Source organism: Rhineura floridana, chromosome 6 (genome assembly GCF_030035675.1).
Source record: "Rhineura floridana isolate rRhiFlo1 chromosome 6, rRhiFlo1.hap2, whole genome shotgun sequence".
In the NCBI taxonomy this organism is placed as follows: Eukaryota; Metazoa; Chordata; class Lepidosauria; order Squamata; family Rhineuridae; genus Rhineura; species Rhineura floridana.
In genome coordinates, this window is record NC_084485.1 from 92,978,426 (window position 1) to 93,037,222 (window position 58,797).

General features: G+C 41.6%; 3 protein-coding genes across 3 annotated transcripts; 2 read left to right on the forward strand and 1 right to left on the reverse strand.

Annotated features, from left to right (window-relative positions):
* Positions 1 to 13,727: 13,727 nt before the first annotated feature.
* LOC133386864 (solute carrier family 25 member 3-like) lies at positions 13,728 to 15,002 on the reverse strand. The gene has a single exon (XM_061630635.1). It carries the CDS (start codon positions 15,000 to 15,002, stop codon positions 13,728 to 13,730), a length of 1,275 nt encoding a protein of 424 aa, XP_061486619.1.
* Positions 15,003 to 33,790: 18,788 nt separating this feature from the next.
* On the forward strand, positions 33,791 to 48,029 carry DMRTB1 (DMRT like family B with proline rich C-terminal 1). The gene is made up of 4 exons (XM_061630478.1): positions 33,791 to 34,519; positions 36,166 to 36,398; positions 38,962 to 39,106; positions 45,835 to 48,029. Exons 1-4 carry the CDS (start codon positions 34,093 to 34,095, stop codon positions 45,933 to 45,935), a joined length of 906 nt encoding a protein of 301 aa, XP_061486462.1. The 5' UTR covers positions 33,791 to 34,092; the 3' UTR covers positions 45,936 to 48,029.
* Positions 48,030 to 51,276: 3,247 nt separating this feature from the next.
* Positions 51,277 to 54,712, forward strand: LOC133386865 (uncharacterized). The gene is made up of 3 exons (XM_061630636.1): positions 51,277 to 51,609; positions 52,784 to 52,892; positions 53,724 to 54,712. Exons 1-3 carry the CDS (start codon positions 51,277 to 51,279, stop codon positions 54,455 to 54,457), a joined length of 1,176 nt encoding a protein of 391 aa, XP_061486620.1. The 3' UTR covers positions 54,458 to 54,712.
* The last annotated feature ends 4,085 nt before the right edge of the window (positions 54,713 to 58,797 follow it).

The following is a 58,797-nucleotide window of genomic DNA, read 5'->3' on the forward strand; positions in this document are numbered from 1 at the left end:
ATGGTCGCCCGATAGCTGCTAACAGGCTTTGCCTGGATCACCAGAATGCCCCGCCCTTAATCTCCCTTCTGCAGGTTCATTATTCAATTGATTCTGTTTAAATAAAGTGGCCCATTATTTACCCAAGCAATGGTGTCTGTGTTTTATTTCGGCAATAGGCCGCAATCACATATTTAGGGCACAGTCCTAACCCTAGGTTTGCTGAGATGAGCAAGTTAGAATCTGGTGGCTCTCCAGCTGGGTCCTAGTTCAGCCAGGTTACGCCAGCATAATTTGCTCATCCCGACTCAGCTGGAGATATGCCAGCATAACTCCTTCATCCCGGCTCAGTTGGGGCTCAGCCAAGAGTGGCCTAACTTAAATTGGAATAAGTCCTAAAAAAGTGGTGTGCCAGGCAAGTGGTAGGGACAGGATTGGAACTGAGGGGGGAGATTTATGCTTAATCCTTACACCATTCAGTTTAGTCAGATAAATTGGAAACTTAGACCGATGTAAATCAAACTCTGTTTTACAGGCTTGTTTTCTTTCTGAAAGGCTAGAGATGGCTCAGCTGACAGTAGCCCCACTCTGAAAGGGGTTTGGATCTGGCATACTTTATGCCATCTTAATTTAAGTCACCGTAAATTATGCCGGCTTCCATGACTCAGGATTGTGCAGTTGTGCAAAATCCCAAAAATGATGATGCAACATCTTGCAGACTTTGCTAGGGATCCTTGGTATACTTTTTAGATCAGGAGAGATGCCATTAAAAATATGTTACATTTGGAAGGAAAGCCTGTGTAGTCAAGCCAAGTTATTCTTAATAATTTAAGAATAACAATCAAATCTGCATGGTACTTCCCAGAGATTAAGAACCATCAGGAAAACAAATTGATGGCTGAAGGCAACAATGAAGGCCATTGTCACTAGTTTCTGATGTGCTATCGTTTTTTGTCCCTCTGTTTCAGTCTCCTTTCAGGTAAAGAAATCCAAACTATGTGCTTTACATTATATTGGGCCGGAATGCCCATTGCAAAATATGGAGTGTGCAGTGCTCATACACTGTAGTATAGGATGTTTGTTTTTTAAAATTACCAGCTGTTCCAGTTTTGGCTCTTCTTAGGAAAGTTATAAAAATTCATGAAGTTAGTGTCTTGGGGAAAGCCATCTTCATTCATTTTACAATCAATGGAGGGCAATTGCTGCTGGGGAGATGACCTGCTTTCCAGCTGATGAGTGCACTCTATACAAGACCTCTATATTTTCCCCACTGATATTTTGATGTGGTTCGTGGATTTTGGTCATTTAACTGACAACACCATCCCTGAAAGTGCTTTGGGGAAAATACCCTGCATGTGTTTTGAATGCCAATGTTTTGGTACAAAGCAAAGCAACACAACAGTTGTATGGAGGTCAAACCAGGCAATAATCCAACATGTGATTTTGCCATTTGTGGCCACTTTATAGAAATATATATATATACTGACTGGCTCTGAGCTGATCCCTATCCAGTATTATGGGAGTTCCACCCACTTCAATTAACCCAAGGAGAGGCATTTAGCAGGTTAGAACTGCTATTTCCTTTCTGTGGCATTCTCTGCAGCAGGGAGGCAGAATCTGTGGCTCTCCATATGGTGTTGGAGTATAGGTGCCACCATGCTGGCTGAGGCTGATGGGAATTGGAGTGCAACAACATCAGGAGAGCCACAGGTTCTCCATCCTGCTCTATAAGAAGTCTTCTCAGAGCTTGGAAAAGTTACTTTTTTTAAACTACAACTCCCATCAGCCCCAGCCAGCATGGCCACTGGATTGGGCTGATGGGAGGTGTATTCAAAAAGGTAACTTTTCCAGTCTCTGATACTGTTCTGCTTATAGTGCCAACAGATTCTCAGTTTTATTTATCATTCAGAGAGAACTATGCATAGACAGAACCATTGAGCACAACTGTGGAACATGAGAGACAGGTTTTATAAAGCCTTAAGTTTGATGATGTAACTGTTTAATGTCAAGCCCAAATATGCGGAGCTGCCAAACTTTCCTCTACTTTTTTCTTAAAAAGACAGTAAGAAGAATGCAGCAGGTCCTGCTTGCTGAATTGTGTTCAAAGGAAGCCTGATTGTGTATGCAGGAATTTCTTCTATTCTGCTTTTCATGTCCAAGCTACTTATGGCTGGGGAGCCCTCAGCAAGGCCCATCTTCGGGGTGGGCAAGCTGGGCAGACAACTGGGGCACCAAGCTGAGGGGGCTCACCGAGGTGACCTCAGTGGCTGTGGGTTTTTTAATGTACTGTCTGCAGTGAGCTAGGGTGGAAAAATGCAAGTGTCTGTAACTAAGGTAGGTAGGTGGTGTGGGAGTATCAGCCTCTATTGTGCTACAAAACTGGTTGGCGTACAAGGCAGTTGCTAGGCATAGTCACATGGTTACTACAGTTCTATATTTTGGGACAATGTTTTAAACCGCCCAGAGAGCTTTGGCTATGGGGCGGTTTACAAATGTAATAAATAAATCATCATCATCATCATAATTTCAAAGTTAAAAAAAAAGCAGCAAGGGAAATTGACTGAAGAAGAAGTTACAGCCTGGGAGACTGTAGTATACAGTGATACTGTCCCTCTAAGAGTAGTTATACCACTCCAGCAGAGTGCCTATTTCTTGTAGCTGAGGAGGGAGTGTTGGAGCTCAAGGAGGAGAGTTTGTGGTAGGAGCCATTTTGTGTGTCTAGGGTTGCCAGGTCAGAAGCATCCGAAATCCTGAGATTTCAGGGGCGGGCCCGAGTGATGTCATGGGGGGGCTGAGTGATGTTATTAAGCATCAACAACAGTTGCTTGGAGCATACAATTCAAACAAAAAAAATTCTCTGATTGGAAATTAAGATAGAAATCTTAGCTCAAAGATAGAGCCTGGGTAGGGAACATTTAATCTAGCCTACTTGCTTCTGGCAAGAAGAGTTTAAGTGCCCTCAGGCCAGGCCAGTCACCAGAAGACCACTGTTGGAAGAAAGAGCCTAGTGTTGTGGAGATGTTAGATGGGAGAACTCAGGAGTAAAGATGGACTCCCTGAAGGCTGCAATTCTAAACACACTTATTAAGGGACTAAGCCCCATAGAACTCAATGGGACTTACTTCTGAGTAGATATGAATTGGATTGTGCTATTGGTAAAATTTGTCTAGGGATCCTCAGCAAAGATAACCGTATCCAAGCAGGGTTGGCAACCCCCTGCCTGGAATGCCCTGCCCCTATCTTTTAACGTGGCTGCTCCAAACATCTTTACAGATTTGACTCTTCACTTCAGAAAGAGGTCTGAGAAATGAGTAAGAGTAAGAAGATCCTCTACCCTTTTCTGTCTACTCTGTGGGCTGCTATAAACTCTGACAGCCAACCCAATTTCAGTGAGTAATAACTGACAGAGAGAAAACACATGGTTTGGGCTACCTTCATAGGCAGCAGCTTGGGAACAACAACAATTGCAGCCATGCTGCCCAGTATGTGAATTCTTTTACCACTATTGGGCAAGAAACAAACCATTATGCAACCAACAAGGTGCATCATCAGTGGGTTTAAGGTGGTTGAGCTGAGCACATGGAACCACTGTTGTTGCTTCTATGGATGTAAGGTTAAAGGTAAATGAAATGCAAACAGAAAAAGACAGTGATGATTTCCTAAATGCAACACCATACCAACCATGACAAGATTACTATGAGTAAGGCAGAAAACTTAGCATCCCACAACCCATCAGGATCCCTAATGAAAAACCAAAACTAAAAAAATCCTGGCAGCCAGTCAGCCAGGGTCACAGTAATCCCCATTAAGCACAACCTCACCCAGGGACTGCAGTTAATGCAGAATTCTGTGGCACAATGCTGACATGAGTGAGACCCTATCAGCACATAATACCTCTGCTCTGAAATCTGCACTGCTTGCTGATTTTCTACCAGGCCAAGTTCAAGTGTGATTTCCATTTTATGGCTGCCACATATTGAAATCAGTCCTTCAGTGTGGCATCACCTATGCTTTGGAACTCCCTACCTATTAGTCAAATGCCTTCATTGTACTCTCTTCAGCACCTGCTAAAAACATTTTGTTTAGGCAAGCCTATCCAGGCATATATAAGCTATTGTGTATTTTATCTGTTTTTAACTCATTGTTGGTTTTATTATTTTGAACGTTTTTAAATACCTGTCTAATTGTTTTTGCCAATAATTTTGTTTTAATTCCTTCTGTAAACTGTTTTGAGATTTTTTACAATGAAGCGGTATGCAAATGTTGTAAATAAAATACATAAATAAATTTTGGAGTTACTGTGGCCCTTGGGTCTCTTTCCTCTTTTAGGAACAAAGGAATCTGCATTATACCAACTCAGGCCATTTGATACCATTTAGCTCAGTACTGATGACATGGACTAGAATTGGGTCTCCAGGATTCCAGGCAACAGTCTTTTCCAGAGATTGGATTTTGGACTTTGCATGCAAAGCATGTTCCTTGTCACTGAGCTATAGCCCTTCCCCTGTTTAAAAAAGTATATTTTAGAATTGTTCTTTTCAATTTACTAATGAATGCACATCATACCTAAGGCAGATCCACACCATTCATTTAAAGTACATTCAACACATATTTGAAGCACATGAATCCCTCCACAGAATCATGGGAACTGTAGTTTGTTATGGGTGGTGGGAACTATAACTGTGAGGGGGAAACTATACTTCCAAGGATTCTTTGAGGGAAAACATGTGGTTTAAATGTGAATAGGATGTGGATCTACTTCACAAATTTTGCCTGCATGTAAATCATTTTAATTAATTTTTAAAATGGAAATGAGCTATAAGGTTTAATGGGTGACCTTGGGTTATTTACCATCTCTCATCCTATCTGCCCCTCAGGATGAAAACAACAGAGCGGAACCATGACCACCCCAAGGAAGAAGGGCACACTTAAAATGTAGAGGAAATAATAATATGAAATCAGATACTTATTGGGACATAGTATTAATAAATATTTACATAAGCATGACTGTCAAAGATGCTTATTATTTATACAACCTGTAAAGATATTTATAGTGCAATCCTATGTTGGTTTACTGAGAAGCAAGTCCCAATGTATTCAGTGGGGCTTACTCAAACAGGGACGCAAGCACATAACTGCAACCTTGAGTGATAAGCAACTTCATTCACCCAACCCAAAATTCAGAATATGCCACTTTAAGCTGTTTTGCAACTCTTCATACTTGTTTTTATGGCTATTGGAATTTAAAGTAATTTATTCCTTATTGTGAGCTGCCTTGGTTTCCAGTTGGCAGCCCTACCTCACAGGTTTGTTGGAAAGACTCCATACACACACATTGGAGATGTAAAAATACATACACCCCATATTGTAGTTTGTTGTCAAAACCAGTTGGTCATTGCAGAACATTAAAAAAACCAGTATTAGTTTCATATAAAAGCTGTGACACCTAAGTAAGCCCTGACTAATTCCTTTAAAAATAGAATTTGAGGGGAAGATAAAGATTTACAACAGAAGCACAATTCTTTGCTATGTTCACTCAAAAGTCCCATTAATTTACATCACAATCCTAACCATGTCTATTCAAAAGTAAATCCTATTGAATTCAATGGGGTTTACTCTAGGTATATAGGATTAGCATTGCAGCTTTACTCCCAGAAAAGCGAGTATTGGATTAAAGCTTCATATTGGGAAGGTTTTCAAAACAGTGCCCTCTTCAACAGCCCAGGAAAATTTAAACTTGTTTGACTCCTGCACACAAGAGAGAAAAAGAGTGAAAGCTATATACTACTCAATTTATGAGATCTTCAGATGAAGCAGGAAAAAACAACAGTTTTTTGCCCTTGCAATGGGGTCTAGGCACTGTCAGGAGGTCAACAAATCACAATCCTGACTTCACTTATAGGCTACAAACCTGAAACGGCAGGTTAGAGCAACCATCTATGAGCTCCTTTGACACTACAGAAGTTGTGGGGAGGGCGCAGCTGATGTTTTGGTGTATATCTCAAGAACCAGGCCACTTAGAAACTTAATTCTTCTTTTAAATGAAAGCTGTGAGTCCGGAGATTAAGGTGACTCACCCAGAGACCCAGAGAGGGCCCCCAAATTCTGGAGTCCCTGGGAGAAAACTGGAGATCTGGCAACCCTAGTGTGTACTGAACATAATAAAGAATATAGGCCTACAGCTCCATGAGAGTCACACTTTGAGAGCCACCCACACTACATGAGAAACTCCATTCGGATCCTAGAACTGAGGCATCTTTCCTGAATGAGTAGTGAAGGCCAGCAGCAGACCAGAAGCAGAAGATCTGTGAGACTAAGCTCCAGGAAGCAGAGCATAGCTCTGCCAGAAGAGGTTTGGAATTTAGAGGAGGTCCTCAGAAGAAGCACAACCCAATCCCTATTCCCTTATCCCTTATCCCCATGTCAGAAAAAATGAATCCCAGGGCAAGGTGGAGTTGTAGATAAGCATTCCCACATGTAGTCCATGCACCAATAATAATTCTCACATATGGTCCCCAGCTTTTCACACACATGCATAGGTCCTTGTAGGGGACAGCAGCAGAGCCCTCAACATCACACCTACACTAGGCCCCATAACATAAACCCTCTGGGTGGTCCTGCAAAGCTAACCACCAGGGGGGAAAGACACTCCTTGATCAGGGTGCTATTTATCCTGGGCCCTGACTTTCAGACCTTACCCCGACCTCTCATTTTGTTGATTTATTTATTACATTTTTATCCCACTCTTCCTCTTCCCTTTAATTCTCAGAACAATCCTGTAAGAGACAAAATCACACAGTAGGTGTTGTGCCTTAGCAGAGATTTGAACCCATATTTTCCGAATCAGTCTAGTATTAATAGTCCAACAGTCTACTATTACATCGCACTGGCTCTCCACACTTCACTGGCTCGCAACACACACAGGTTCTATCTACAACCTTCACAAAAGCAGAGAATTATCTTTTTACGGATGGGGAAATAAATGCCTGGACATGTAAACAACACATAAGATGAATCAATTATTACAGAGTTGTCCAGGTACCAACTCTACAATATCCTTTTTGAGGTACAGTGACCAGAACTATAGACAACACTCTCAAGGGCAGGCTCAACAAAGATTTGTATAATGGCATTGTGATATCAACAGAAATATTTTCAATCCCTTTCTTAATTATCCCTAACATGAAATTTGCCTTTTTCACAGCTGCAGCACACTGGGTTGACATCTTTGAGCTATTCATCCATCTCCAAGACCCCTTTCCTAGTTAGGACACCACCAGTTCAGACACTATAAGCGCATATGTGAAGTTTCAATTTTTTTGCCCCAATATGCATTGCTTTACACTTACTTACATTTAATTATGATTGCTATATTAATGCCCATTCACTCAGTTTAATCCTTTTTGGAGCTGCTTTCAATCACTTTTTGTTCTTACTACCCTGAACAAGCAAACTTGGCCACTTCACTGCACCCATTTCTGAACAAGTTAAAAAACACAGGTCGAAATACACATCCTTGGGAGACCCCACTTCTTACATCCCTCTATTGATGAGCAGCTTGATCTATAATCTAATTAAGTTAAAGTGTTTAGTTTTAAAACCAATGTACTGTGCAATCCTAAATAAATTCCACTGAGTTAAAAGGGACACCTAGTAAATATGTTTAGGAATACAGCTGAAGACTTTTTGAAATCCTGTCGTATCTGGGTTGCAGATCTGCCTCAAAATTATTCAAGCCTCTTTCCTCAACAGGTACCAACAACTGACCTATTTTGTATATCAATTTGGTTACAGTACTAGACAATACTATTTATCTTACAGCTCCATCTGCTGACATAAAAGTAGCATGGTTTGTAATAGAGAGATGGCTTTGAGTCTAGGGGTTATTCAAACTATCAGTCCAACCATATTTTAGAACAAATAGAGGGGAACTAGTATTTCAACCAATTTGGAAACCATACTTCTGTTAATGCAGCCTAAAATAGCATTTGCCTTTTTTACAGCCACATTACACTGTTGGCTCATATTCAAGTTGTGATTATCAATTCCAAGATCCTTCTCACATGTAGTACTGCTGAGCCAACTATCTCCCATCTTAAAACTGTGCATTTGTGTTTTTTTCCCTAGGTGTAGAACTTTGCACTTATATCTGTTAAATTTCATTCTGTTGTCTTCAACCCAATGTTCCAGCCTATGAAGATAACTTTGGATTTTGTTTCTGCCATTCAGGGTATTAACTGTCCCTCCCAATTTTGTATAATCTACAAATCTGATAAGCATTCATCACACCGCCTTTAAAAATGTTGAAGAGCACTAGGCCCAGGACCAAGCCCGGAGGTAGCCCACTTGATACCTCCTCCCATTTTGAGAAGGAACCACTGATAAGCATTCTTTGAGTATGATTCTGTAGCCAACTGTGGATACACCTGATAGTTGTTCCATCCAGCCCACATTTAATCAGAATGTCATGGGCAGAGCTTGGAAAAGTTACTTTTTTGAACTACTACTCCCATCAGTCAATCCAGTGGCCATGCTGGCTGGGGCTGATGGGAGTTGTAGTTCAAAAAAGTAACTTTTCCAAGCTCTGGATGGGGCACCTTGTCACAAGCTTTGCTGAAGTCAAGATATATTATGTCCACAGCATTCCCAAAGTCTACCAGGGAGGTTACCCAATCAAAAAATGAGGCACGTTTAGTCCAACAGGATTTGTTCTTGATAAATCCATGTTGGCTTTTAGTAGTCACTGCATTATTTTCATGGTGCTTACAGACTGACTGCTTTGTAATCTGCTGTAGAATTTTCCCAGGGATCGATGTCAGGCTGACTTGTCTGTAGTTTCCAGGTTCCTCGTTTTTGCCCTTTTGAAAATATTTTGACAATATTAGCCCTCTTCCAGTCATCCGGCACTTTACCCATCCTCCATGATTTTGCAAAGATAACAGACAGTGGTTCCGAAAGTTCTTCAGCCAGTTTCTTCAATACTCCAGGCTGCAGTTCAACAGACCCTGCAGATGTGAACTTGTTCAAAGTGATTAGGTATTCCTTGACAATTTGTCTACTAATCTCAAACTGCAATCCTGCCTCTTCAACTTCACGTTTGCCAGGAGGGACACTGGCTCCCTTTTGGGAGAAGACTGAGCCAAAGTAGGAACTGAGCCCTTGTGCCCTTTCTTTGTCTTTTGTTATCATTTTGCCATCCTCATTGAGTAGCTGTACCACCATTTTTTCCCTCTGTGTTTTACTATGGATGGACCTAAAGAACTTTTTTTTGTTGCTTTTAGCATCTCTTGCTAACCTCAGCTCATTCTCAGCTTTAGCCTTCCTGACACCATCCCTGCAATTTTGTCCTGCCTGTACTCTTCCTTTGCGGTCTGGACTTCCTTCTACTTCCTAGACGTGTCCTTTTTTGTTTTCAGGTCAGCTCTAAGGTTTTTGTGAAGCCACATTGGCTTCTTCTTCTGCTATGTTTCCTCCCTTTTCCTTGTTGTAATTCTTATCCATTGTGCCTTTAGAATTTCCTTTTTTAGAAACTCCCAACCATCTTGGACTCCTTTTCTCATTAGGTTTGCTTGCCATCAAACCTTACTTATCAGTTGTTCTGAGTTTATTAAAATCAGCTTTCCTGAACTCCAGGGTACACACAACTGCTCTCAGCTTTTGCTTCCTTTAAAATAAGGAACTCAGGTATAACATAGTCACTTTCTCCCAGAGTTCCTGTAACTGCCACTTCATCCACTAATGTTCGATTACAATTTAAGCGCTTTTATTAAATATACATTTCTAAACAGAATTATTTTCTTTTAAATCTCCAGCTGGAACAAAAGTATTGTGTAAAAGTGATATTCTACAAAGTTTCTACTGAACCACATCTATATACTATTGTTATCATTCCAAGAGCTGTTTCAATCAGTACATGCTGATCATCACAGTAAAAAACTGTATGCAGAACAACAATTTGCATGTAAAAATATGTAGTTGGAAAGACAGAAAAGAGAAAAATGTTTTGACTGGTTTCTATTTTGTTTTTTCCAAGAGAACCCTTTTACAAAAAATCCTGTATTTGCACTTCTGCTTTCATATAAGAACAATCTGCATAAGAAAGCCTTTTTTGAAAAAAAATGGAAATGGACTGCCTTCAAGTCGATCCCGACTTATGGCGACCCTGTGAATAGGGATTTCATGGTGAGCGGTATTCAGAGGGAGTTTACCATTGCCTCCCTCTGAGGCTAGTCCTCCCCAGCTGGCATGGGCCTGCTCAGCTTGCCACAGCTGCACAAGCCAACCCCTTCCTTGTCTGCAACTGCCAGCTGTGGGACAATTGAGCTCCTTGGGACTATGCAGCTTGCCCACAGCTGCACAGGTGGCAGGGCATGTAACCCCTGAACCACTCACTGTGGGGGTGATCTTTAGCTGGCCCTTTACACCCAGGAGACATGAGCGGGAGTTTGAACTCACAGACTCTGAACTCCCAGCCAGGCTCTCCTCCCCACTGTGCTATTACTATGGAGAAATCACCCATTTTTTTCTTATTTAAACAGATGTTTATTCCAGCTATATTTTACCATGATATACCACTTTCATGTATGCCATGCTACTTTGATGTATGTGAGCTAGCTGAAATATCATGTAAAGCAATTCAAAGAACATTTTAACACAGGAGGCTTCATTGCATTCTGTCTATAATCAGATATAAAATTTGCAATGTATGTACAATTTTGCTTTCACATTCCATGTAATATCATTAACCACATGTGATACAAATTACATGGGAGATGTTCATATGCACCTTTTTCGTATCATGTGCAAAAACTGTCAGTTAGTGAAGTTCAAGGATTCAAAAGTGCACAGATGGTAAAGGAAACCATGCAACAATGCAGAAGCTTTGGCTTCTGGCCTAAACATTTAAATCTGTTAAGTCATCTGTGAAACACATATTCCTCAGCATAAGTCTTTGAATGGCACATGCCTCAGGACTTGAAATGCTGTACTGAGGCCTAGATCTCAATGAAAGTCTTGAGTCTGGGTTGTTACCTTGGGACTGCAGGGGAGGTTCACCTGAATGTATGGCTGCTCATTCAAAAACTTATCTCCCCATATAATGGATGTTGAGAAAAGGGCTATCTTTGCAGGGGTTTGTTTTGTTTTGTATTGAGAAACATTCTGTTGAGTGAATTCTCACCTCCAATACGATACAGCTGGGATCCCCAAACTGATGTCCATTCAGGCGATTCGGTTCATGTCTGTGGATTTGTGGTTGAAGACAGGAAATGGAACATCCATTGCATCAAATATTCATATTGTTTTTAATTGTATTTTAATTGCTTCTTTTATGTCTTGTCTTGTCTTTTATTGTATTACAACTTCAATTCAATAAAAATACAATTAAAAATCATACAGCATCTAGTACAGTGTATTACAATTGCTACAACAAGCACAAAAATCATTAAGTGGTCCATTAAGACCTTCGGCAATTTTCAAGTGGTCTGTGGGGGGGAAAGTTTGGGAACCTCTGTGATAGAGGCTTTCCATCTCAACAAGTACTAGGTATAAGATGGAGTTGCATTAGTATAGTAGTTTCAAAGTGATGTAAACTGGGTTGAGCATATATTTGTTATAGATAGTTTTGTATAGTCTGTATAAGTCTCTCGGCCTAGTGTCAAAACCCATGGCAATGAATAGGAATCTTTTTTTGGTGAGTTAAAATTTTTATATCAGAATTAGTGCCCCCTTAAGTAAGCAACAAACATAAAGTTTAACACAAGCAGATTCTGCATTTTTAAGTGAGTGGAAATGAAAAGAAACAGCCACATTATTATTATAATATTCTCAAATATAGTATTTTATCATACAAAAGAATATGGGGCTTATCTGAGATAAAACTACAAAATTTTGGCTCCTTAAATCCCATAAAATCTGTGTGATTTTATCAATTGCAGACATAGTCTTAAATGTATGGGCTACAAGAAGCATGTCAAGATAACTGATCTCTGAATCTAAACAAAATGATCAGGTTTGTACAATGGAAATGCTATTAGTAGTGTTGGTACCTTTCATCTGTGACGGGATTGCCCAATTAGAAACATAGTCCCAAATAATTTCTGAATATGCTCTAATGAGAAACTATTGGTTACATTTTGAATCCATAAAGATAAATCAGAAACAGAACAGAGCAGTATTGGAAAAAGTTTTGAGAGCATCAAAGATAACATTATCTACAATTTGGAAATCACCCAAAGGAAGCATTCACAGTTAGGGAACTGTTAAGGAAGTTATTAGCCATAGCAGGAACACATACATTAACAACTTTAGTACAGTATATCTTTAAGAAGCAGGTTATGACGACTCAGATTTAAGATGAAAATGGCTACCATTTGTACAATGTTAGTAATATTATTAAGACCATATATTTGAAATTAGAGACTAAGGAGGGATGGGAGAGGATCTTCTGTACAAGAAATGGAAAGCTGTAGCATTTCATCTGTTTGCAGAGCAGAGGGAGAGAAGAGAAGCAGGCTCATCCCATTGTCTCTGCTAGGAGACCAGTGTGTTTTGGTTTAAGAACTGGTGCCTGAGTGCCTTTTTCCCCCTCTCCAATTCTTCTTCTGTGTGGAATATTTTCGATTCTAAGCCTGAGGGAAGGGGCTGTCTTGTTTTTTTATTGAAATGTAAGCTTTTATGAAAGAGCAGAGTAAAAAAAAGTTTAAATAAATAACTTTTTAGCAAAACTGTCCCAAAGAAAGTCTATTTTATCCCAAAGAAAGTCTATTTTTTCTCAGTAACCAAAATAATTTTATTTACTATAGTAACACTAAATGTCCACGTTAAATGTAGGAAAACAAACTATACATATTAGGGAGAGTTCAAAGTACAAATCCAACTTTTAACCAGGCTCCAAAGAGAGAAGAATGTCTTTCTATACTGTGATACCTTAATCAATATAATACTAACAACTTGTAGGATGCTTGTTAAAGAAAATGTAGGCTAGCTCAAAATCAGAGCCTACTGCATCTTTAAAGAGAAAGGTTGTCCAATAAACATTAAGGACCACAGTCCTCAGATATGTAAGTGCCACACCGACATACAATGGATCTGTTTTGTTGTTTTCCAGCACAGCAGCCTTTACATGCACTGCAAACCATCTTTAAAACTCAGGATAGTCCCAAATGATGCTTGTGCTGAGGTACATAACAAGGCCTGCCAAATAAAATGTTCTGCCCTTCTCCATGCACAGATGGGCTCTCTCACAAGATCTGTGATCCTCAAAACAATCTCACTAACATTAAGAGTACTACTTTTCAGAATATGTAGTCTGATATTGTCTTGAATAGCTAATGTACACGGGAATCTACAACTTGCTATGTTAGAATCAGGATGTCATCTGATACTGACTACTAACAACTTGAGAAATGACAATCTTACAGAGCATAACAACAGTATTAAAACAGTCAACTCATCTAGCAGTTGCTATTAGCTGGTTAACCTTAAAATATTTAACATCCTATAAAAACTATAACCTATATTACGCACTATGTATTTCCAGCACAATTAACAGCAAAATAAAAAAGCAAAAAAACCCTCCAACTGCTAAATCATATGTATTGTTGGAGCACTGTAGAGCTTAGTTTTAGATTACAGGAAGTCTATAATGCATTTCTATGGTATACTGAAACCACATGTAAGGTATAGTAGAAATTCCTGTACAACTGTAACATCCTTGAAACATAGCAGTATAGCCTCATAGTGTGGGTCTATTTTTGAGAGAGTTTCTTCTTCAAAGAGGCAGGCATCTCAGGTGGTGGGGGCCGGGGCAGCCTGAGATAAACCTTAACGGAGTCATAGATGAACCACTGCAGGGCGGTGAGGGTGCCAATCATCAAAATGCGGGTAAATAGGCCTTTCCAGATGCCTTGCATGCCCAGTCTCTTGAGAACGCCTATGGCAGTGCTGCCTTTTTCTTTGTTGAGTACAGACACCACAGAATCGGCTGGGTGTGAGACTATAGCACAGAAGATGCCAGCAATATATCCACCAATAAATGTGACTCCAAGTTGTTCCATTTTGCTGCACTTATCCCGTGGTTTGGGGACAACGTATTTATAGAGAGCTTCTACAGTTCGTTCAAAGCAGGAAAACTTCATCATGGTATAAGGGATCTGGCGCATCCAGAGTGGAGACACTCCCTTGTAGAAAGCCCACAGCCCTTCTTCAACGTACATCTTGGGAGCTGCCTCCCGCAGTGTGTTGGCATAGCCATGCTGGGTCTGAAGTCGTACCTTGACTGCTTCCATTGGGGCCAGTGCGATGTCAGCAAAGAACTCAGCACTGGCTGAAGCAGCAAGATAAACGCTGGTCCGCCACAAATAAGCTTGTTCAGGACCCAACAAATCAGAGTAATATATCTTGAAGAACTCATAGAGGCCAAACTTACCAAGTCCTTGCATGGAGTAACCTATGGCTGTTGGGGCCCATCCCTTGACCAGACCACGCATCCCCTCCTCTTGCACAGTGAGATTAAGACCTTGAACGAGTCCCCGATAGCGGTTAGGTTCCACTTGCATGCGGCACTTTACCACATCTAGTGGCACTACTGCTGTGTGGGTTGCACCACAGCTCACAACTCCACCCAGGGAGCATAGTATCAGATATGACATTGAGCCATACTCACAGCAATACTCTTCTTTTTGTGCAGGAGGGCTCATTCGTTTGCTTACAGTAGCTGCTGACAGGCAACGCCAATGTTTGTGCAGAGAGGTTGCATTGCTGTTTGTGTAGGGCACTGCATCCACTTCCCTGTGGTTGCCTGCCTTGCACTGAAGCAGGGGTGTGGGGTTGCCACTGCTGTTTTCCGCTGAGCTCCAAGAAGTGGGGCAAACAACTGTCCAAAGTCGGGACCAGAGTTGAGGGTGGGAGTGTGCATTACCCTTGGGGGTCTCTATTTCTATCTTCTCCAGACTGGTGAAGGATTTGCTCTCAGTGCCAGTTCTCCAGAAAGAACAGGCAGCTGTTCCCTGCAGCCATGACATGCGCTGAGAGAAGGAAAACCTGGTGCTGCTTATCTCCTCCTTCCAAGAACTGCATTTTCCCTGGTCTGCAGAAGGCCAAGGCATATTCAACACAGAGAGAAAGGCCTAGAGCTGATTACTGGCGGCTTTCCCAACTGCCGGTAATCCCAAGGTTCTTTTAACCATAGAGACTCAGCCTACCTAGGAAGGATCAGCCCTCCCAGTGGGTGGACAGTGTATTGTGTAACTAGTCACTCAAACCCTCTCTAGTGTGGCTTAAAACACTTTGCTGAAGGCAGCAAGGCCTCAGTGGGTAAAAAATGCCTAGTCTCCGGAAAAAAAGGATGGGCAGTGGTTATGTGGGCCACAAGAATGAAAATCACCTTAATAATAGGATCTAACCCCTTCAATTGTTGAAAGAGTTAGTTTGAGTAGGGCACACCTGTCCAGTTTTGAAGTAGCAATAATCAATTTAATCAGTTTAAATGTGTATTTATCTTACCTAGTAGTAGTAGTAGTAGTAGTAGTAGTAGTCGCTTTCCTTGCAAAGCAACCCAAAGCAACTTATAACAATAAGATTAAAACCAATTATAACAAACCCATTAAAACAACAAACGCAACACAATCTAAAAACAGACTGGTACAAATAAAGCCAGATCTTGGGAGACCTGTCACATCAAAAGAGGCCTTTGATACCTAAAACCCTTCATATTAAGGGTGAAAAGTCCAGGTAAAAAAGGGTTTTGCCTGGTGCCTAAAAATAGGTAATGATGGTGCCAGGCACACCTTGCTAGGAAGAGGATTCCACAAGCGGGTAACCACCACTGACAAGGGGCATTCTCATGTTGCCACCCTGTGCATCTCCCTCAGACGGGGCCTCAGACGAAGAACGCAGGGTCCAGGTTGGTTCATGTGGGGACAGGCAGTCCTTGAGGTATTGGGGTCCTGTGAGGTTGCCCGGTCACTAGTTTTCACCCAGAGACCCTGGATTTTTGGGGTCCTCTCTGGGTGAGTCACCGCAATCTCAGACTCTCAGCTTTCACGTTTTAAAAATTCAGTTTCTAGGTGGTGTGGTTCAACAGATATATACGAAAACATCAGCCAGCTGCCCCCCACAACTTCTGTTAAATGAACTCATAGCTGGCTGCTGTAACCCCACCCTTTCAGTTTGTAACCAATAAGCAAAGTCAGGGATTTCTTGACCTCCAAGCAATAGCTAGAACCAATTGCAAGGCCAGAAAACTGTTGTCTTTTCCTGCTTGTCTCAAAATCTCAAATTAAGTTTATAGCTTTCAGCAGTAGTAAAAGCTCCTTTCTCTCTGTGTGTAGAAGATGTAGAACAAAAAATCACAGCAGGCAGGCAATGTTTACTGTAAACAGTTTTCAGTTATGACTATAATAAAAGTGGGCATCCAGGGTTTTTAAATTCACTTGCCAAAATAGCATATTATACATTTTATATTTCAAATAATTTTTGAACAGAAATTAACGTGTACATGCAGCTTATGATGCTATTACAATGTGATATACTTTTCTAATTATGAGGAGTCAAACAACTTTACATTTTCCTGGGCTGCTGAAGAGGGTAGTTTATTTGTCTAATTCATAGTCTATTTTCAAAACCTCCCTGTGATGTTCCTATATTAATGTATATATGGTAAGTGTTGTTGTTTTATAAGATACATGGTAAGTGGAGTGAAAGAGGAGGGGGAGTGAATGGGCAGTAGAATGCGAGATGATGGCTGAGTGTTTAAAATGGCTGAATGTATAAAAGGAAGAGTGAGAGTGGAATCTGGGGGGGAGAAGAGAACTGAGTGGGTTGCTTGGTGGGGTTTAGAGAGTTGTTTGCCAGGAGGGAGGTGGAGTTCGGATTAGTATTGAGTAAAACCATATGCTTATGTGCCTTAAGAAGAAATCTTGTTAATCTTGTTAGCTTTGTTATCTGTAATAAATACTTAATTTGGTTTACCAAAGGCCTGATCCTTGGCTGGGGTTTCACAGACCAGAAGGGAGGGTAAGGTAATGACCAAGGCTGAAGGGGAACTGTAACAAATGGTGGCAGCGGTGAAGAGAATAACAATACCAGTATTCAGAGTCTCTGGGAATACTAGTATTGGGACATTACTGGTGGTTGCCTAGCAGGGGGATCTGTTGAGATCTGTGCTAGAGCGGATAGGTAAACCATAAGAGAGTGCGGTCCGGACTGGTGGAGTCCCTGGTGGTGCCTAGAGACAGGCAGTAACCACGAGCAGGTAGGAACCTGACAGGGAGAGCCAGGGAAGGACACCACACATGTGGTGGCAGAGGTGGGATACGAACAACAGAGAATCCAGATACAGTGGTGTGGCAAACAGAAATAACAAAACAAGATTTCTTGTGAGAGTGACTGGCAAAGAGTGTGTGGCAAAGAGTGAGTGAACTCAAACACCATGGCTGAATACATAAAAATGAAAAGAGAGGAGCTGGTGGAGAAGTGCATAACATTCAATTTACCTCATGAGGGTAAAGGGGTAGATGAATTGAGGGTAGCACTTATAGGATTTGCAACTGCCCAGCAAAAACAACCTGTCAGAGAAGAGACCCCAGAAGGATATTTAAGCAATCTCTCTTATATAGAGTACTTGAGAGAGAAGTTGAGGATGGAAACTGAGAGAATGAGGATGGAGGCTGAGGAAAAAGACAAACAGCGGGTCTTTGAGGCTGAGGAAAAAGACAAACAGAGGGAGTTGGAAACTGAGGAATCAAGTTGTGTGTGAGAATGGGATTTTATATCGACTGTGGATGCCTGCTGAGAGAAAGGATGAATGTGAACCAGTGAAGCAATTAATAGTACCTAGCAAATACAGAACCAGATTGCTAGAGGTAGCCCACAATGTCCCATGTGCAGGACATCTGGGAATAAAAAAGACCAAGAGGAGATTGGCTGCACACTATTATTGGCCAAACATCTCCAAAGATGTAAAACAACATTGTCTATCTTGTGGAATATGCCAAAAGGTGGGGAAAAGTGGAGTAAAGACTAAGGCACCCTTAAAGCCCCTTCCTATAATTGGACAACCCTTTTATAGAGTGGGAATAGATTTGGTGGGCCCTTTTTCCAAACCCACAAGACATGGCAAGAAATATCTATTGGTGGTGGTGGATTTTGCCGCCAGGTACCCAGACGCAGAAGCACTAAGATCCGTGGAAGCCCCTGTAGTGGCAGAGGCTTTATTAAAAATCTTTATGAGGCTGGGTTTCCCTCATGAAGTGCTGACGGATCAAGGCAGTGTATTCATGGGAGAAGTGATGCAATGTATGTGGAAATGTTGTGGTCTAAAACATCTAAACACCACTACTTACCATCCCGCCACTAATGGGTTAACAGAGAGATTCAATGGCGTTTTGAAGGGCATGATCAGAAGCTATGTTCAAGATCACCCACAAGACTGGGATGAACGGTTGGGATGCTTCTTATTTGCATACAGAGAAGTCCCTCAGGAGTCAACAGGCTTCTCACCCTTTGAACTCATGTTCACTAGAAAAGTGAGGGGACCTTTGGAACTATTAAAAAATTCATGGGAAGGAACCCTGGGAGAGTACAAAACATCTGCAGTAGATTTTGTATTGGAATTCCGCAATAAATTAACATCAATGATGGAGGTGGTGGAAAAGAATTTGAGTCAAGCACAGGAGAAGCAACGTTACTGGTATTACAGAACGTGTGTATGGTGTGGGAGATATGGTTATGGCATTCATACCGAGGAAACATGACAAATTACAGGCTAACTGGGAAGGACGATATACCATCAGAGAAAGGCTTGACACAGTGATGTATGTAATTACCACAGACCAATTAAACAAAAACAAAGTGGTTCATGTAAATATGTTAAAGCCTTACCATACCAGGGATGCACAGGTGTTGCAAGTTACCTTATTCCCTGAGGGAAGTGGGCCTGAACTTCCAGATTTGGTACAGGAAAGCAAAGACAAAGGAGGGGTAGATCAAGTGGAATGGTCAGAGGAGGTGAAGGAGGAAGTAAAAGAGGAGATTCTGAGAGTTTTGAAAACCTATAGGAATCTCTTTAGCAACAAACCTGGCCGAACCAGTATAGTTATACATTCCATTGATACTGGAGATCATGCCCCAATCAGATCTGTTCCGTACCGTGTGAATGGGAAAGTTTTGAATGAGATCAAAAAGGAGGTGGAAGATATGCTGGAATTAGGAGTGATCAGGGAATCCATCAGTCCCTGGGCCTCAAGTATTGTCCTGGTTCCGAAAAAAGATGGAACGACAAGGTTTTGCATTGATTATCGGCTAATCAATAAAATTACTGTCCCAGATGCGTATCCTATGCCTAGGGTAGACGCAATGTTAGAGTTATTGGGGGCAGCAACCATTATCTCTACACTAGATCTCTGTAAAGGATTTTGGCAAATGGAACTAGACGAGCAATCCAGAGCCAAAACTGCCTTCAGTACACCAGATGGGTTATATGAGTTTGTGACCTTACCCATGGGACTAAGGAACTCACCAAGTTCATTTCAGAGGCTAATCAATACTGTGTTGCGAGGCATGTCAGATTTTGCAGTGGCCTATATCGATGACGTGGCCATTTTTAGCAAGTCGGTGCCTGAGCATGTCCAACACCTGACAACAGTATTGGAGGCCTTAAGAAAAGCAGGCCTCAAAATAAAAGCTAAGAAATGCCAGTTTGGACTAAAGGAAGTAATTTATTTAGGACATAAGGTGGGGAGTGGGAAAATCACCCCCTTATGGAGCAAGGTGGAGGCAATACAAGCGTGGCCGATCCCCTTAACCAAAAAACAAGTAAGGGCATTTCTGGGTGTGGCTGGATTTTATAGGAAGTTTGTGAGAAATTTTGGGGAAATAGCAACCCCCTTGCATGAATTAACAAAGAAGAAGTGTTCTGAGCGTGTGGTATGGACGGAGGAATGTCAGAAGGCTTTTGATCTACTGAAGCAAGCCTTGTGCCCATATTAATAGCACCAGACTATGAGAAACCATTCATCGTGGCTACAGATGCGTCGGACCTGGCGCTGGGAGTCGGCTTGCTACAGGAGAGAGAAGGCACCAGACATCCAGTGGCGTACCTGAGTCGCAGGCTGACGCCGAGGGAGAAAAACTATTAGTCGGTCCAGAAGGAGTGCCTAGCGGTCGTGTGGGGACTGAACAAGTTGCGCCCATACGTGTGGGGACGAAGATTCACAGTGACTACGGATCATCGGGCCTTGTTATGGTTGCAGACTATGAAAAACCATAACACTATGCTGCAGAGGTGGTCCTGGGCCCTACAGGACTATCAAGTGGACTTCCAGTTCATCAAAGGCAAGGACAATGTACTGGCCGATGGACTTTCCAGGCAAGTGGCTGGGACTGCAGTGACGTGATCAGTCAGAGGAACAAAGAAAGACATTTTCCCCATAGAGACTTTTATTTGTTAACGCGACGTATAAATCCTGGAACAGGAATAATACTCTGCTGTTGTTTAAGGGGGGGGGGAATGTGATGTTCCTATATTAATGTATATATGGTAAGTGTTGTTGTTTTATAAGATACATGGTAAGTGGAGTGAAAGAGGAGGGGGAGTGAATGGGCAGTAGAATGCGAGATGATTGGCTGAGTGTTTAAAATGGCTGAATGTATAAAAGGAAGAGTGAGAGTGGAATCTGGGGGGGAGAAGAGAACTGAGTGGGTTGCTTGGTGGGGTTTAGAGAGTTGTTTACCAGGAGGGAGGTGGAGTTCGGATTATTATTGAGTAAAACCATATGCTTATGTGCCTTAAGAAGAAATCTTGTTAATCTTGTTAGCTTTGTTATCTGTAATAAATACTTAATTTGGTTTACCAAAGGCCTGATCCTTGGCTGGGGTTTCACAGACCAGAAGGGAGGGTAAGGTAATGACCAAGGCTGAAGGGGAACTGTAACAAATGGTGGCAGCGGTGAAGAGAATAACAATACCAGTATTCAGAGTCTCTGGGAATACTAGTATTGGGACGTTACTGGTGGTTGCCTAGCAGGGGGATCTGTTGAGATTTGTGCTAGAGCGGATAGGTAAACCATAAGAGAGTGCGGTCCGGACTGGTGGAGTCCCTGGTGGTGCCTAGAGACAGGCAGTAACCACGAGCAGGTAGGAACCTGACAGGGAGAGCCAGGGAAGGACGCCTCACACTCCCCAATATGAAGTTTTAATCATATACTCATTCTTCTGGGAGAAAAGCTGCAATGCTAATCTCACATACCTAAGAGTAAACTCAACTGAATTCAATAGGACTTACTTTTGAGTAGACATAGTTAGAATTGTGCTGTAAATCAATTAGACTTCTGAGTGAACATAGCAAAGGGTTGTGTTTCTGTTGTAAATCTTTCTCTCCCCCTCCAATTCTATTTTTAAGCAATTAGGCAGGCTTACTTAGGTGTCACTGCTTTTATTACGTAGGAAACTAATACTGATTTTTTAAAAAGTTCTGCAATGACCAACTTGTTTTGACAATAAACTATTATACGGGATGTATGTATTTTCACATCTCCAGTGTGTGTGTATATGGAGTCTTTCCAACAATCCTGTGAGGTAGGATTGCCAACTGGAAACCAAGGCAGCTCACAACAAGAAATAAATAAATTTAAAATCCAATAACCATAAAACATGTATAAAAGTTGCAAACAGCTTAAATTGGCATATTCTGAATTTTGGGTTGGATAAGTGAAGTTCCTTATCACTTGAGGGTGCAGTCCTGTGGATGCTGTTTGAGAAAGCCCCATTGAATACACTGGGACTTGCTTCTGAGTAAATATGCATAGGATTGCACTATAAATATCTTTACAGGTTGTGTAAATAATAAACATCTTTGACATTCATGCTTGTATAAATATTTCTTCATACTATGTCCCAATAAGTATCTGATTTCACACTATGGTTGTATATTATTATTTTCTCTATATTTTAAGTATGCCCTTCTTCCTTGGGGTGGTCATGGTTCCGCTCTGTTGTTTTCATCCTGAGGGGCAGATAGGCTGAGATGGTAAATAACCCAAGGTCACCCAGTACGCTTTATAGCTCATTTCCATTTTAAAAATTAATTAAAATGATTTCCATGCAGGCAAAGTTTATGAAGTAGATCCACAAAATACATTTAAAGCACATCCTATTCACATTTAAACCGCATGGCTTCCCTCAAAGAATCCTGGGAAGTGTAGTTTCCTTCTCACAGTTATATTTCCCACCACCCTTAACAAACTACAGTTCCCATGATTCTGTGGTGGGATTCATGTGCTTCAAATGTGTGTTGAATGTGCTTTAAGTGAATGGTGTGGACCTTCCCTCGGTATGCTGTACATTCATTAGTGAATTCAAAAGAACAATTTTAGAATATATTTTTTTAAATGGGGATGAGCTGTAACTCAGTGGTAGAGCACATGCTTTGCATGCAAAGGCCTGAAATCCAATATCTGGAAAAGACTATTACCTGGAATCCTGGACAGCCAATGCTAGTTCATGTCATCAATACTGAGCTAGATGGTACCAAATGGCAGATTATTTGGTTCCAAAAGAGGAAAGAGACCCAAGGGCCACAGTAACTCCAACTTTTATTTATTTATTTATTTTATAACATTTATATACCACATTATTGTAAAAAAAAACCTCAAAGCACTTTACCGAAGGAATTAAAACAATAAAATTATTAAACAGTTAAAGACAGGTATTTAAAAACATTCAAAATAATAAAACCAACATTGAGTTAAAAACAGATAAAAAACATAATAGCTTCTACATGGAAAGCACACCTTGAACTTGGCCTGGTAGCAAATCAGCAACCAGTATAGACTTCAAAGCAGAGGTATTCTGTGCTGACAGGGTCTCACTCATGTCAGCAATCATGCCACAGCATTCTCCATTAACTGCATCCCCTGGGTCAGGTTGGCTGCTTGGGGATTTCTGTGACCCTTGGCTGATTGGCTGCCAGGATTTTTTTAGTTTTGGTTAGGAATCCTGACTGGTTGTGGGATGCTGAGTTTTCTGCCTTTCTCTTAGGAATCTTGTTGCGGTTGGTATGGTATTGCATTTAGACAATCATCACTGTTTTTCTTTTTCTTTTTCTTTCATTTATCTCTGACCTCACTCCCTTACATCCATAGAAGCAACAACAGTAGTTCCATGTGCTCAGTGCAACCCCCTTAAACCACTATGCACCTTGTTGTTTGCATGATGGATTGTTTCTTGCCCAATAGTAGTAAAAGAGAATTCACATACTGGGAACTGTGGCTTCAATTGCGGTTGTTCTCCAGCTACTGCCTGTGAAGGTAAACCAAACTATGTGTGTTTTCTCTCTGTCAATTATTACAGAGTAACTGGGTTGGCTGTCAAAGAGAATTTATAGCAGCCCACAGGGTAGGCGGGAGGAGAATCTTCTTAACACTCATTTGTCAAACCTCTCTCTGCAGTAGAAGGGTTAAGTCTGTAAAGAAGTTTGGAACAGGCAGGGCACTCTAGGCAGGGGGTTGCCAACCCTGCTTTGATATCAATATCTTTGCAGATGATCCCTAGTCAAGCTTTACCAGCAGCACAATCCTAACCATATCTACTCAGAAGTAAGTCCAGTTGAGTTCTATGGGGCTTAGGCCCTTAGTAAGTGTGTTTAGAATTGCAGCCTTCAGGGGCATCTAACTTTATTCCTGAGTTGTCCCATCTAACATCTCCACAACACTAGGCTCCCTTCTTCCTACAATGACCTTCTGGTGACTGGCCTGGCCTAAGGGCACTTAAACCCTTCTTGCCAGAAGCAAGTAGGCTAGATTAAATGTTCTTTACCCAGGATCTCTAAGCAGGTAAGAAGGAATGATCCTGTACAGAGCTTGGAAAAGTTACTTTTTTGAACTACAACTCCCATCAGCCCAATCCAGTGGCCATGCTGGGTGGGGCTGATGGGAGTTGTAGTTCAAAAAAGTAACTTTTCCAAGCTCTGCAGCTGTACCTGGAAACACCCTCATTTAGCTAAGATTTCTATCTTAATTTCCAATCAGATAATTGTATTTGTTTGAGTGGTATGCTCCAAGCCAGGGCCAGCTCCAGGAATGCAGGGGCCCTTGGGCATTAGCCTGCCCCGGGCCCCTCTGCTTCCCTTCCGCAATCCCATGGATCGCAAGACGAGCTTCCGAACCGCCCGCCATCCCCCGCCATCCCCAACGCTTCACCTACCTTTCTCTGCTGTTCGCTCAGGGTTGCCATCAATAAAGATGGCGGCCGAGGTTTCCGTAAGGGACTGAAGCCTTTGCAGCCATCTTGGTTGATGGCATGCAGCACGCGCATTGCTGCCATCAACCAAGATGGCGGCAGAGGCTTCAGTCCCTTACGGAAACCTTGGCCGCCATCTTTATTGATGGCAACCCTGCGCGAACAGCAGAGAAAGATAGGTGAAGCGCAGGGGATGGCGGGGGGCTCGAAAGCTCGTCTTCCGATCTGCAGGATCGTGGAAGGGGAGCGGAGGGCCCCTCAGGGGGCCCCCAGGGGCTCCTAGAGCTGAGGGGCCCTTGGGCCAGTGCCCAACCTGGCCGCCCTTTGGAACTGGCCCTGCTCCAAGCAACTGTGGTTGATGCTTAATGTATCATGCTTAATGACATCACTAGGGCCCGGCCCATGATATCACTAGGGCCTGCCTCTATAATCACAGGGTTTGGGTTGCTTCTGACCTGGCAATGCTAGTCCTGAGACACATAAGGCTTTATAGGTCAAAACCAGCACTTTGAATTGAGCCTGGAAGCTAATTGGTAGCCAGTGCAGTTGTGTCAGAATAGGCATTATATGTTCTGACTGTCCTTTCCCAGTTGACAATCAGGCTAACAAATTCTGCACCAGTTGCAGTTTCTGAGCCGTCTTCAAAGGCTACTTTAAATAGTTGGCGGCTAGTTCCTGCATTGTTTCTTCCTAACAATAATAAGACTGAGATGCTGTTGGTGGATGGTTTTTCCAATCAGATGGTGGATACATATCCTGTCCTGGATGGGGTTACACTCCCCCTAAAGGAACAGGTTCGTAGTCTGGGAGTCGTTCTAGACTCTTCCCTGTCACTTGAGGCTCATGTAGCCTCGGTGGCACGGAATGCGTTCTACCAACTTCGATTGGTAGCCCAGCTACATCCCTACCTGAGTAAGGAGGATCTTACATCAGTAGTACATGCTCTGGTAACCTCACGTTTGGATTACTGTAATGCGCTCTACGTAGGGCTACCTCTGAAGACGGTTCGGAAGCTACAGCTGGTGCAAAATGCGGCGGCCAGATTGCTAACAAGAACGAAGCGGTCTGACCATATAACACCTGTTTTGGCCCGCTTGCACTGGCTTCCAATACGCTTCCGGGCCAAATTCAAAGTGTTGGTATTAACCTATAAAGCCTTATACGGTGCGGGACCTCGATATCTGTCGGAACGCCTCTCCCGCTATGAACCGGCTCGTACACTACGGTCTGCTACGAAGGCCCTCCTCCGGGTCCCGATTCATAGGGAGGCCCGGAGGGCAGTGACAAGATCAAGGGCCTTCTCAGTGGTGGCCCCCGAACTATGGAATAGTCTCCCCGAGGAGGTTCGCCTGGCGCCGACACTATCATCCTTTCGGCGCCAGGTTAAAACCTTTCTCTATTCCGAGGCATTTTAATTTTTTGTTAATGATTGTAATGTTTGTAATTTGATTTTAGCCTTTGCTGTTTTTAGATTGTGAAATTTGATTTTAGACTGATGTTTTTGTATTATATTGTATTTTATTGTATCTATGTTCACCGCCCAGAGAGCTATTGCTAGTCGGGCGGTATATAAGTTTTAAAAATAAATAAATAAATAAATAAAATAACACCTTTGGGAGAAATAAAAACATCCATGTGTGCATAGATGCCTTGGATGTTTAGTTATTATGTATTTAATAAAATTTATATACAGTTTGATTGTAAAAAAAAATCTAAGCTGTTTACAAAAGATATTAAAATGATATATCTGGATGAAATGGAAATGGACTGCATTCAAGTTGATCCCCACTTATGGCTACCCCATGAATATGGTTTTCATGGTAAGCAGTATTCAGAGGGGGCTTGCTTTGAGGCTGAGAGGCAGTGACTGGCCCAAGGTCACCCAGTGATCTTCATGGTTGTATGGGAATTTGAGCCCTGGTCTCCCAGGTTGTAGTCCAGCACCTTAACCATTATAGCACACTGTCTCTCTATCTGGATAGGCTTGCCTAAACAAAAAAGTTTCAGCAGGTGCTGAAACGAATACAAGTGAAGTTGTCTGTCTGGTGTCAATAGGCAGGGAGTACCAAAGAGTAGGTGCTGGCACATTAAAAGAACAATTTCTTACAAGTGTGTGATGAGTATTATGTGGCACCTGTAACAGTTCCACAGATCGAAGCACTCTAGTGGGCATATATGGGGTAAGGCGGAGCCTCAAGTAAACTGGTTCCAAGCTGCAGTTAAGGGCTTTATATGCCAGTAGTAACACTTTGAACTTGGCCCGGTAACAAATCAGCAACCAGTGCAGATCCCTGAGCAGAGGTGTTATATGCTGACAGGGTCTCACTCCTCTCAGAAATCTGGCTTCAGTGTTCTGCGCCAACTGCAGTGTCTAGATCAAGGTTAAGGGAAGCCCCACATAGAGTGCATTGCAGGAATCTAGTCTTGAAGTCACCAATGCTTGAACTACTGTGGTCAGGATCTCCCAGTCAGAACAGTCATAGTTGTCTTATCAGGCACAGTTATATCCAGAAGCACCCCCAGACTGCGTACCTGTTACTTCAAGGGGAATGCAACCCCATGGACAGGGAATTGATCAATTTCTCAGACAGGAGAACCACTCACTCACAGTGCCTTCATCTTGCCAGGATTCAACCTCAGCTTATTTTCCTTCATCCATCCCACCACTGCACCCAGGCATTGGTTCAGGGACCACACAGGGAATCTCCTGATTCGGATGTGATGGAGACGTAGAGCTGCGTGTCATCAGCATACTGATGACACCTTGCCTCAAAACTCCTTATGACCACTCCCCGCAGCTTCATATACATATTAATATCATTGGGGATAAGATGGTACCCTGCGGGCCCCACAGCAGAACTTCCAGGGAGCCGAAAAACAATCGCCCATTACTACTGTCTGGACTCAGTTCTGTAGGTAAGACTGGAACCATCATAACATGATGCTCCCAATTCCCATTCCACAGAACCGGTCCAGGAGGATACTGTGGTCAGTAGTATCAACAGCCGCCAAGAGATTGAGAAGCAGGAGCTGCTGAGAGATCGAGAAGCTTGTCCCGCTCTCTATAAAGGTCATCCATCAGGGCAACCAAGACTGACCAGGCCTGATTGGAACAGATCTAAATAAGTTGTTAAACCTTTACTTTTAACTGCTAAAGGTTTGATTAAATGTAAGTAACAGTGGTTATCAGATAGCTAGTGTGGTGATATTTTATCTATCTATTTATTTAGCTGTATCATGTCCCCTCCCCCTTACTTGCCTTCTTTCCAAACTGAAAAGCCCCAAATGTCAGAGTACTCCAGGGTGCTTCTGTCCAATTTCAGTAAAATTCCAGGAAAACATAGGCCCCAGCTACTTCTCCAAAACCACCTCTGCAGTCTCTGGCCAATCAAATACGTTTGAAGATTTGGTTCCATTTTGTGATGCAGTGGTAGTTAAATTAATCAGACTCATCTTAAAAAGATTAAAACTGGTCATTAAACTGGTTATAGACAACATTTTAAAGACATTCTTCTCCTTTTCTTATGATACATGCCATGGGTTTCTATAGTTAGGTAATATTTTCTTCATTCTGTATAAAGATTGTTGTAGGAATTTGCCCAGTGCAATAAAACAAAGAGAAAACAGTCATCATATTTAAAAAATAAATATGTACACTTACAGCTTTTTCACATCTCTGTTCATAATTTGATGGCTGAATCAAGTGACCACTTGCATGTGTGAATGAATCATCAATGACAGGGCTAATAGAATGGCCTGTTGTTAATGAGCTCAATTTGGGGGACAAATCTGTGTACATGGTGAAGGCGAACACCTCAAAAACTGTGTACTGGAATGGAAGAAAAATGGTCAAGTAGCTCCGGCTCATGACTGAAGTAGGCTTGAATGAGGGCAGAATTTTCTTTTCTGTCTACGGTGTGAAAAGCAGAAATGCTGACAAAGTTGAGCTAAGACAATAGGGCCAGTGCCAGCAGCCGACCAGGTAGGACCCTGGCTGAGGGCCCCTCCTTAGGGTGGGACAGTGAAGCTCCTGCTCATTGATCCGCAACAATGTCAGATTGCAGGACTCAGCAACCTGATACTTCCATGGATTGCAAAGAGAGCTCCCAGTAACAGCCCCCCGATACAGGTGCCTGCCCGACCTACCTGTCTGCCATCACCCAAGGCATTGATGCCCCTGCCGCCTTCTTGGGTGATGGTTGGTGTGTGTATGCAGTGTGCTGGGTAGTCATACTGACACTGATGCGACAGGTAGGTAGGACAGGCAGACTTATTTAAGTTCCCCCCTGCATGTATTGGGCAGGGGCATTCGCCCTTCCAGCACTGAGGTCCCGGGGTAGGCTAGTGCCCAAGGGCCCAGTCATGCCTGGCGCTGGCCTGGTAAGACAGTACTCTAGTGTGTAGAAGATTTGTTACTCCCTGTAGCTAACAACGCTGGGTGACCTTCATGAGTCTCTCTTTGCCCTAATAAGGCTTGGGATCTTGCCAACCCTTAAAACAATGGAAAACTGTTTCTGCAAATGTTTTGTCCCATAACCTGTCATTTACCAATACAGAACTGAATTTTTAGTGAGAAAAAGTGAGGCCAAAGGAAAGGACAGATCAGAATGCAGAATACATAGAATGTCAAGGAGGATCAGAAAGAGAGAACTCACTTCTTTCCTTATTTTTTTTTATGGTTTGGCTCCAAGTTTTGTTAAAAGATTTTTGTTTTTTTCTGAGGCTTTTGGAGGCCAGGTTGCCTTTTTTGCCTTCTCTTTGAGAGAAGGGTTTTTTTTGCTTTCATGCCCCACTTCAATTTTTGAAGCTGCTTTTGGCCATTTTCTCTGAGCCAGTCTTTTTGGACCTGGATATTTGGCTCATGAACAGTTTTGAATAGATGCATTTTTAACAGGCTTTTATTTTCCCTAACATTATTTTTATTTTACTTTTTTTTGTTCCTTGGCGAGATTCAGACTTCACTATTACAGTCTCTTCTCTAAAATTTCCCCTCTATTTTTACCTGAACTTACTTCTCATTTGGATCACTGTGGATCCTATACACTTGATCGTGGATTCATCTTTTTCACCTTTCCCCCACATCTACTGAAGCCAGTTCCTTGGATCCATACCTATGATTCCTTTCTCTCTTTAATCTTTGTAAGACTGGGAATTTAGTAACCTTTTAACTGGTTTGGACTGATGGAACTTAGGAAGATGCAATTTAGAGCTAAAAAATGTAAATGTACTGCCTTCGTCGATTCCGATTTATGGCGACCCTATGAATAGGGTTTTCATGAGGCTGAGAAGCAGTGACTGGCCCAAGGTCACCCAGTGAGCTCCATGGCTATGTGGGGATTCGAACCCTGGTCCAACACCTTAACCACTACACCACACTGGCTCTCAATTTAGGGCTTAGTAATATAATAATAATTTCTGTGCTTTGATTTAAATAAATCTTTTCCTATTTATTTTATTTTTGGTCTGACTCTAGTTCCATTTTGATTACCACCACTAGCTCACTGGAGCAAGCTGAATGTAGCACTATTTAAGAACCTCCTTCACATATTAGGGTGCAATCCAACTGCTATTTATGCTGAGCTGAGGAGATTTGGACATGGCAGACCCCTGGGTTGAGCTGGCTGGGTCAAGGCTCAGCTGGGCTACTCTGGCAGAAGCCCTGGCTCAGCCGTGGCAGAGCTGGGACCCAGCCACCTCAGCCAGGAGTTCACTGGGGAAGCCCTGCCTGGCAGAAGGGGAGCTAGCTGAAGCCGCAGGAAGGGCCAAAAAAGGGGCATTCCAGGGGTGTGTTGGAGGAGGAACTGAGGGGTATGTAGGCCACATCCAACCTATGTTCAGAGTGCTCCTGCAGGCCTGGATCCAGGCCAAAGTTACACCAGGAAAAAGGTAGTTCTAAGAAAATAATTGCAATGGAAATCAATAGAGAGCACTTACTCCCCAATAGGGGTATTTCTGAGAGCAGGCTTTTACTTTCTGCCCCCTCTGTGCAGCTCCAGGCTAAACGGGCATTCAGCCAGCCTGGAGGATTCTGAATGGTAGTTGGATGCCATGGGCTTTCCCGCTGCCTCCTCTTGCACCAGTTTCCCCTGAGTTGGATTGCTCTACCCATTCTTATCGCCTTATATACAACCCTTTCTAATTTAGTCTATTCATATATTCAATAATAGGCAAAAAAACAGTGCAGTTTAAGAACATACCTATAGCCCACAGATATTTCTATCAAACTTTAAAAAGCAGGGAAATTGGGCAGCTATAGTGAATGCACCAGGGGAGCAGGAGACCTGAACTCCTCTCTGAGATATTGTACTGCCCTACAAATTTGTCAAAATGCAAACACCATTTGGGTTGGTCTTTCACAGTCCAATCCACTTCCTGTGTAGCTTGGAAGAATTTGGTAACATGGCTGATTTTTAATGAATTTCAACAGATTAGGAGAAATCTGACAGAAAAAAGTGCAAAAGGGCTCTGGGTTTATTTTCTCTCTCTTTAGACTTTGAACTCTCTATCCTCTCTGACTGTTTTGTGTATCACCATGAAAATTTAGAGGGTTGTTAAGCAACTGTTTCTGAGTTCAGAACTATAACTTTTGTAAGGTTTTATTTTGAAATGAGCTTATGGGAAGCATCAGAATGGCATGGGGGGTATTTTCAATTTAACATTGCGGAATGTGAAAAATCCACACTGGCTGTAGTATACAGCTATTCTTGTGGCTGTATAATTCAGCTGTAAATCACTAATGCCCATTACAGTAGGGCCCCGCTTATATGGCGGGTTCTGTTCCGGACCACTGCTATAAAGTGGAAATCGCCATAAGGCGGAACCCCATTAACTTTAATGGGGCGCGTCACGCAAAAATGACGCAAAAGCTGCAAAATCGGCTTTTAAAGAGGGGAGGAAAGCCGCCGCATTAGTGGAACGCCAGGAAGCGGAGCGCCGGTAAGTGGGGCCCTACTGTATATCTCTCGCTGTCAGGTCCAGGATGAGACTGAGGAACCAGACCAGTGGGTGAAAGCAATTCAGTTTTTATTAGAGTGACATCCACACAAACGCTGCGCCTTCTCATAAAGCGCCACTGACTTACAGATCCTGCGACATGGAAAGATAGTTGACAAGAGCGAAGTGCACTTTCCCGCCCAACTCTTAAGTAGGACCCAAACGGGCGCGAAGCCTTTCACTCCGCCTCAATCCCCCCTCAGGGGCCACCTGTCTCCCCCTCCCCCTTTCTTGTCTCTTCACTCGTCGTGGAGTACGCGGTGAGGGGGGAAGCGCCGGGACCTCCCCTTCTGAAGATTCCGACTCCGGTATGGGCGTAAGGGGAGGTCCGGGCGGAGGGGGAGGCGTGTGAACTTTCAAGGTTGGCTCCGAGACTCTGGCGCTCCCAGGATCTCTGTTGCTGGGCAACCCTATCTCTGGACATTCCTCTCCTTCTCCTTCTCCTTCGCTCAAGTCTGACAGGGGGCTCCCCTCCCCCTCATCTTCTGACTCTAAATCCCTGGGACCCCAATTCCACGTCCCGACACTCCTTTACACATATACAGAACACATAAGAGGGGATCAGTATTGTACCCACCCACTCTGCCCCTAATTTCCATGTGTTTAGTGAAAGTGACATTTTAGTTATTATTTATCTGCCTCTGTTTTAGGTTCTTTTTATATTGATATATTATACTTTCAACTTGCAACCAACTCTGACATTTCTTGCAGTGAAGAACGGGACAGAAATGGTTTTGACAAATAAATAAAAGCATGAAATTGGTCTCTATGTATGTACAGCAATGATCCTGTGTGATCATGGTTCCCAATTTATATAAAGCTTTGGACAAATAAGTACTGTGCAGTATAGAGCAGTTTGTTGATTATACAGCTTGCCTAGTAACACAATGAAAATCTTGCTTGGCTATTTGGAAGAAGTTTTTAAGGAACCACAAGTTACTTTGGAATATATTAACTGTGGTTAAAAAGAAAAAAAAAGTTGCCAGTAAATTTTATTTATTTATTTATGTTTATTTATTACATTTATATACCACCCCATAGCTGAAGCTCTCTGGGCGATTTACAGCAATTAAAAACATTAAAAACAAATATACAAAATTTAAAACACAATTTTAAAAAATTTAAAACACAATTTAAAAATTTTTTTAAACAATTTAAAAACACATGCTGAAATGCCTGGGAGAAGAGGAAAGTCTTGACCTGGCACCGAAAAGATAACAGTGTTGGCGCCAGGCACATCTCGTCATAAAAATCATTTCCTAATTTTGGGGCCACCACTGAGAAAGCTCTCTCCCTTGTTGTCATTCTCCCAGCTTCCCTTGGAGTAGGCACCCGGAGGTATATCCATAATTGTCCAGCAGTAAAAAGAATGACTGACCAAGACCTGGAATATGGCAGAAATGGAAGAAAACAGCTGAAATAATATCTTTGCCTGAGAGATGATAAAAAATTATTGGAAAGTTCATGGTTGCCTTTTTTAGTTTATGAACAAGATATAACTCAAGACATACAACAGTGTCTTGTTTCTGTAAATGTATTATATGGAAAATAATAATAACAGGTTCAACTAAGTTTTACTCAGTAGACCCATTGAATTAATACACCTAAATTGGTCATGTCTATTAAATTCAAAGAGTCTACTGAGCAGTGGATGGTTCATGACAGATTATATTGGAGGTCGCTGATTCATAGGGTCATATAAGTCGTAATCGACTTGAAGGCACATAACAACAAACAACAACTGAGCAGTGCTAGCATTAAAGACCACCCTTAATGATAAAGCATTGAGGATTATGTCTCATCCTGTCTCATTGGCAAAGAATAATATATTACATCTTGAAACAAATCATATTTTACATCACTTCCTAGAGACGCCTGGGGAGAAAGGGGAAATTATACAGTGTTAAATAGCTAATTTATACTGAAAAAGAAATTGAGGTCTGCAGGATGTCCCTTTAACTTCAACTATAGGTGTCAGAAATCCTGCAGGAAACAGAAAAGACTGATACAGCCATTGCATCTCTAACAATATATACATGCATGCACATTTTCAGTTGAAACTGAAACTGTGGCCCTACAGATGTTGTTGGATTCAAATTTTTATCAGCCCCAGCCAGCATGGCCGGTAGTCAGGGATGACAGGAGCTGTTGTCCAGCAACATGAGCAGGGCCGCAGGTTCTCCATGTATAAAATGTAAACATGTGAAGCAAGCCGGTTTTTAATTAACCAAATGTCAAATCTAGTTGAAACAGCACCAGGTAGGGCCAACCAGATAACATACTCTGCCACTTGATTCCCAATTCTAGTAAAACCTCAGGCTCCCTCTTCAAACAGTACTACCTCAGTGAATCCCCCTTCCCAAGATGTCCTATTAAAGCAAAAACTGAGCAACTTGCTATTTAAGTAAGTCTGTCTTTCTTGCAGAACTACTAGAAAACTGAGTTCCTTGTCTTCTGTTCGCAATTGCCTGTAGTCCTTAAACCAAAGGCTCCGCCTTCCTGAAAGAGAAACAAAATCAGCAAGCTTTGCAGTGTCTTGGAACACTGTGACCTTTTAAGAAACTAACAGTAAAACAAAGTTTTTCAGTGACCACATAGTTTTAGAATGCAATCCAAAACAAAAAAGCAAAAAGGCAACTGAAGAGCACTCTCTTGAAGTTATCTACAGGAATTCTTCTGAAGTTGTGTTGAATTCTGGAGGTTAGCAGGGAGTACCAACCCAGTCCTTTTTTTTTTTCTTGAAGCAGAATTTCTCCCTTTCTCCATGGTAGGCCCCAGGCTTACTTGCTATGTTGTAGCCTTTTTTTGCAGGCCATAACAGCAGATTTAGACCCTGGTTTAGTACTTTCAGCTTTGGTGTGGGACTATAGACAGTTGCCTGCCATGGAGGCCCAAGACATAGCTCAATCTCTCAGGGCCCCTAAATGCTCACGCTGCCGGAACCATGGCTTTGTGGTGCCGGTGAAGGGCCATGCAGGCCACTGCCGCTGGAAGCAGTGCCCGTGTGAGAAATGTGCTCTCATTACTGAACGCCAGAAGATCATGGCTGCACAGAAGGCCTTGAAGAGACAGGGACCAGACTCCCCACCCGGGGAAATAATGCCACCTACTCAGTGCAGCCCCAGTGATGAACAAGTGGCAACCACATCTGGCAGTAGAAAGGGCTCAAGACTGAATACTTCAGTTCCCCACCCTCAGGGGTCTGTTGTGCATGAAGGAGCCAAGGTGTCTTCAGCAATTAACCACTGTGCCAGAACAGGGACCAGCCGGACACCACCCAAACCCAGCTCTCCCACCTTCATAGATTTAGGTATGTGGCCCAGCTACCGTTTTGCTTCAAAGTTCATACAATTATGATTATGTGTTCATGGCCATTATTTCTCTTGTATGTATGCACCTAAATGTTCTACCTGCTCTGGAGCTCATTCATTTCTGTTTTCTCTTGTTGAGGTTTGGTAGTGGTGTTGAATTTCTTCTTCCCTGAAAAGGTAGTATGGATTTATGTATTCTTTGCACTTTTCATATTCTGCTTGAGGACTTTGTAGCTGCAGTAATTCAGTCTTGGAGGCTGCTTAGCCATGTTTCATTGTTGCAAAAAACCAAATGTATGCATCCAGTCTTTGTTTAAGAGTGAAACGGGCATGCAGCATGCCCTGCACATCACTGAATTGCCAATATAGCAACAAGACTAACAGAAAGTATGGACTTTAAATACTGTAAGGTTTGGAGTATTTTACAGAAATCTTCAGCAAGGGGAATATATTACCACCAGTGCAAATAAATTGGGAAGTTATTCCTAGATTTTTTAGAACTGAGTGTATAAAGAATAAAATGGAAAAAGTAAGTCTGGGATTTTACTGTCATCTTTTGTGAAAATTTATTTTTGCAATAAAAGTGGTCATCATATATGGTGTGATTTGACAAATATCTAGAGCAGCAGTGAATCTTGGAGGGGGAAAATAAAGTAAGATCTCATTTGAATATCTTTGCAAAAATCAAATTTTATAGTTGTACTTAAGATTGTTTTGGTCAACATTCTAATTATTGTGCTGTTGGATTTACAGGTTTAAAGTAACAACATGAAGTTTAGAAAATGTTAAATTTAGCAAGCTGATAACATTACTGCCTTAAATGAACAAGATATAAGTTAAAAATATTTCTCAAAAGCAAAATTGAAATGTTATATTTAAACTTACATTTTTCCTAATTTTGAATTTTAAAAAAAAGTTGGGACAGTTCTAAACAATATGTGGTTATCCCTCCATCCTTCTCTCTAGCTTTTTGAATGTACTATCTATGCTTTGTGCTGTCTATGATTATGGTTGCCATCTACTGGTTTGGCACTGAACTAAACATTATTAATGTCCTGTAATTTATCTTTGTAGTTTGACTTAGTATGCTTGTTTTCAAACACATCAGGGTTGTGTTTTGTTTTGTTTTAAAATATTGATAAATCTTTTATCCATAAGTGCTGCAAATTCTGAGGCCCTGGTAGTGTTTAACTTTGTTTCAATACTGCATGATGGCAGTCTCTAGAATCTGTTAATCTGTGACTAACAAAGCATTCTCCAGCTGGGTGGGAGCCATTTATCCACAAGCATTTCTACATAATTGTAAGAACATTTAGATAACCCAACAAGGTAAGTAGGGTTCTTTCTCACAAACCTGGCAGACTGTCCCAGTGCAGTGAGAATTCCATGAGAATGACACATGCAAATGTGACCTCTCCCATGTTTCAGTTGTTTAAGCATTCTCATAACTGCACAGAGCTGCTCATGAATGAGCAGCTCCCACATGGCTGGGAGAACATCTAAAGAGCACTTAGTCATGAGTGTTTGAATAGGTGAAACACAGCATTTTCAATGTACTAAAATTCTTAGTAATCATACATAGATTGTTTCTGATGTTAGACTATGAAAACTACATATTCAGTCCAACCATTCTGTTTGTCTATAGACCATCCTACTTTGCCTCAAGAATGTGCTGCTGTGTGCCCGGAATTTGTGGAGAGAGAGCCTCCCAAAGTGTATCCTGGGTACTCTGGGATGTACCCTTATCCATTTTCTGTGGGATTCACTATCAACCAACCAGGCTACAGAGCCCCTTCACCTGCCTCCATTTTACCCCTGCAAACAGGTTTCAGGCACTTTCCTAGCAGTCATGGGCCAGGGAGTGTTGCTTCTATGCCGGTAAGTGTTATCCATAGTGCTGCTTAATGCAGCTCACCTTGAACGCAGGAGTATGTGCCTTGGAAAATATTTGTAAAAAGTTAACCTTTGCAGCTGGTTACTTCAGCCTTGAATAGTATGTAGACAAAACAAATTTATCACATTTCAGGGTTATGCAAAACTTGTCCCTTTAGTTTTGTTGAATTTTCCACTTTTCCAACCCTTGGCCTTGAATATCCATAATGTCTTTGGAAGTGTTTCAGATGAGCTATTGGTGCAAATTGAATGCACATTGGAATGTGTACCTAAGGATGCTCCCAGGCAGGTGGCCTAGTGTTGTCCATATGACTCTTCTGTTGTAAGCTACCATTGGAACTGGAATGGACTGTCCATGCTATTTCTATATGTACATCCTGCTATGTTCCATCTATACCAGTGAATGTGAAATAGCCGCTGTGGGTGATGAAGGAGGAGGTCCAATTCTCCTGAGCAGCTAGTGGAAGTGAAGCATGCATTTGCAATACTGATTAAGCAGTCTATAAATTGTGTTAAATAATTGAAAAAATAAATACAACTTTTGTGATAGATGCCACTTTAGCACCCTGTTTATTTTTAAAAAACCAACCATTTAATTAGTGCTAAATAATTTCTCTGGCTATATTTAAAAAAACAAAACTATAGAGTGTTATAGCACTAGATCATAATACTATTAACAAAAAAGATTTAAAACTCTTTCCAACTACTGCCATTAACAAAACCTGGCAGCTAGAAATATTTTTTTCATGATTTAAAAAAAATAGCCAGAAGAGCATTTTAGCACTAATTAAAAGAAACCAGAATAATAAATGGTTCCTACCACAAATGTTATAGCAAATGTATGCTGAGCTGTGATAGGAACACTTGCCTAGTAGATCAATGCCCACAGTAAAACGTCATTCTTTACAAAAGCTAAAGTATTGCAATGGGTACCTACACATGTGGAGATTGCACTACTGTCCTTCTGAAAAAGAAGATTCTTGTTAGGCATTGGAATGCCTCGTGGGAAGCGTTTCATAAATTAATTAAATAATAAAACCAGACTTTCTGTGGAAGTCTGTTCTTCTGAGGAACAGTGATTGGATAACAGCGTTGTATTATTTATTTATTTATCTATTTATTACATTTATATACCGCCTCATAGTCAAAGCTCTCTGGGCGGTTTACAGCAATTAAAAACATATATACAAATTTTAAAACACAAACAATTAAAAAAAAAACAATTTAAAAACACATGCTAAAATGCCTGGGAGAAGATGAAAGTGTTGTGTTTAATCGACCTCCCCCACTGAATTTACTTATAGGTTTTAAGGCAGACTTCAGCATTGTACTTCACAAAGCAGGTAACAGATGAGTTTGTCTCAGAGATTCCTTCCTAAATTGGATTTCCCTCTAGTCTTACATCAGGTAAACTTCTGTTGAATGCAATCATGTCACTGGCCATTAGATTAAACTGGTTGATGGATGGATGTCTTGTAAACAGTAAGTGAACAAAGCATGGCAATTCCACACTAAATGCCAAGTGTGAAAGTACCCTAAATGTGTATTATCCACTGTTTTCAATAGGTATGTGTTTCTAAGTGCAGATGCTGTCCTTTGCTTTCAGTGGGATACATATTTGGTTGTTTCCTTATATGATCCTCATTTAAATACCCAATTAGTTGGTCCAAGAATTAGTGCGTGCATATAGTGATAATAGTTTTTTCCAACTAAAAGTAAATTGTAGGGAATTTGACAGAAGGTGGTTTTGTGAGAATTATCTATATTAGAGGACTAATAGACCCATACAGAAATTGAACCTGCCAGGGTACTGTACCATCCCTAATAATTCTCTCAGGATTTCAGGACACTTAAAAAAAAAAAGTCCATCTTGTAGCTGGCTCCTGTTAGGGCACCTCCACATGGGGAACTTTCCCATATTTGGCACTTGAATGCAAAATGAAAGTACAGGACACTGTAATTGGAAAGAGTGTTTGAAAAGATAAAGGCGAAATGGATTCTCACACTGTATGTTGAAAACTGCCATTATTTTACCAGACAATCTGGAATATGATAGCTAAGTGCAAAAAAGGACAGGGCTCCTGCACCCTACATTATGTTACAGAGGGAATTTCTGCAGGAATAGCTGAATAGCAAGCTATACCTGCTGAAATTCCTTCCTCTACACAACTATTACAGGCGCAGAAGTCCTGAATGTAAGATCATAAGAAAAAGTCTGTTGCATCAGGCCAAAGGCCCATCTAGTCCAGCATCCTGTTCTCTCAGTGACCAACCAGATGCCTATGGGAAGCCCACAAGCAAATCCTGAGTGCAACAGCGGTTTCCCCGCTTGTGATTCCCTGTAACTGCTATTCAGAGGTGTACTGCCTCCTACGGGTGAGGTAGAATGTAGCAACCGTGACCTTCTTTGCTAATGGCTGCCCTACACCTAAATCTAAGTAAATGATTCAGGATTATTTGATAATAAAACACATTTTGGCTTAGATTTCTGATCTTTTAAATGTCCACACTGAAACAAATTACCTTTGTTTTGTTGCCTTTTATGTAGATGCAAGATGCAGGTGGAGATTTTCGGCCAGGTTACTACACTCCATTAACACCTTTTATACCCCGGGGCTTTCTGCCAGGGATTCACTACATTCCGCCACCTCTCCCATTGAATGTTGTGACTGAAGCTACAAAGGAAACATCTGGTAAGTTGTTTAGTTAGTTTAGTTAGTTACATAAGCCTTATGCTGGTGTTTGAAACATACATGTGGTGGGGCATTGGGATTGTATGAACCCATTCTGTCCTGCAGGGCATACTTGTCTTGCCCCCAGATGTGCCTGATACTCATGTGCTGGATATCATCTTGGCATATGAGCCTTCAACTGTAGAGTGAAATACTGGAGGGCTTGATGGGCATGATCTGTACATAATGTTGCTTTCTACATGCATTTCCCTGCTATATATCCAAAGAATTCAGTAGCACATGACATTATCAGGGAAGAATGCAAAAAGACAATACCTCTTGTTAAAAAGAGAGAAAGACCTCAATGGATGACTGAAGAAACTCTTCAAATGGTTAAAGAGAGAAGGAAAGCAAAAGGAGAAGGAGATAGAAACACGGTCAGAACCCTAAATGCAACTATACAACTACTAGTACGTAGGGACAAAGAAAACTATTACAATAGTTATTGTATAGAAATAGAAAAGGACAACAAAATGGGAAGAACAAGAGCCCTATTCCAAAAGATTAGAGAAATGAAAGGGAAATTTAAACCATGAGTAGGGATGTTGAATAATCAACAGGAGAACACACTGACTGACCGAGATGAAATAAAAGGAAGATGGAAGCAATACACTGAGGAACTATATCAAACAGATGCAAGGATGACAGATTCATTCACGGAGGAACCATATGATGAAGAACCAGAAATTTTAGAATGTGAGGTGAAAGCGGCTCTTAAAATTCTTCGAAGAAACAAATCACCAGGAATAAATGGCATACCAATAGAGTTGCTACAAGCTACTGAGACTGAATCTGTTCAAATTTAGACAAACATTTGTCAAGAAATATGGAAAACTAAACAATGGCCCACAGACTGGAAGCGTTCAATATACATCCCACTTCCAAAGAAAGGGTATCCCAGAGAATGCCGTAATTATCGAACCATTGCCTTAATATCCCATGCAAGTAAAGTAATGCTCAAGATTCTACAACAAAGGCTCTTACCATATATGGAACGAGAAATGCCAGACATCCAAGCTGGATTTAGAAAGGGAAGAGGCACCAGAGATCATATCGCAAACATACGTTGGATAATGGAACAGAGCAAGGAATTTCAGAAGAAAATCACCCTGTGCTTTATAGATTACAGCAAAGCCTTTGACTGTGTAGATCATGAAAAACTATGGAATGCTTTAAAAGAAATGGGGGTGCCACAGTATCTGATTGTCCTAATGTGCAACCTATACTCTGCCAATGTAAGGACAGAATATGGAGAAACCGATTGGCTCCCCATCAGAAAGGGTGTGAGACGGGTGTATTTTATCACCCTATTTGTTTAATCTGTACGCAGAACATATCATACGGAAAGCGGGACTGGACCAAGATGAAGGAGGTGTGAAAATTGGAGGGAGAAACATCAATAATTTAAGATATGCAGACGATACTATCCTCTTAGCAGAAACCAGTAATGATTTGAAACGAATGCTTATGAAAGTTAAAGAGGAAAGCACAAAAGCAGGACTACAGCTGAACGTCAAAAAGACTATAAAGTAATGACAACAGAAGATTTATGTAACTTTAAAGTTGACAATGAGGACATTGAACTTGTCAAGGATTGTCAATACCTCAGCACAGTCATTAACCAAAATGGAGACAATAGTCAAGAAATTAGAAGGCGGTTAGGACTGGGGAGGGTAGCTATGAGAGAACTAGAAAAGGTCTTCAAATGCAAAGATGTATCACTGAACACCAAAGTCAGGATCATTCAGACCATGGTATTCCTGATCTCTAGGTATGAATGTGAAAGTTGGACAGTGAAAAAGGCGGATAAGAGAAAAATCAACTCATTTGAAATGTGGTGCCGGAGAAGAGCTTTGTGCATACCATGGACTGTGAAAAAGACAAATAATTGGGTGGAATAAATTCAACCAGAACTGTCACTAGAAGCTAAAATGGTGAAACTGAGGTTATCATACTTTGGACACATCATGAGAAGACATGATTCACTAGAAAAGACAATAATGCTGAGAAAAACAGAAGGGAGTAGAAAAAGAGGAAGGCCAAACAAGAGATGGATTGATTCCATAAAGGAAGCCACAGACCTGAATTTACAAGATCTGAACAGGGTGGTTCATGACAGATGCTCTTGGAGGTCGCTGATTCATAGGGTCGCCATAAGTTGTAATCGACTTGAAGGCACATAACAACAACAACAACTCTGGATCAAGAAGCAATCTTCTAATGATTAGCTCCCATTGAGAGATACCTGAATATCCTAGGCTACTAATAGTACTTTATTGAATCCCAAACTGGCATACAGCATAGTTTCAAGGGAAGGCAAGCCCACAGTGATAGTCATAAATGCACAGTAAACTGATATGAAACCTATAACAATGTGTTAAAACCATACCTCAGATTTCCCAGACCTTCTCCTCATTTTCTTTTTCAGTTTTCCATGTCTCACACATGTGCAGCAATGTAGGTGAAAACTGAATTGTTTTTCCTAACTTTTATCCTTTTTAATTTCTATGGTTATATTTTTGCCTACAGTCATAGGAAGCTATCTTATACTAAGTCAGGCCATTGGTCCCTGTAGCTCAGAATGGTTCTGACTAGCAGCTGCTCTCCAGGGTTTCAGGCAGGAGTCTTTCCCAGGGCTCATCCAGACGACTGTATAATGTGCGCCATGACCGCTTTGTGTATTCATTATTTTTTGGTCATCCAGATGATGCTGCGTGCTTTTGCGCATTGTCGCGCGGTTAAATCCACTTTTGCTATTTGCTTTTTTAAATCGGGAATCATCTGCTGTGCCTTCAGGCACTCAGATGCAATACCACGGACTTTAGAGCAGGAGGTATTCTATGGGTGGTGCTTGGGCGTTTCCACATAACCCTTCCGTCATTCCCAGCCAATCACGTATTTCCACTTTTGCACATGTGCGCGAATGTCCGGGGAAAGCTGGGAAAACGGAACCAATCAGAGCAATGGTGTGGTGTGTGTGTGTGGGGGGCTCTGCAACTTCTACTGCGCAGATGCAAAAATCTGCATTTGTGCAGAAGAAACAAGAGCAGTTTATTTTTAGCCAGCCTGTGAACTGGGCTGCCGCTCCGGGTGAGATCTGCAATTGTGGTTGTGTGTAAAGCCCTTGTTTTCCTGGCTGGTCTCACTCAAGGGCAGCTGGTTGGTGCAGGGAGCTCGCTTTGCTCTTTCCTCCTCGCTCAGAGACAGACAGACACGCACAAGCACACACACAGGGGAGAAAAACAAGAGCCTGGCCCTTTGTAAAGGGCCACAGGAAGGAAAGGGAGAAGGAGGGGGGTGAAGGCAATGGAGCATCAAGTTTTGCCCGAAGTGGTTGGGAAGCTGCTGGGAAGGAGGGGGGGGTGAAGCCTCTCTCGGTGGCTCTTCCCTTATGCTGCCGCCGCTGCCTACATGGAGAGCGAGAGGCAGGCAGTTAGAGAGAGAGAGAGAATGGGGAGGAGCTGTTCTGGAGAAATAAGTGGAATTTCCAGCCGTGTGTATCTCCAGAAACGTTAATATGCATAAAGGCAGAAAAGCATATTGTTGGTTTTGAGAAATATCACAAATACAACCAAAAAACCCACAGGAATTATTGGCATATAAGTGGTTTGCTAGATGGCCACCCGCAACCATCTAAGAAGGCTCTGGAAGGAGAGCGGAGGAAGGGGTTGCTGGTAGTGAGGGCCAGCTGGGGAGAGAGCAGGCAGTGATGCCAGGCCACCCCCACGTGGGGGGAGACCCCAGGGAGGCTCCCAGGCAACCCCTTTCCTCGCATGAGCCTCTCTCCCACAGGCTGCTTGAAGCTATGTTCGCCACCCTGAGGGAGAGCTGGGCGGCAAGCGGTGAGGGAAGGGGGCTGCCGAATCAGCTGTGGGGCGCTCTGACGGCTCATCTGTCAGCCCAGCTGATCGGCGGCTTGGCGAAGGGGGGGAAATGGCTGCCTAACGTGGAGCAGCCGGAGCAGAGAGAGAGAGAGAGCAAAGGAAGGAAGGAAGCGGTTGCAGTGCAATCCTGGCTGTTGGGGAGGAGGTGGTGGTGGAGGGGGAGATGGGGAGTGGTGAGGGCTCTCGGAGGGGTGCCCATCCCCTGCGAAGCCCCTGGAGCCCTTGGCCTCCTCCTCGGGAGAGCTAGAGATCATTTTTGCTGCCCCTTCGCTCCAGCCGCTCATAGAGCGAAGTGGTGGGCTAGTGCACCCTGGAAGCCCAGGGGTGGATCAGAGAGAAGCCAGACAGAGTGGCGAAAAGGGGAGGAGAGCTCAGGCGGCCCGGCAGCAGCTGGCAGGGGGTGCTGCCAGGCAAGGCGCCAAGCAAAAGGGGCAGCAGGCGATGGAGAAGGAAGAGATGCCAGGCACCCCTTCCCTTTCTCCAGAGTGCATTCAGCATCCTTTGGCTAGGAACCCCTGGCTCCAGGCCAGGATTTCATTCTTGCTTGCAGCCTTCTGCTTGCTCTCTCTGCTGATTGAGACTTGCCAGCCCTGTGTATCTCCAGAATGTTTACTATGCATAAGGGCAAAAACACATACATTCGTTTTTGTGTTATATAGCAAATACAAGCACACAAAAATACAGGAATTATTGGCATATAAGCACCACCACCCCCGCCAGCCCTGCTCCAGAGTGGCAAGCGGCAAGGAACTCCATTACACCCACAGGAAATTCAAACTTTTGTGCTCTTACGGTCAAGCGCATGCGCGATATTGTGCTTCGTTGCAAAGGGGAGAGGAGCTTACCTCATATTTTGCGGACCAATTGGCTGATAGGGGGGAGTGTTATGGGCGGAGCTGGGAAAAAGCGAGAAGAAGTTCGGGTCCTCCCGCTGCATGTGCGGGTGCAAAAAAAGCGGTTTTTTAATCGGGAAAGAGCGAACAAACAGGCAAAGTGAGGACTGTCAGATGACGAACCGGATATGGAAAACGTGGATTATCCCGCTCCGTTTGGATGAGACCCCAGTCCTACCTGGAAACACCAGGGATTAAACCTAAAACCTTTTGCATGCAGTGTGTGCTCTACCACTGAACACTTCCCACCTTGAACATTTGCTTCCTTCGTAAAACATCTACCTCTTGTTTGCTTGCCATCTTGAATCATGGAAATATATTCTATTAACAGTTGCTTTCAATTTTGATAAAATCAAGGAAAAAAGAAAAACTGCACACAAAAACTTTGTATTTACCTTTCTTGATTTCATGTCTTTGGGGCCAGTGTAAGGGAAAATAAAGCACCCTCACAGCCATGATATGGAAACATGTTCCAGAGTTTCGAACTTACATCCATCAGCAGGGGTTAAACATTTTGCCTCACTTGGCCACTAGAGAGCCAATATAAACACGTGGAAATAATACATGAAACAGCTCTTTGAATGTTCTTGCCCGCCTGTAAAAAGAAAAATAGACCCCTATGCATAAAAAGCTAGCATGTCAAGGAAAATAATAGGCTTAAACTCTTTCCCTAGACTTATGGAGGGTGTGCTTTGTTTTTGGTGTGGAGAAGCACTTACAAATATGTGACCTAAATACTTACTCTGAAGCTGTACAGTCTAGGAAGGGATGTACGGCATGCTGTTTTGTGGGCATTATGTTGCCTGAAAACTGAAGAATTGTTTGTTTTGTAGCACCAGCATGTTTGTCTCAAGATGAGAAGGTATGTTTTGAAAAGCTACTAACCACAACATGGGAATTACTTTTTTGTTTCGCAGAGGCATTATATATATATTCTCTTTCTTTGCATTTAAGCTGCTCTCTTCTCTAATGAATTACCAAAGTTCACTGATTAGCTGACAGCAAGTTCAGACATGCTTGTTACTAGTGACAAACTTTTTCAGTGCTTTCATTAACCACAAGCATCTTCACTTGTGAAAGTACCTTTGGTTTAGTCATATGCATATATGTGTGATCTTGAAAAATTATAATCCTAATTAGTTTATCTAGCATGCAAACAATTGCTTCTCCGGTGCAAACAGCTGCCACCTGTTTTTACATGAAAAATCCTGAATTTACAGAAAGTCAGATATTACTGATGGATGGTTCTAAGTTGAAGCAGACAGATGGAAATCCGTGAACTTAAGCTAATAATGACTAACAAGTCCACTTATTTCAATGATCTACTAAGAGTATGACTAGATACCACACCAGATTTTTAAGGAACAGAGCCAATCATCTTTCTATTTTGTTCTCTAAATTGTTTTGTTGCCTCTCATTTTTCCAGGTGTATGCTTTATCGTAGGAACTTGGGAAATGGAAATGATTTTTGTAGTTTAAGTGCTGAATCTCTCTTTTTGAGTAGCCACTAAAGGACAAACTACAGGGACATTAATCTCAAAATCTTAAGAGCTGCCAATTTAAAATAAATTTATGCACACTTTTTGGTTAGTTTATTTGGAATGTTTAAGAATTGAATAGCTTATTTGTGCATTAAATAAAAATCTGTAAGGTGAAGTAAGAGTTGGATCTTTGCAATAGTTATTGGGAAGTTAACCTATCAAACCACAATCTACAAACTAGAAAGACACAAACTATGCTAAAATTAGGGGATATACTTATTTGTATTTAAAATATTTGTATGATTCAAGATAACAAATAGTTAACAAACATAGAAGGAATTCCCTGGATTATTTGTAAAGAGCAAAACACAGATAGAATTAAGACAAACAAACTGAAATCGCTGAATTATTCTTCTGCTTCTTTATTTCAGCTGCCACTGCAGATAGCCAAGATTCTGGAGTGGCATGTGAACACAGCCAGCCATCTTCTCAAGTTATCACTGAAGAATGTTCTTCATATTTTAAGCATTAAATGTACTAAGAGTCCATGCTGAAATGCTGTGCCTTGCTGAAAAGCATTGTTTTGTTTTGGGCTAGACTGCTATTAGTCATATAGGTCAGTATTCAAGTTGTTATGTTCACAACTGTTGGTATTTCATGTCCCATCCACACAGTAATTTCTTCTATTCAGTGCTTTAGTGCCAAACTGGAAATTTAGAAACTTTCACTGTCACCTTCTGATACACAGATGGACAGGAGAATAGTGCAGGCTCAACTCGGGATTCATGAAAATCGTGGGAGATCAAATGTGCTCAATAAGTACATCTGATCCCCAAATAAAGTTTTTTTCTTGTCATACCTTAACACTGCCTCCCAGCCTGTGACTTTGAAAGCAAATATTCTAGACTTTCTAGCTTTTGTTACCTGCTTCTGTTTTGTGCCTTTAACAGCAGTCTGCTATATAGATATTAGCAGGTGATAATGCTTTTCTCCATCGCTTGAAAACCTTCACTGGTTGATTCTTCTGTATTAAGCTAGTGTTAAAACTGCAAAAACAGGCTAATTCTTTTTCTGATAAGTTGGCAATCCTAACCAAGTCTGGTGTTAGAGCAATGTATTTCTTTCCAAGGTCAGAGGACCTGTGGACAGAAGGGCCAGAGACGTTTTATGCTCCAATGGGCATCAGGGCTGCATTACACACATTTGTGGTAAATTGCAGGAAGAAATTAACAAGAGGAAATTATAGGGAAATTTTCACCTATTGAATTTGCCTTTCATACAACTGATAATGATACAGAATCTGACTGTTGTGGTTCATCAGTTGAGATCAATTTGAGATAGAAAGTTAACAATTATCACTAGCTATGATTAAGTCTAGTCCCTTGTGTTCAGTGTTTGAATGTGTGTTATTTCTGGATGTTTTTCCTAAAAAGAAAAAAGAAAAAGCTGGATTTAAATGTCAACAATTAAATGTATAGACTCTGGGCTGAGCTCCATATTTCCTGCAAATGCTCCTCCCTCTGCCCTGAAAAAAACAGCTTTAGCAGGATCCATTTGAGTAAATAAGCAGGAAGTGTGGAAGGGTTTTTAACCTCTTTAACCTCCCATTTTTTCTGCTTGAAATGCTCCCTCAAGCTGCTTTGTCCTCCCCCACTGGCAACCATGTTTGCCTGCATTTGGAACCCCATATTGAAGGGGGAGACTGCTTGAGGATGGTGATATGGACCAGGAAAAATGGCCAATTGGGAAATGGCTAATTTTCTACTTGCTGCTTCTCCACTGTAAATGGGTTCTTCTCAAATCTGTTTTTATTTGGAAAAGCTAACCTTGGGCTTGAATTATATGTATTTATATATAATGTGCAGTTTGTTGCTAAATTAACCAATGAACAGGTGAGGGAAAGAGATCCTTTGTTTGTATAATAGGAAATAGATATATATTAGGTGACCTCAAGCGCTACCTGCTGAAATTCCTTCTATATAGTTATTAAAGATAAAGGAGCCCTGTCCTCTATACCATCTGCTAATTCACCTGAAGCGGTGTACAACTTGAGAGTACAATGGTACATTGTTATGTCTGTTCAGTAGACCCCCAAGTGCATCTTTTCTACAAACGGTTAATGTGTCTACTCACTAGTCCCATCAGTCCAGCCCCCAGCATACTCTAGAGGTCATGCCCAGTCTCCCTAGGCTACATGCTGTTCCCCATCGCTGATATTGAAAATGACTTCAGAAGGTGAGATGGGATTGCTAGGGGGTGGGGCAGACCTGGCGAAGCAAGAAGAGTTGGGTCTCTTTCTGAACTGCCAGCTCACTTAGTTTCCTCACTGTGCACTGAGAAAAAAAAGAGAAGTTGTTTATGTAATTGCTTGATGTTACTTAGCCAAAACCAGAGGCAACAACTAAGGAAGAGCAAGAAAAACATCTGCACTAATAACTTGATTGCTCTCTAATTACTCAGTCTTTACTTTGGAAAAAAGTAGCATCCCTGCAAGGAAAGGCATGGTTCTTACCTGATAAAGTCTAACTTTATAATAAATCAGGTGCAATATTTGGACGAGGATGAACAACAGCATTCCACTTTAATTACTGTTTTCTGTTATAAAAAAAACGAGTTACTAATGTCAGATTGGCTTTCTTTGTACACATTGAAATCAAGCCTATTAAAATGTTGATACTACTCTTAAGTTTTGAAATGTCACTTTTTTATTCTGCAAACAGACCTCAAATGTTTAAAGTGAGGGAGGAGAGAATTATCAAGTATATTTATATCTGAACATAATTATTGATGCAGTTGTTGAAGAATGAATGGAAAATGCGAAGTATCACAAGAAGGAAATAATCTTAAAGAGCAAATTAAAAAAATTATATTTATTGACTTCATCTTGTGAGCAGCAATAACAGGATTAACAAAATGTTATTTCAAGCGACTAGTGTGGTGTAGTGGTTAAGGTGCTGGACTACGACCTGGGAGACCAGGGTTCGAACTCCCACACCGCCATGAAGCTCACTGGGTGACCTTGGGCCAGTCACTTCCTCTCAGCCTCAGAGGATGGCAATGGTAAAGCCCCTCTGAATACCGCTTACTATGAAAACCCTATTCATAGGGTCGCCATAAGTTGGAAACTTGAAGGCAGTCCTTTTTTTTCCCCAGTGAGCAATCAGAGCTTTTTTAGTCAGGGTCCATTTCACCATTATCACTGTATGGGTTAAATCACTCTTCTTGCAGATAATGAATGAACCAGAATGGATTGTGGCCCAGAACACTTGGTCAAAAACCACCATGATAATTCTCGTGCAAACTCAATCAGAATGAATGAGAGCTGTATAAGACCATTAGTGTGAAGCTCTGTGGATTGTGCTCCTTGTTGTCCTTAGATAAGCATGTGTTACAACATGGGAGCATTCTGTTTAGCATTTTAATTCTGAACCTAAGAATAAGACTGCAATCCAGTATATATCTATTCAGAAGTAAGCTCCATTAGGTTCAATGGGACTTACTCCTAGGTAAGTGTGTACTGGATTGCAGCCTAAAACTATAAAATATCTTTGTAAGGTGATCCTGAATTTAAAATTCATGATGTCTAACAAAAATGGAAATTGGGTCAATAGAGATCCTATGATGTCTGAAGTTCTGCATGTTTTGTGTAGGACTACAAATGTAACATTTTGAATTAAGTGGTTTTCAAGTGATTATTCTATATACCAAATAACTATAAGGTGTGTATCTGTTTTGAGATTTCAGGAGAGTGAGAGGCTTTTGTGAAGTGAGAAAATGCCACTGAGCAAAGAAAATCCACTTAAGTGAGACAAACTATTTTTAACTAGTTTTTCACAGTAGCAGGTGCCACATGAGCCCCAAATCCTAAAGTTGCTCAGCTTCACCAATTGGCTGGGAAGGAAATTTTTATTGTAGATTAAAATGTTAATTGATCATACCAATGATTACCTTATTAAATATAATTAAGATTATATGAGTCTGAATCATGTAAGACATTGTAAGTTATTAAATAGGCATGCATTTTCATATAGATGAGACAGCACTGGGGGGAAAAGATACATTGTTTTGGAGTCCTCCAAGATGACCTACACCTAGATGCTCAGGTAATTATGGTGGCTAGGGCTGCTTTTCACCAATTTTGTCTTATATGCCAACAGTCTTTTGCAGAGAAACCAGACCTGGCCTTGATCATTTATGATCTTGTCACCTTTAGATTACAGCAGTGTTGTTGTTTTTAAAATAAAATATGATGGTCCAGTACTCATATTTTAAAAGTGCTGTGGGTACCAGCAAAACAGATGATGGTACTCCATACGGGTAAGTACCATCACACAAAAAACGGATATTACAGTAATATTGTTGTGTACCACCCCAATCTCTGAAGGGTGAGAGATTTCCAGGAGTTCCTGTGCTCGCCCAAGGTTTGGTTTCCTTGGAATGAAGGTCAGCGGAGTCTGTGGTATCTTTATGAAATATGGTTTATTTATTCACACACATTCCAACCTCAGCTTTGGATGGAGGGGTTCAAGGCATCAGCAGTCCAATATCCAGCTTTTCCATCAGGGTTACAGGAGGCACCCCAAAGCCATGGTGCAGAGAGCCAGTCTCTCTGCCTGCTTCCAGTCCCCAGCCTTTCCCAGACACAACTCCAAACTCAAGCTTCTCCTTGGCCTCAGGAAGGGGGGGCTCTCCTGAAGAGTTTCAATAACAATAGGATCTCCCTGGCTCATTCACCAGGTAATGGGCACTTGATAGGCCCATTAACTCACCTGGCCACTCTTATTAGACTAACAAAGGGAGATCTGGCCAGCAGAGCGGATTTCTCACCTCCAGGTGCAGGGTTCCAAATCAGAGGCTGGTAGGGGACTCATAGAAATCATCCATCTCAACTCCAAACCCATATTTTAAAAGTGTTTGTTGTTATGTGCCTTCAAGTTGATTACGACTTATGGCGACCCTATGAATGAGTAACCTCCAAGAGCAGCTGTCATGAACCACCCTGTTCAGATCTTGTAAGTTCAGGTCTGTGGCTTCCTTTATGCAATCAATCCATCTCTTGTTTGGCCTTCCTCTTTTTCTACTCCCTTCTGTTTTTTCCAGCATTATTGTCTTCCCAGTGAATCATGTCTTCTCATTACGTGTCCAAAGTAGGATAGCCTCAATTTCATCATTTTAGCTTCTAGTGACACTTCTGGTTTAATTTGTTCTAACACCCAATTATTTCTTTTTTTGCAGTCCATGGTATGTGCAAAGCTCTCCTCCAACACCACATTTCAAATGAGTTGATTTTTCTCTTGTTAGAAAGGTTGTAAAGAAATACATCATAAATACATTGACCTGGCCTTTACCTACTGATAGACATTGCTTAAAACTAGAGTCCCCATGCCTGACAAGGTTGATAATCTAGATTCTCCTCAAAATTAGGAATCCAGACAGTCTATCTGACTCTTAGCAAGAATGGATTTAGTACCTGAAAATAGGTGGATGTGTGTGGGGGAGACTAGGCAGAAAAGAAGCTTCTACCCCGTTGCATTTTAAGGATGGAGCATATTTGATATAATGGAAAGGGGTTTATGGGGGGTGGGCTTCTGAGGAAAAAAGAGGGGGATAATTGACGTCAAAGACCAACGCTGGCTTGAGAGACTGAACCTTCATCAGAAAGCTGCTAATGAGCAGAACAGAGGATGTGGCAGTAAGAAAGCCGACGTGAACCAGCGAACTCTGCCAGAGGGCGCCACAGTTTCAGCAGCTGCAAAGATGACAGAGGTTGCTGCCGTCTAGCAAAGTAAAGCCCAAGCGATCCAGGCATCTTCAGGCCCAGAAAAAAGAACAATAGCGTCAGAAAACCTGAGACAGAGAGCCGCAGCTCCGTCATGTTGTCCAAGAGCTCAAGGCGCCAGCGAGAAGCAAATTCCAGCCGCCCCGCCAGATCTTCAGGGCTTCCAACTCTCGATGACAAGCGCGGCGGCGGCGGCGGCGGCGGCAACAGCTGCTACAACAGCCACTCTCGGCGTGTCTGCCAGCGGCTACCCAAATGCGCGCGTTGCAGGAACCACGGCGTGGTGTCCAGCCTCAAGGGCCATAAGCGGCTGTGCCGCTGGCGAGAGTGCACGTGCGCCGCCTGCTCGCTGGTGCTCCAGCGACAGCGCGTCACGGCTGCGCAGGTGGCGCTGCGGAGGCACCAAGACCAGGTGCACGCCAGCCAGGTGAGCCGGCGCGCTGCGCAGGAAAAGGAGCGAAATAGGGGGGAAGCCTCCAGAGGAGATGCGCATACATCACCCCCCCCGGCGCTCTTGAGTTATTAGTTTTATATAATAGCTCGAAACTCAACAGGGGAAAATGTCACACCATTTTCTGTATATCCCAAGATACGCTGATCCGTGTATCAGTTTCTGTGGCGGAGCAACAGTTAAAGGCTCTAAAAAAACAGTCAGAAAAAAATATGGTGGAAGCGCAACAGGGCGTGTAGTGTGGGATATCTCAGAGAGCCATACTTGTCAGTATTGGCAGCCCTGGCAAAGCGAATAGTTGCTATAGGGACTGCGGTCTTGGCGCAACTATCATTTTTTTTCTAGAGCTATTTCCCCCGTGTCTTTATTAATTGAACGTCAGGAGCACATTCAGTAGTGAAGTTTTTCTCTGACAACGGGAAGAGCTTCAGCTACTGAATTTGACCCTGTTAAGTTCAGCTGCTAGTTCTGCTGACTGTATTGGTGTGTGACTCTGGTTGATGGGATGGGATGGGATGTATGGAAAGTGTTTTTGCTTAGCTTCTGGGCCTGCACAAGCTTTATAGGACAAGGAGCTTCTCCAGAACAATATATAAATCACACCTATTAGTGGCACAAGAGCAAACATTGTGTGTGTGTGTGTGTGTGTAGATTTGGAGTTGAGAAATAATGTGGGGAAAATACCCTCAAAATTGCCCTCTCTAGAAGCACCTTTTCTTGAGAGTCACTGGGACTTCATTTTGCATTTCTGCATTTAACCTGGATATAATCTCTGAGTAACTGTGGGTGTGTGAACACAGTGTAAATAGTTTAGGCTTCTTAAATTAATTTACAATGCCTGGATGCTAGTGTGACAGGCAACAGCTGCCTGTACCTGGCACCATAATTGCTTTAATGCTGCTGAGGACAAAATTCCCTTTGAAAACTCAGCAAAAATAGATTTTGAACTCGCTACATCTCTTAAAAATAACAGCAATAAATATACACTATACAATTGAAGTGCATTCTGGGGAAAAGTTAGCCTTTGATCAAGATTAACCTTTTTCTTATTTCCTCCGAAATCATTTGAATGTTTTTTCAGCATTGTTAGCAAGCAAGAATGGCTATGCTGTTCTGGAATATCCTCTTTATTCTTTCTGTGACAACACAGGCTAAGAAAGACAACAGGAGCAGTGAATGTTCAGTTTCTGGCCACAGATTCAACTTTTGTTGTAAGTCCAAGAACACTGCTAGCATGCTGGCTAGATGCATACTGGAAGGTACGTGTCTGCTTGTAGAAAACACACTTATAACAAATCTAGTAGAATGTTTCCTTTCTAAAATGTGGTATTAATATATGATGATAAATTTGTTATAGCTGTGTATGGAATGTGGAAGGTGCAGAGTTCCTGCCTTGCATGCAGAAGGTCCCAGTTGCATTTCTGCCACCTCCAGTTAGGGTTGGGGGAGAATCCTGCCTGAAACCCTGGAGAGCTACTGTCAGCCAACGTAGACAGTGCTGAGCTACATGGACCAATGGGTCTGACTCAGTGTAAGGCAGCTTTCTATGTTCTAACTAATGTTTTATGATACATTCCTGATATACTCTACAAATAAGTTTGCACTTATGCAGATCAGTTTAGGTGCGATTTCCCCCACCTTTTAAAGAAAATTCAAAAGACACTAGGTCAAGATAAATTAATTGTCCCTAAGTATCATTGATTTGAGTAGGACTAAAGTGTTACTGATTTTATTTGTGACAATTGTATTTAATCATGACTGCTGCAGTAACTGCGACATTTACTCCAAATGGCTTAAGTACATATAATATTATCTATGCATGAAACACATTGGTGTAGGAAAGGGCTAGACAGCTGTTAGCTATCTTGCATGACAAGGATATGGGCCTCACTTTCAAGTACACATACACAAGTTGTATGAGCAGTTATAGAAATGCATGTGCAACTGTCACATATGATAGGTCAATGTACATTCAAGTTTCCTAATAATGCCTTTTTACTGTGTGACATGCTTGAAATTTGAGGCAGCCCATGAAAGCACATAATAGGCTTTGTATAATAACCTTTTTTTTAATTTGGATCTTGTCATAGCAAGTAATCCACCATCCCAGGAAATTGAACATTGCCTTTCTAGCCTGAGTGAGAGAATGAGGAAGAGAAGGGCATTTGCAGACAAGGAACTGGAATCAATAATGTTGGAAAGGGAACTTCGACAAAGAACCTTTGACAGGTTTGCTACCCATCAGAGAGAACAGCTGCTGAGCAGAAGTCATTTACCAGCCTTTGAGGAAAATCTATTCCAAGATTACCTTAATTACTTGACATGTGTTAACCCTGGTACTTTGAATGTTTGTTTCCCTTTGCTGTATTCAAACACCAAGCCGCTAGACTATGGACCTTGTGTTTATAAGATCACAGACACTTCTCCTTTGAATATAGCTTTTTTCACAGCCAGCCAAACTGAAGGTGGTGCCTTGCAGAAATGTACCTGGGAGGAGAACACAAATAAACACCCAGATGTGTACAGCAAAAATAATTGTGACTGGAAGGAGCAAACTCTGTCCAATGCCTGTTCCAGAGATCTTCTCTTACTTGAGAAGAATTTGAGACCAAAAATAATAAAACTCCAAGAAAATAAAGAATTAAGAGACATTGGAGTCAAAGATCTTATTTTGTGGGATCATAATGCAGAACAAGAAAATTGGCATGTTAATGACACATGCTTTGAAGTTAAGGAGGATGTAAGGCATTTATCTGAAGAGTGCTGCTCAGAAATGAACAAGCAGATATTGCCTTTTTCAGTAGAATTTTTATTGAAAGATTAAATATATTAAGTAGCTTGGCTGGCCAATATTGTGTTTATGAAATATTAATAGGAAACTCTGCCTACTAAATAAATATTCATGTTGTATGTTTGATTGTAACTTATGCAAGTGGCTAACATGATTGACTCCTGTTCTATTTCTGATTTGGGGGGGAAACATTCTACTTTATTGTTCTGATAAATTGGAACATCAGTGTGTTCTGGAAAGAGTAAGGATTTGCTTTTATTTTCATGTATGTATTACAATGTAAATGTGTTCAGCCTAGCATTTTTGCCCATCTTGTGTTGTTTATAAGTAAACCTGTGTGTAACCACAAAATATTACCAGATATACAGCTTCCAGTATTTTAAAACATACAATAGGAAAAATCAGGTGAAAAAAAATCATAACATAGTATAATAACATAAAATAGCAGCATAATAACATAAAATAGCATAGCATAACATAACTTTTTGTTTTTGTTAAGTAATTTGCTTATGAAGTATCTGAACCTTGCAAGTATAGATCCTTTCATATAGGATCTGAAAATCTAGTTGAATCACCTGTGCTGAAATAGAATGATTGATAACCAACATTACCAATGGGTTAGTCATATCATCCAGATGATGATCCACTCCAAAGAGAGAGGCTGCTATGGCTCAAACAAACAAACAAAAAAGCAGACCAGAAAAAAGGGGAAGAGGGGTTGCCATCAGTGCCACCACCATTCCCATGAAGAGGGAGGGTGGAGATTTCTCCTACACCCTCTAGGGATAGCCCTGTTGTCTCTGGTCAAACAGGTTTTACAGATTTCTGTATTGTTTCAAAAACCTACAAAATCTGCTTAACAGAAGTAGACTAAGTGCACAGCCCTTCTTTCAAACTTAGACTACTCTGAGGCTGTAATACTAGGCAGCGTTGGGTTCATTGAGCTCAGTGGAGTATATTTCCAAGTAAACATGCATAGATAGGATTGTGCTGTGAAAATACTGTCCTCTGCCTCCACCCAAATGGGAATGGAGCCTTACTCCTTTTTTATTGAAGATACATTAGGTACTGTTTACTAAGAGGCTATAAAATGTGTACAGTCATTTTTAGATAGCTTTCACAATTGCAGTTAACATTTAGCTGATGAGAAAATTTCATTTTCTCCTGTAACTCAAAAACAAAATGCAAAGGGAGGCACAATGTAGAAAAAGAACATAAGAAGGAGAAACTAGTTCTCACAAGTGTCAGCTGTTAATGTTTGTTGTCGCTCAACACATTTTGGAACTTCAGTTCCTTCTTCTGAAGCAAACTTAGACTGTCTGAAGCAACTTATGCAAATGCTACTGCCTATCTGGCACGATGAAGAAGCATTTTTATTCAGTAACAATATTGCAGGTGAGTACTGGGAGAATTAAGTATCCCTACAGTAGTACCACTATGAGGAAAGATGACTGAATCCCTTGCTACAAATAAGGAAAGAGTGGAATTCAAATGTTTTCCACTATAAAACAATATGCGGGAGAGGTCCACTTTCTCAAGATATGCATTACATAATGCCTTTTCTTAAATATAACATACCAGTATAGCTGAAACCAATATTTCATTATATACAACAGTGTAAAATGTTAAGTGCTAGCTAAATAAATATTTCAAGCTTGGAGGGCCGGTATAAAATCTCTAGGTAGCTTCGTACTGATAAAAGAAACCTTAACTTCTTTGGCAGTTATAGCAGATAATGATCATGCATATTGAACATTTCCCTTCCAGTTATGTCTCTTTACAGGGAGCACCAAAGGGACTACAGTAGCAGTCCTAAAGGCAAAATTGATACATATCTAAGTTTGGGGAGGGGGGCAACTAGCTAATATAACATACAACTTATTTTCATTTACATTCATTATTTCTGTTGTTTTTAGCCCATATGTATATAATACACTCTAAATATCATAATTGACCTTAATGGCAAGCTCTTCTGGTTGTTGTAACAATTCACTTTGGAGAGAATATATTGGCTTATGTATGGCTTAGGCCATCTCCTGGTGATATTTTCCCAGCTCTTGAGCTCCATTGAGTTCCTGCCTGAAAGAGAACTTTGTTAATCATAGAAAAACTAATAGTGGCTGAAATGGTTAAAGTTATTGCCTTGTGTATTTAGTAATATCACAGATTTAATTTCCCCAACAGTGTAATCTCCTATAGGCTAAGAATTTATTTGGCTAGCTATATAAACACAACTTTGTTTTTAAAAGATTGAGTTGCTTCATTTGTGAAAAAGGTCCAAGTGCTCTCAACTACCAAGACAAGTTATTCTCCCTATGCTGCAGTCTGGCTCTTTTTACAGGAAATGACCAATGTCTGGTCTTTTCACTTTCTTTTTCTTCCTGCAGGTTTCATGAGATGCCTCTTATGGGTTTCCCTGTGGTAGTGGAGAAACAGTAGTGATTGACTGAAATGCCTGGGTTATTTTTGTTGCTTCTTATTCCTTTACAGTCTGAAACTAAATAAGGAAGGAATTTTACATGACCCAAGCATGATTTGGATGGAGGATCATCCCACTTAGTTCATAAAGTTTTTTTTTTTTTTTTAATTTCAGTCAGTGATTTGAGTTTCCTGGAAAACTAGGCTAACTTGCACTGGAATTTTTTCAGTTTGTATTGGAAAGTTTTCTAATACCTTAGAACAGGAGTAGAGAACCTGAGATCCAGATTCCTTAGTGGGCAGTGTTCCAGAGGTGGGCAGCTAGATGCCAATGGTTGCTTCTGCAGCCATGAGTCTGATCCTTTGTTCAGTAGACTATATTCCAGCTATGCAAATTCAGATATTTCTTTCTACATATACACACCCCTACATCTTCCCATTCCTCACTCCAGACAAGCAACAGACATCAGAGTTCAAGGACACATTTCAGCCAGGCAAAAGCACTATCCTTGACCTAGATAGTGTTCTAATTTAACATGTTTAGTTTTGCATTTAGTAAAGAAAGCTAAAAACCTGCTAAGTTTGTCTAATAATGTATTTGTAATTGATGTCTTTTCATTGTTATTGACAAACTTACGAAATGGGAGAACATCCATGGAAAAATTAAGCACTGGAAAATGTTCAACTTCAATGCTTTCCTTTGGTAATGCCTGATAAAAACTTATCTCCTTCATGTTATAACATGTCAGGAACAGCCTGCTTAGTGGAGCCACTATACTAGCTTCTTGGCAGGTGGATCAATGTTGCTTACTGAGAGGGAGAGGTGGCAGGGTGGTCAAACATACGCTGGTGGAGCCAATCTTGCTTCTGTTGTTATGTTTGCAGTGCATTGACTGTCTCAACCCTCTCCCTCCAATTAAGCAGCAGCAACCCATGTGCAGGAACGCTACCATAGCAACTCTGCCACATCCCATCAGCTGATTCTGTAACATGCCTCATGCTTTTTAACATCTCTATAAGGCTGCTGAGTGAGGTCATCAAGGCTTTTGGAGTAAAGTACCATCAATATATGAATTATTTTTCCTTTCATATGACTTGGCTGAGACAGTGGAAGTTCGGAACCCATACTTGAGGCTGGTTATGAGCTGGATGAGAAGCAATAAGCAAGCTCAATCCAGACAAGATGGAAGTGATGTGAGTGCATGGTTAAACTACCCAGGCTGTTAATGTTCAACCTGTTCTGGATAGGGTTGCATGTCTTTGCAGAAGCATATGGAAAGCTTGGTCTCTCACTTAATATTAAAAAAAACAAAAGTGCTTTATCAACAGGTGCGAACTAGTCCCTCTGTAGCACCATCAATCCAGCTTCATGGTGTGACAATGGAGGACGTTGATCACTTCCCCTATCTCTGCAGCTATCTCTCTGTAAAAGCTGACACCGATGCTGAAATTCAACATCGTCTGAGCTCTGCGAGTGCTGCATTCTCCCAAATGAAGCGTAGAGTGTTTGAGGATCGGGACATTCGCAGGGAGACCAAAATGCTTATTTACAAAGCCATTGTACTACCAACCTTACTGTATGCCTGTGAAACATGGACCATTTATAAATGCCACTCCCAACTTCTCGAAAGATTCCACCAACACTGCCTCCGGAAAATTCTGCAAATAACTTGGGAAGTCAGACGGACTAATGCTAGCATTTTGGAAGAAGCAAAGACTACCAGTGTTGAAACAATGATCCTTCAACATCAACTTCGCTGGACCGGCCATGTGGTTCGAATGCCTAATCACCGTCTTCCAAAGCAGCTACTTTACTCCCAACTTAAGGATGGAAAATGGAAAATCAGTGGACAGCAAAAGAGGTTTAAAGATGTTCTTAAAGTGAATCTAAAAAATGTAACATGAACATTGACAACTGGGAAGTCTTGGCCCATCAACGTCCCAAATGGAGGTCG

Excerpts from the sequence above, each read along its gene's own strand:
- LOC133386864 (XM_061630635.1), bottom strand. The coding sequence starts at position 15,002 with ATGTCATGGCTGCAGGGAACAGCTGCCTGTTCTTTCTGGAGAACTGGC.
- DMRTB1 (XM_061630478.1), top strand. The coding sequence starts at position 34,093 with ATGGAGGCCCAAGACATAGCTCAATCTCTCAGGGCCCCTAAATGCTCA. Across the intron at positions 36,399-38,961 it reads GGAGTGTTGCTTCTATGCCG|ATGCAAGATGCAGGTGGAGA; the intron begins GTAAGTGTTATC and ends CCTTTTATGTAG. Across the intron at positions 39,107-45,834 it reads AGCTACAAAGGAAACATCTG|CTGCCACTGCAGATAGCCAA; the intron begins GTAAGTTGTTTA and ends TCTTTATTTCAG.
- LOC133386865 (XM_061630636.1), top strand. The coding sequence starts at position 51,277 with ATGTTGTCCAAGAGCTCAAGGCGCCAGCGAGAAGCAAATTCCAGCCGC. Across the intron at positions 51,610-52,783 it reads ACCAGGTGCACGCCAGCCAG|GCTAAGAAAGACAACAGGAG; the intron begins GTGAGCCGGCGC and ends GTGACAACACAG. Across the intron at positions 52,893-53,723 it reads GGCTAGATGCATACTGGAAG|CAAGTAATCCACCATCCCAG; the intron begins GTACGTGTCTGC and ends ATCTTGTCATAG.